General features: G+C 36.6%; 3 protein-coding genes across 3 annotated transcripts in view; 2 read left to right on the top strand and 1 right to left on the bottom strand.

The window, feature by feature from the left end:
• The first annotated feature begins 35208 nt into the window (after positions 1-35208).
• On the top strand, positions 35209-35772 carry LOC140160094 (uncharacterized). Its single transcript, XM_072183368.1, has one exon. It carries the CDS (start codon positions 35209-35211, stop codon positions 35770-35772), a length of 564 nt encoding a protein of 187 aa, XP_072039469.1.
• Positions 35773-41708: 5936 nt separating this feature from the next.
• On the top strand, positions 41709-42272 carry LOC140160093 (uncharacterized). Its single transcript, XM_072183367.1, has one exon. It carries the CDS (start codon positions 41709-41711, stop codon positions 42270-42272), a length of 564 nt encoding a protein of 187 aa, XP_072039468.1.
• A 29788-nt stretch (positions 42273-72060) lies between these two features.
• The window catches only part of LOC140160092 (uncharacterized), a 131473-nt gene continuing 131444 nt past the window's right edge, over positions 72061-72089 (bottom strand). Inside the window, exon 2 of the mRNA XM_072183366.1 lies at positions 72061-72089. This exon is cut by the window's right edge and continues 99 nt beyond it. Within this exon, the coding sequence (XP_072039467.1) occupies positions 72061-72089 (29 nt within the window).

The following is a 72089-nucleotide window of genomic DNA, read 5'->3' as shown; positions in this document are numbered from 1 at the left end:
TTTTTGGCAACACATTCTAGACGTGCTCTGTGAAACACATCTGGAAAATGGTCGTGCGAGTAGTTTAAGAGCTGTACTTTGCAAACCAAAATATACAATCAATCGATAAACTAGGTATATCAAGAGATTTGGTTTCTTGCTGATAAACTTAGTTTCTCGAAAATAATTCAACCGCAAAACCGGGTTTCTCGATTAATTGTACATTTGGCTTGTAAAGCACGCAATAAGAATTCCCAACTTCTTAAATCTTGTTGGGAGTGGCTTGCCTTTCCTTTTTTATTTAATTCTGTTTCTTTCTTTTCTCTTCATATAGCCCAGTATGCTTATATAAGCTTTTAAGTTTGGCTTGAGTTTAAACAAACAAATAAAAGAAAAGACGTGAGACATGGGAACGGGGCTTCACCATGCAATGCATGAACGCTACAACGGATGATTTGAGTTTTGCTTTTTGATGTTAGGTGAAAGTTAATGCTTGAAGTTGTAGGTAAATGTTGCGTTTGCGCAACTGTCAACGTGATTCTCTGTGATCCAAAGGTTTCAAAATAACTAGCTACGGGACATTCTTAGCAAGTTAGTTTCATCGTGATCTGACATATTGAATGCAATAAGCTGCTTCGTGACATTTTCAACGCATAGAAACGTCTGTTACTTTTGAGATTTGACACACAACAAGCATGTTATTGTTCAGTAAAAGTGAAAGTTCAAGAAATTGGAAACTATTTACACGGATTTATAACTCACAAAAAAAAAAATTATATTGAAATAATGTTTGTTCCATGTCACTTGAAGTTCGGTCAGGACGATTCTGTTATTACACGTATGCGTAGTAGCTAAATTAAGAAACAATAGAAAACATTTCACAATTTACTAAAACTACAGCGTTAATTAAAGTTGGCCCGCATAACTTCTAAAATGTTGGTTTAAAGCATATTAAAGTATACATATTTAGAATGGCTTAAACATGATGAATCCATCTGTGGGGTCAAATTATCTGGGAAAAGAATTTTAACCAACTTTGGTTGAGAATGCTCAATTTTGCAAAGTTGGTGAAGTTGATCAAAATTCCCAAATTTGTGTTTAAATATTTATATCTAGTTTTGGAAAATAAATTCTCTTATCCATCTGGTACCTCTGTACTAAAATATTAATCCCGTAGTGGGGTTCCACTGAATATGTTAAAACATAACACTTAGGCATATTCAAACCCATCAAAAGGTCAACAATTTTGACTGTTATTACATTATTGCTAAAATAATAGTATAGAAAATTGTATAGAAAAGTTCAGACAATTTCTGCTTTGACTAGAATTTGTTTTTGTTTTTTTGTCTAAATATGAAAACGCCATCTACGTTATATATAACTTGTTAAATTTGTTGCGTGTCATCATAATCATTGTAGATTCTGCTGGCAATTTCAGAACCTAGATACACGCAGTAAATACAAGTGAGATGAAACCAAGATCAACAGGTTTGCAATTCAATTTTTATGGGTAATCCAAGTCACTCTGTGAAAGGAGCAAACATCACGCCTTCGGAATCTATAAACACATCAATCAACGACATACGACAATCTACTGTCGAGATATCTAAGAAAATGCAATGTTGTTGGATAATGTAACAAATTTTACATGTTTGTTTGCTTGTTTGTTTCGTTGCAGAAGAGGACTTTACTAAAAGCAAAATCAATATTTAATACCAGTTTATATATATTCAAAACCAATTTAGCCAAAGTATATCTAATTTTTATTTTTTTAAAAAGGATTCTTGAAAACAATACCAAATTAACTAGTTTGACGGTTTCACTTTTCATGGACGAAACCATATTCAGAATATTGATTGATAGTCCTTTGTTTCGGTTGAACGTGTCCCGACCACAGAGGGTAGGATTATCACTCAGGAGAGGTTCATAAAAATTAATTTGATTCGTCCAACCGGAAAAACGATTATCGATCAATATTCTGAAAAGCGACACTCTAAAAAGAGTAATTTGAAGAATCTCTTCAGTGTATAAAACCTGAAGTTTTCTAATAGGTTATGCAATATATAGTAAAAAACTGTTTGGAAATTTTTTATCATGAACAACTCATAAGAGAATTATTTGAATATATGCATAAATAGTTTTTTTTTCGGGTATGAAAAATGGGTGCCATCTTGGATTTCTGGGCAAAAATTATGTTATAACCACAGAGGAGGAAGAAACAGAGCGCGTACAACCAGTCAAAGTCCCCGTGTATTGTATAGTGTAAGTTTTCGCATATTCATGAGGGCCGATTGTTCGATCGTGCCGTGTCTAACTATCACGCCAGCGCTGCGTGCCTTCGCGTATACGCGATAGAGCGTCGCGTGCTTTCGCGATTACGCGATAGACCGTGTAAATACGCGGTAATTGCGTAGCAATCGCGCCTGTCGCATTTCATGGAACAATCGGCCCTCATTATCGGGTGATGCTGAGACTTTGACTGGTTGTACGGGCTCTGTTTCTTTCTCCTCTGTGGTTATAACGTCAAATTAATGTCAGATTCGGATTTCTTGGGGTCGACTTACCCGAAAAAGTGTCTCTGTACACGATTTTAGGTACTCTGGTTCAAAACTTATTTTTTCAAGATGGCACGAATTTCCAACGGCTCCTATGCTCATGATGATTAAACTTTTTATATCAAATTTGGTATCAACGTTTGAAGGAAAGTGTATAGAAAACTATTATATAAATTATTTTGCCATAAACTCATCAGACTCTGATTAAATGGGGATGGAACTACTGGAGACTTTCTTTTTTGGCTGTGTTTAATAGATTATACTAGAGCACTACTCCTGATTCCAGAAAAATACAGTACTTATATTTGCCCAAATAATTGAACTAAGGGCTGAAAACGTACATTTTAAAGATGTTTCATATAAAATCAAGATATACAGGGTGTCCCAAAAAAAGTCCCCTCATTGCGCCCTCTTTTCTCCTTTTTCAGAAAAGTTGATCAAGTATATGTTGGTATGTAAAGAAGCCTTTATCCGTTAGCTTTAAGGGATCTAAAATGAGCGTTTATTGCGTTTCGACAGTATTTTTTGTGGGACATGAGAGCACCTCAGACCTATCGAATTGCATTCTGAATACGAAGCATGTCTTTCTGATATCAAATAATTTTCATTTTTTAAAATCACAATATAATACAAATTTTATGAAAAATTATAATAATTTGATATTTTCTCGAAGTAAATTATATAAATATAATGATATATTCTTAAAGTGTATGTAGCAGGGAGGAAAAGCCGATGGTCAATTGAAAATTTTGACCTTTCATATTGAAGATATGGATTTTTTTTCCCAAAGGACCTAATTTTTTTGGTGTTTTGGGAAAAAAATCCATATCTTCAATACGAAAGGTCAACATTTTCAATTGATCGTCGGCTTTTCATCCCACCTACATACACTTTAAGTATAAATCATCAGATTTATAAAGTTTACTTCAAGTACTGTTAAATATCAAAAATATCAATTTTAATGATTTGCCATAAAATGTGTATTAAATTGCGAATTTCAAAAATCAAAATTATTTGATATCAGAATGACATTCTTCGTATTCAGAATGCAATTCGATATGTCTGATGTGCTCTAATGTCCCAAAATAAATACTGTCCAAACGTTCATACCCCAGCCCTTAATAAACCAAAACAATTATTTCAATCGGCTCATAAAGAATATATCCGTTTTTCCCTCTGTCCACGGAGGAAGTTTGTCTACTTCAAAGATTGAAAAGTGCATATACCATGCATGAATATAAAACATTCCTCGATGATAACTTTATAAAATAACAACTTTATTTTAGGGAATGGGCTTTACCGGCGGGCGTTGTGCGCCGGATATTTGCAAAAGGCAGGGCAAAAGGTAACCCTGAAAACAACAATGCATCCCCGGACTATTTACGCAAACTTCTTGTGCCATATCAACCAAAAATCAATCTTCGCTCAAGCTCGCAAAACCTTCTTGTCGTTCCTAAGTGCAATACTAAGACTTACGGTGATCGGGCTTTTTCGGTTGCAGCCCCCAGACTCTGGAACAGTCTGCCATTACACATTCGGGACTCTAATTCCATTGACCGGTTCAAATCCGCGCTGAAAACACATTTGTTCACCACAGACTGATTGTCGCTTCCTTGTCATCGGCATCTACTGTTTCCTTATGTATATTATGTTGTTGAAACTGATTTTGTAATAGTTACTTGCCTTTATGTTGCTCCTTACGTGTGTATTTTATTACTATAGTTGTTTTAAAGTTGAAGCTATTGTTGGGCATGCTATGTATATTTTGCCTTGCATGCTTAATTTATTATACTTTGCACTTTAATTATGTTTGTGGTTTTTAAAGTTGTTGTTATCATGTATATTTTCCCTTGCATGCTTTTTGTTGTATTTTTAAGATGTTAAAGATGTTTGTAAAGCGCATTGAGAGCATTTTTGTTGTAATGCGCTATAAAGTACTTTGTATTATTATTATTATTATTAAACATAATATTCTGTTAAATATACCAATTAAATTACGCTTTAATATCACACCAGTGAATGTGTTCCGAGGCCTTATCTTTCAATGTCATTAACCTTTTTTCATTTAATCTTTGATGTAGCCAAGCCTCATCTGTGGACAGAGTGAAAAACGGGTACATTTCTTTAAAAAAGCATATCTTCAAAAGTTATAAGCCGATTTAAATAATTGTTTCTGGTTTATTAAAGCTAACGGGTAAAGGCGTCTTTGCATACCAACATATATTTGATGAAATAGGAGAAAAAGAGGGCGCAATAAGGGGCCTCTTTTGGGGGGACACCCTGTAGTATAAGATTTGGAGCAATGCTTGCACTTGTGTCAAGTTTTTTGAATGTTGTGGCTGCAATTTTAAGAAAACGTGAAAATGTGCATGTTTTGCTTACATTTCTCAAAAATTCCCAAATTATAAAGGTTTAACTTTATTACCAATTAGTTCTAACTAAAAGGACTATGATTTCATTTGCCAAAAACAAGATAACATATTTTTAATCCCAAATAACTAGTGCTGGATTTCTCTGGAATAATACGATGGTTCAAAATTCTGTAGATAACGTGATTGATTTGAAAACATGGTAAACCCAGAATAAAGGGTACTGCAGTAATGTTTTTACTTGAAGACTGAAATCAATGAAAGCACGGACGTTCGTATGTTTAAACATTCATATGAAAAGATTACAGTCTTGCCCTCGTATACAGCCTAGAGTGTTTTACATAACACAGAGAGGTGATTTAAATGTAACAAAAAGTAATGGACAGTTTCTTCCGGCCATTTATTTTTAACAAGTTGGTACTCAAAATGGACTTTATTCAGTGCTGGACGTGATGGCCGTTCACCTTTACACTGTTTGTATAACTTCTATCGGTTAGGGTTTGAGACATTCAATCAAGTGACATGTTTGTTTGTGTCTAAAGCTGAAAAGTACAATTTTAATAGGTTTTCTTCATTCACCCGTGTAGGCCTAAAGGTTAGCATAAAATACAGCATGCAAGCAGGGGCGTAGCAAGCGGGGGGACAGGGTGGACGAAGTCCATGGGCCCCGAGGGTTCAGGGGCCCCGAGCACAAAAGCGAAAATTGAATAAGGGCTGATGCAGGGCCAGATTTACCATTGGGCCAGATGGGCACGGGTTGGGGCCCCAAAAATGCATCTTTCTTTTAACCCCAATAACAGCATGTTTTTTGGCCAAAATATGACAAAATAGGACAAAATTTTCCGCGCTTCGCGCGCATTCAACTACCAAAATTCATGTTGATCTGGTGTTAAAGTAGTCTGAAATTTAATTCTTTCACGTGCTTTGCGTGCATAAATCCTAGTAACATCGGAACAAAATATGTTAATCCATTTCTATATTATACGTAAACCAAAACTTGGCCACTGACTTGAGTGCACATGCCTTCCTCGGTACGTGAGTTCGGGGCCTCCAAATTTTGGCCTGGCCCATGGCCCCCATAACGTAAATCCCACCCTGGTTAAAAGGGCCCGTACTGCCCCTTGTCCATGAGCCCCTGTTGCTCTTGCTACGCCCCTGCATGCAAGGTCATTTTATGGATGTATAACTAGCGGATTGACCTCGTATTTACAGGTAACACAACTATGATCAACCTGACGAAGGGTTTGAATAGATCAATATAGTTCACGGTTGTTTGATGTATGTAGAATTGGCTTCATTATTAAGTAAATGCAAACTATAGGTGGCGCTATTTATCATCAATCATATTTCTAAAATTGTAAGGGTATGTAATCAATATTGCCATTAAAACAGGTGGAATAGGTGAAACAAGCAACAAAGAAATTTTATAAACATACTTCATCAAAAAAATAAAAGGAATTATTTGTATTAAAAGCCTGAAAGAGTAATTTCCAGTATCTAAATAGCGCCATCAATCTGGTCATAAATACATTTTATATCCGAAAAAGTCGTGAATAATTTAGTAAACAAGGGGAAATTAAAGTTGAAAATTACTTAAAAGCGTCTGTATACATTAGTATGATAATGCTTTAAGCTGTTTAAGCCTAAAATTGGGTTGTACACGATGTTTTGTTTGAAAAACTAATAAATGATAACATCAAACAACCGTGAGTTTCAGCCAATTTTAACAATTGAAAAAGAATGATATAGAACAACATATTGTGCTTCTACAGTCTTAAAGTGGTACAAATCCATTGATGGTATTTTAAGTTAAGAGTAGTTGAACAAAATTTGACCATGTTTTAAAAGTTGCAGTAAACGCTTTTTTAAGGAATCGGATAGCAACGTTTGAACAGTATTTTTGTGGGACATGAGGGTCGATCCTTCATGTAATTATTTCGTGTAATCTAATCCTAACTCTAACCCTAATCCTAATTCTCGTAGTAAACTGTGCTTCATAGAAGTAAGACATGCTTATTTTGCTCTGAGCTTATCTTGTTTGCTACTGAGTTCTATTTGAACTTGCCTTCAGTTTTGACTTGAATTTGTTTTTAAACTACAGCATGTAGTTTTCGTTGTTTGCTTTTATATTTTGTTGTCTGTCCCTGAAGAAAAGCAGTTTATCTGCTCGAAACGTCGGTTGCTTTTTGTCTGTTTGGTTTTGTTTGTCTGCTCCATGTTATTTTGTACTGTTTTGCTGACACTTCTGTGGGCTCTGAAATTGGCAATTTTTGGCCATCGAACTTTGCCTGTTTTGGTACCTACATTGGTTGTTTGGTTTACCGAGTGTGCACAGTGATTTACATCATTGATCCTTGTTGTTTTTGCAGGTTTAGCACTTTTGTGAGCCTTGGAACTGGTAATTTTTGGCTATCGAACTTTGCCTACTTCCTATCCCTACATTAACTGGTTTCGCCCCACCCCTGCATATTGTCTAGTCTGTATTTTACATGTTTCCCCACATCAAGTTGGCGTACCTTGCTCGTTTTCTTTCCTAATCATAACCCTAATCCTAAGCCTAATCCTAATCATAACCCTAATCCTAACCCTAACCCTAATCCTAACCCTAATCCTAACCCTAAACTAACCCTAACTATAACCCTAACCCTAATTTCGTGTAAAATTACATGAAGGAATAACCGACATTAGAGCAAATTAGTCATTTCAAATTACATTTTGAATACGAGGAATGTCCTTCTGATATCAAATAATTTTGATTTTTTTTTTAATTCGCAATATAATACAAATCTTATGGCAAATTATTATTATTTTTTATATATATATTTAACAATCTTCGAAGTTAGCTTTATAAATCTAATGACATGTGTATATAGCTGGGAGGAAAATTTTGCCCTTTCATATTGAAGATACTGTATACACATTTTCCCCGAAAAGACCTAAAATTGTTTTTGTATTCAGAATGCAATTCAATGTGTCTGACGTGCTCTCATATCACACACAAAATTATGTGCAAATGTTGCTATCCGATCCATTAAAGCCGGAAAATCATTCATCCGTAGTTCACCTGTTTGAATAAATCAATAACTTTGCTGTGGATTTTCAAAATTTAAATACCCATTTGTAGAACGACCTGGTGTGCACCTTTAGTGTTTAAATCATATTATATTTGATGCTGTCACATGCTATGAGCAGTTGAAGACATTTATACCATACAATTTTCAAAAGATGCAAACTGTTACCGGGCAAAGTTGTAATGTGCTACAATACATGTTAAATGTATTGATCTGAAAGAAATCCAAAGTTTAAGTTAAATATTCATTATAATTTGGTAAACCTGTTATCACACTGGAAACAGTTCATGTTCACAAACATAAGGTGACAAGTGAACACAAAAAGAAATTCCTGATCAATTGTATGACTACATATTAAACCCATCGGAGGATTGCCAATCCAATCTAGACTTTGCAAATTGCAAGTAACCGTTGCTGACGTTGAGACTAGTGACTACGTTATTCTATTACATCGTCCCAGAGGGTGTTCTCAGTGGTATGGTCCCATGCGGCGGTCATTCCTGTCCCAGCAACACACAGAGTCATCAAAGGAAGTTCTTTCCCGCAAATCATTGTGATTATTTGTCATGATCTGGTACAGTTTACAAGTATAGCTATTAAAGTATGTTATTATCATTGACGTTCTCCCGGACGTCCGCAATATGCGTGAAAACTTTAAAATGTTGGAGGTATAGTTCCATCGCTTTCTGATAAATTCGGCTCTATGTAATATTATTAAAAGCCATTAAAAAATACTTGAATTGGCAGCCTTTCTTCAATCTAGCCAATCCGTGATAAATCTTATTGATATTAACTGTGTATTCAAACGTTTTATTTATCTCGGTTAATGAGCTAAAAATTAACTACCCTTATCATCACCATCTTTCGGCTGCGGAGCATGCTACTACAAGATTTTTCCATGTACAGCAATTTTGACAAGTGAGGCTATCTGTTCTTCTTCAATCAATCCTTCATCGTACCCTATCTCACGTTGGATGTAGATTAAACAGGTTATATACCCTGATACTGTACGATGTCCATGGCATTTGTCGCAATGAATGATGGTTAGGTGTCAAAAGTACCCAAAGGAGACGTACATAACACGGTTGATTACCCGCCAAAATTAAACGTCGATCACTTGCTAAAGCCAGTTGTATATAGGGATAATACTTTTTCACACATACCTGTCGTACGGTGAGGAAATTGAACAGTTAATCGTTAATACATCGGAAGGTGTTAACATTCCCTCCACACTTTCACGCAGAGCAAAAAGAGTGGATATTTTCAAGTTGTCTGCAGGAGCGGGCAAACTGTAAGAAGCAATTTAGTAGGCGCTCCGACCATTTTTATTATATTGAACAATAAAATCTTTTCAGAATATGCTGAAGTCGTGCTGGGAAGTGGCGCGTAATGATTGACCAAGCAAAATCAAATATTACTGTGCATCTTTCTTTTTAGCCCAATAAACACCATGTTTTGGCCAAAAGGTTGAAAACTGCAAACAGTAAATCGTGAATTGAATTTTGTCTAAAATGGTCCAGTAAATCTACCCATATATGCTCGTCCCCCTTCCTCTAAATTGTAATGCTTTTGCCGCCACTGCTGAGATCCAAGTCCTTATGATTAAAGGCAAACAAAATCGACACCCATCGACAATTCTTATGATTTATAGCTCCATCCTAAATTAGCAGTATTTTTCGTATTGTATAGTAAGACTATGTCTCAGTTCTCCTACTATTTCTGATGCATTAATGACATGCTGGAAATCTTTTGAAAGTTTGAACAAATCAACTTTTTTTGTTTTTGTTGCTCTCTTTAATTCATTTCCACAATGAGGTTAGAAACACTGCGTTCATGATAAATAATTAAAAGTCGGAATTACACCAAAGCCCCTGCAAAGGAATTCAAAATCGGTGCTTTCCCTTTCTTAATTACAAATATAAAACACTTGCTCTATCAGTTAATCCATAATATAAATCAATATGCCTCTAATCTGACAAATCCAGCATTTTTCATGTAATTATTTATTTGATAACATAGTGTGTAATAAATTTGAAATTAAAGTGACGGGTGAAAAGGAAATTAAATTGAGATTGAAAAAAAATTGTTACATTTATGCAAAGATTAACATACCAAATTGTAGCACAAAAGGAAAAAAATTGCGCAGCTGTGTCGGAAAATGAACATTTTCTATTGAGTGTAATAGTTATATACAAAACATGCTGCATTTAAAATTAAATTGATTTCTCTTACTTTGTTTCCAACGGAAAATCCACGGCAATGTAATTAAAGAATTACTTTGGTTGTTATCACCAGATATAAATTAGAATCATTAAGGGATTTAGTGTCTCCGAATGTCATTAATGCTTTAATGATTTATAATACGATATTTAAAAAAAAAAGACATCGGGGATTTTTGAAGTTCAATGACGGAAAGCGTAACACTTTAAAACAACGTTTTTGCGGACGTGTTCTAAATAATTAATTGAAAACCATTTATCATGCCTATCAAGAGTTGAAGTACATAATTTCAAAATATTTTCTTAACGCTTTCTTAACAACTGATTGTAACTGACGTAGGAAGAACAAACAAGAGGGAAACAAGAAATGGGCAGAGCAAAGCCACGGGCAGCGCGGTGTCCTGCCGAAACGGTGTAAAGATATAAACCGTGATGATAGTCAAGCAACCGGACGTGTTTTAAAACTTTGTTCATATACAACCAGAAAGACACTATCTTCGAGAGACACCAAGTAGATGTACAAACTCAATACTAATACCAAGTTTGCCCCGTGTTGGAGACTGGTATTTGTTAAATGAAACTGTAACCTGGTACACTACGATTGGGTCAATATGGAAATAACACATAGTGTATGAGATCTCCAGCGAACACATTAAAGGATATCTCCGGCAATCACAACATTATGCTTTATATGTCGTATAATAATTTTTAACAGCCGGCTCTCAACACGCGATATTCAAAATTCCCGCCTCCGAAATTGTCTAGTGCAATGACGTCATGGTTATTTGTTGTGCTTTATTGTTGTCAGCCTTCATTGTATTACTAGAACGTCATTGCACTAGACAATGTCGGCGCCCGGGAATTTTAAATAACGCGTGTTGAGAGACGGGTGTATTAATCCGTTTTTATGGTCAATATGAGTCCACGTGCTTCATAATTAATTTTCTAACATATAAGACATAATGTTGTGATTGCCGGAGTGTTCCTTTAACAACAGGTGCAAGTTTTCTGGTGCTACCGTATTATCACTGACTGCAATTAAAAATGAACGTTTAATAAATATTTACACAATTTTAATTTTTAATTAATGTCGACGAATGATCACACGAACATGTGAAATTTGCCGGATGTTCTGCTGAATGTGAAAGGAACATCTTTTTCAACTTAGTCCATTTAATTATTCTACCAGAGTAAAATAAAAAAATCATGGCTTTTAGTGTAAAAAAATGAACTGCGCCGACCCCCACCCTGCAAATTGTTGATGGTCAGTCCTATCCCCGTGTAAGGTGGTGTGTAACATTTTATCACTGAAATGAGGATGGATCTAGGATTAGCTAAAGTCATTTGGGTGAAACCACAAGCGGTCTAATATGATGGATGAAAACCTCCCCTCCCCCTTCGTAGGACTACGGTTAATCAAATATAATTTCCAACATTAAATCCTTGTGTGTATTGAAAACTAAACATCAGGGATGGTGGCGGAGGAGTGGTTTGTGAAATATTTTCGACGGGGATCTTCATCTTGAGCTGTAAATCCACCAGCCTAATTACGTCGTATTTGGGCATAATATCAATATTTTACATTTGGGGTACCCGATTTTTGCGAAGCTTTAAATGTTTAATGCAAGCTTCAAGTATTTCAAAAGCAAGGAGATTTTTAGCCCAAAATCGAATCCATGTGTATACCTATATATGCGACAGATGCCTGATATGATTATTGAAATATAAACAATGGGAGCAAAGTGTTGAGATGTCGAGAAACCAGATATCGCAATAGGATAATATTACACACAAAAAACTTCACACTGTTAACAACTTGTATCTTGATCGATTATGTAAATTTCCCGTGTCAAACTTAAATTAATCAGATAAGATGAGACAATATTAAAAGAATCGTGTATCTTTCGCACCGCAAGATTACATAATAATCACGGATTTCATTCGCCAGAGTATACTGATTTCAGATTACAGATTTTGATATCATATTTTTATTCATTCATAGGCTTGTTATCTTTAAAAGTCTCTCTAATCCTTAGTTAAATAGAGTATTAGTTAGGTTATGTTATTTTATAAGAGAGCATAATAATTATATTTCTTTTATATCATGAAAAGTCCTCGGGGCAAAAATTGTAAATTCGTAATTTGCGTGGGATTACGTGCATATATTATGGACACACGTGTCAAAAAAAAGGAAGATTTGCATTTTTCATGGTCATTGGCATTGGCTGTCGTATGTAAATATTCACTCTTTTTGTTGTACGTTTGACAACCCCGGCCGGTATCTAAGATGCAAATTACATTGGAGCTGGAGTGTCCATAAGTTCTTCAACTACTTTTTTGATTAGATCCGATATTTTGTGATGCCTATGAATGTACAAGCTTATAATTGCTTGCTTGCTTGCTTGCTTGCTTGCTTGCTTGATTGAAAAAATAAATAAATTTTGGATTTATAAAAAATAAATTTTGGATTGATTGATTGATTGGTTGATTGGTTGATTGATTGATTGATTGATTGATTGATTGATTGATTGATTGATTGATTGATTGATTGGAGGTATTGTGAAATATAAAAGCACAAGTTAGTAACCGATTTCATAACCGTCATTTTTTTACTCCTCACTTTACAAGTTTGTATTCTATGAAATTGTAAAAGTATAGAGCAATCAAAACCTTAATTTTGAACTTCAAAAATTCGAACAGGCTAACGATTAGTGACCAAATACAGCAGCGCGAAATCACTCCTTGTAGGCGTTACAAGACATACGCACAGAGTTATTAGGCAATTCTGAGATTTTCATTTCAACTTACCATTGCTCAGAGGGTGGACTGACAGAATGTATTGCTTTAACTAGCTCTATGTTGCAAGAATGTTCTTGTTACAAAGCGGGAAATGCCTTCACCAAATTACATTTCTGAGATTCTATCATCTTGAAAATTTAATGTTCAATGCATCACCCCTGGTGTATTTTCCATTTCCCTTTTATTTTATTTTTCAGATATTGAATTAAATTTGATAATACACGGCTGTTATTTTTTTAAATGTTGAAACATCCTCTAAGGTGTCTAGTTTTAAGTTAACAGTAACGGCAGCCGCGTAATATTATCCTCGAGGTTTTTTATTTCTGAAGAATTTTAACCTTCCATCGATCAGTATATGTTAAATATAAGACTGTCAGCGCCACCCAGTCAACTGCATTGTTAGTTGTATGATTTAAGGACTGAAGCCTTTAATAAACTCATTCATCTCCGTCCAAGCAATGGCATTACAGGCAATGCCTCATTTCAAATATATAGTTTTAGTTTTGGTTTTGGTTTTGGTCACGTGGTTTCCTATTGTCCTGCCTAACCACTTGAATCACAAGATATCGAACTCATTGTTTCTACCTTTTGTTTAAAACTAAACATTTGTGGCAGGTAGTTTCGGTTTTGGTTTCAGTTTCTTATAAGTGGTGTGACAAATAAAATTACAGGATTTTCGAGTTACGTGATCTAAGTATACAAAAGAAATGTTTAAATTTCGCAGTGCAATATTCACGAGCAGAGAAGTCGAACAAAGCAGTCTACATTTGAAAGCATTGATTTAGTTTGAAAGCATTGACAAGAGACTACGAAATCAGCCTAAGCTGATTTCACTGTGAAAATATATAGACCATCGAAATATTTGCATTCGACATTACAAAAGGGCAACTATTGTAATTGTATAGGTGCTATAAACAAAATCGATTCATGTCCTTAATCCCATGTACCAGAATCGATGGAAGGCCATTATATGACCTCTAATAACCTAATAACCTAATGACTTTTACTGAAGCAATTTTACTGCAAAAGTAGAAGATAGAGGGAGAGAGAGATGTGTGATGTGTGTGTGTGTGTGTGTTGGGGGGGGTGGAGGGCAAGGGGGATATGGGCCGGGAGAGAGAGAAACATATGAGAGAGAGCATTGGAAGTGAAAGAGAAGGGGGAGGAGAGCTCGAGATGAAGATATCGAATGTAGGGGAGGAGGGGGAAAGGGGTAATTTAGGGAAGATGTGGTTATATAGGGAGGGGAGCCCCCTCTTAAAGAGGTATGGGTTGTGCTTCCTGGGATAATAAACTAATTCATAATCAAATCATCTCCATGCATCGTTTATGTTTCATACAAACAAACAAATCCCCCACCCCACCCCATCCTTCAATATACGCGCATGTATATGATTTCTAGGCCTACATGTAGAACTCGTGAGTGTAATATGCCACCTACCGTCGACAGAGAGCATCAACTGTCGTCCGCGGATAGATTTCCGATATCAATCATGATAATAATTATGTTAGCACAATAGGCTATTGTATACTTCTGGTTATATACCCTATACTGTGTCCTCCCAGCATAATAGTGTTATGATTACAGACCAGATCAGCTCTACTTTTTAATCCCTTGATTTTTGGTTTCTGAACAAAAGAGAAACCAAAACTATATATTTGAAATGAGGGAATGAACTGTTTTGTGTCATGATAATCATAAAATCCTTTTGAGCGGAATGCCATTACTACATCTACAAGCAGAACGCTGTCATCACCGGGGTCATCACGAACTAAAATAACCAGTGTAGACTAATAAACAAATCACAACGTTCTTTTATACAATTTAACATGGCCCACAAAGCCTGACGGACTGTTTGATGTCGTAAACGGATACATGTTTGAAGTTATTTAGATAAAAAAATAGAGAAATGGTTTCAAAGAAAATGTAATTGCAGTGGCTTAAGGATATTGGTTACGTATAATTTACATAGTAACCAGGTGGTTTTGCAGCTCAAGATGCCATATTCCTGTCAAAAAGATTTCAAAAACCCCTTCCTCCGCCCCATCCCGAGATTTTCAATATTATGTCAATGTTAAAGATCCATCCTCATTTCAGTGATAAATATGTTACACACCACCTTACCCGGGGCAGGGCTGACCATCAACAATTAACAGGGTGTGATTCGCGAGGTCCATGTATTACAGTAAAACCCATGATTTTTATTTTACTCTTCTCGAATAATTGAATGGACTAATTTGAAAGAGATTCTCCTTTCACATTCAGCAGAACATCCAGTAAATATCGCATGTTCGTGTGATTATTCAGCGACATCAATTAAACTCAACTTTGTATTTATTTATTTGTATTTTAATTGCAGTCACTGATAATAGCACCAGAAAATATGCACCTGTTGTTAATGTGTTCGGTTTAGATGTCATACAATATGTGTTATTTCCATATTCCAAATTCGCTGTTCATCGTAGTATGCCAGGTTATAGTCACATTTAATAAATATCAGTCTCTAATTCGTGACAAATTTGGTGCTAGTACACGGTTGTTTGATAGCATGTAAAACTGGTTCATTTTAAAGAAAAGTTTAACAATTGGCGCTATTTATCTAAAATCTTGTTTGCATCTTTACACGGGATAGACATTTGTAAAATTGTATTAGAACATCAGCAAAAAGACCAGCAAATGACAAGGGAATTTTCAAAAAACTTTTTATCAAGAAATGTAAGGTATAACTCATATTATTTGGCTAATTTAAATTAAAAATATATGTAAATAGCGCCCTCAATTTTCACAGGAATGTGCATTTTATCAATTTAAATTACCACAAAAAAGCAGAAAAAGTTGAATAATTTGATATCAACCCGAAAAATTGTGTTTTTGAACTCTTGCTAACCCCTGTATCTCCATATCTGTGTGCCCATGTTTGATTACTGCCTTTTTTATGTTTACCTCTTAAAAGGGCACTTCGTGATCCACAGCCTCATCCCCCCACTTTTCTCAAAAAAGTTGAGATTTTTATATCACTGGAATACTCTGGCTACATAATGTTTATGTACAAAATATTTCTTGCAGATTAATTCATTTAGCAAAGATATCGCGAAATTTGAATTTCGTTCTGGTGCACCAGAACGAAATTACAACGTATTGTCTATGGAGCAGTGTAATACACATAATCATGCATAACTCGCAAACGCAAAATCGGAATCACCTGAAATTTTGGGAATATGCTTTTTTCGTAGAGATGTACTGAAAAATGTCATAAAAAGAGGATGCTAGGATCACGAAATACTCCTTTAAGTCTTAATGTTGATGAGTCCATTTCACTATCCTTTACAACTTGTTCAGTGCTTTATGTTCTCTTAAATTTCCTCACAATTTTCCAGGTCGTCATCTTCTCACTGGCACTTCTGATTTTGTTAGTATTGATACATTGAATTCCTTTATGACTTTTTTCCATACAATCCTAATTGCCTTAATCACTTTAAAGATTTCGCAGATATGTGCCCTATAACAACTTGCCTTCACCCAATTTCTTGTTTTCCTATTAAATTGCATTGAAAACCTCTTGATGATAAATTGTAAATTTCCTCAAATATGCATTGTTACTTATATCCATCACCAACACTTTCCTCTTATTTCTTGAACAATCATGTGAATTCCTCAATATTTTGCACAAGTGTCTTCATCTCTTCAATTCAGCAGCTTCACTACGTCACCTATTACTTTTTATCTTTTGCTGAGCTCGTTACCCTCTTCTACCTTCTCCTCCTCTTTTTCTTTTCTTTTCCCTCTTCCTCTCCTCTTTTTCTTCTTTCTCCCTTCCTCTTTTTCATATCTTTCTTTCTTCTTCTCAAGGCATTATTTCCTCAATTTTGACTGTCATTTCCTAGGAGCGGTGCTCCCCGCTCCCGTACTATTTGCATCCCTATTGGTGTCTCTCGAAGATAGTGTCTTTCTGGAGTTAAGTTTAAATCACAAAAGAGTGTCATCATAGGTGTTCATGTTTCACCACGGGTTGTATTGTTACATAATTTCGGCAGGATTTAAACGCTGCCCTGAAAGTTTGCTCTCTCCATTTATTGTTTTCCTCTTGTTTTTTCCTCCCCACGTGCCCAACGCATATTGCAACTAATGCGATGACATAGTGTTTCGTTATAGTTGCTTATACAAAACTGTCAAGTTATAGCTTGTTTACATGCATTATGTAATATTATGTAATTCAACTCTTCACATGATATAAGTGGTATTTAATTTTGTAACACTTCCCGTCAGTGAGCATTAAAGCATTAAGATCCCTTAAAGATTCTTATGGCAGCTTTTTAATTACCAATATAAATCTGCCATGGATATCTTGTTGGAAAGAAAGTAAGAGAAATCATTTTATTTTAAATGCAGCATGTTTGTATAATATCTATTACACTCAATAGAAAATGTTAATTTTCCGACACAGCTTTGCATTTTCTTTTTTTGCACATTTTGGTATGTTAATCTTTGCATAAATGTGGTATTGTTTTTTCAATTTACATTTAATTTCCTTTTCACCTGTCACTTTAATTTCACAATTATTACACGCTATGTATATTTGATATTTTCAGCAACCTGAAAAGGAAAGTGCTGGATTTGTCAGATTAGAGGCATATTGATCCATTATGGATTAACTGATAGAGCAAGTGTTTTATATTTGTAATTTAGAAAGGGAAAGTACCGATTTTGAAATATTTTGAAGGAGCTTTGATGTAATTCCGACTTTTAATTATTTCTTATAAATGCAAATGAATGAAAGAGAGCAACGAGAAAGTTTATTAATTTTGTTTAAACATTCAAAAGATTGCCAACGTGTCAATAATGCATCAGGAATGTAGAAGAACTGAGACAGAGTTATCTTACTATACACAGAACATACAATACGAACAATACTGCTAATTTCGGATGGAGATATAAGTTATAAAAATCGTCCTGTCTCTGGAATAGTTCTAAATCCGTTTCAATGTCGATTGATCCAATTTTGACAACACAATTTTGTTTTTGCCTTTAATCATAAGGACTCGGATCTCAGCAGTGGCGGCAAAAGCATTACACTTTAAGGGAAGGGGACGAGCAGATTTGGACTTGATTTGCTGGACCATGTTAGAAAAATTAAAAATTTCAATTAACTATTTGCAGTTTTAGCCTATATATATTTGGCCCAAAACGTGGTGCTTATTGGACTAAAGAGGAAGATGCACAGTAATGTTTTATTCTGCTTGGTCAATCTTTTCGCGCCACTTTAAGGCTTCAGCATATTCGCAACAGAGCTCCTTCTTATAAATGGTAAATTGGTTTTTACAGTTTGCCCGCCCCTGCAGACAACTTGATAATACCAACTATTTTTGTTTAGCGTGATAGTGTGGAGGGAATGTTAACACCTTCCGCTGCCTTAACGATTTACCATTCGATTTCCTCACCAAGTACGATAGGTATGTGTGAAAATATATTATCCCTGTAGACTACTGGTTTCGAGCAAGTGATCGACACTTAATTTTGGCGGGTAATCAACCATGTTATGTACGCATCTCCTGGGTGCTTTTGCCGTCTAACCATCATTCATTGCGAAAAATGCCGTGAACATTGAACAGTATTAGGGAGGACATTTAACCTGTTTAATCTACATCCAACGTTTGATAGGGTACGATGAAGCCATGGTTGAAGAAGAACAGATAGCCGTACTTGTCAAAAAATTGCTGTACATGGAAAATAATTTGGTTGCAGATGGTGATGATGAGGATAGTTTGTTTACCTTATTAACTGAGATAATTAAAACATTTAATGCACAGTTAATATCAATACGGTTTATCACGGATTGACTCAATTGAAGAAAAGGTGCCAATTAAAGTAGGCTAATTTTTTTAAAATGGTTTTTAATGAAATCATTTAGAGCTGAACTTGACAGAAAGGGATGAAGTAATAGAGAACATCAATGATAATAACATACTTAGCTATACTTGTAAATTGTCCCAGATCATGGCCGATAATCGCAATGATTTGTGGGAAAGAATTTCATTTGGTAACTCTATGTGTTGGTGGGATAGGAATGACCGCCGCATGTGACCATACCATTGAGAACACCCTCTGGGACGATGTAATAGAATAACGTAGTCACTAGTCTCAACGTCAGCAACGGTTACTTGCAAAGTCTAGATTGGATTGACAATCCCCCGATCGGTTTAATATATACTCATACAATTGATCAGGAACTGATTTTTTGTGTTCACTTGTCATGTGTGTGAACATGAGCTTTCTCTAGTGTGATTTACCAAAATATAATGAATATTTAACAACTTTCAAAGCCGCATTTAGTTTCAAGATTATAAACATCAATGTCTTTATATAACCTTTGTTACAACAACATAAAATCATTCCCTAATTTTACTTTTATAGTTATATAAGTAATCTGCCATACTAATGACACGCTCTGTACCGCGCGATGGGAAATTACATTATCCACATGCATGAGAACAATGTGGTAAGAGAGATGACTGCATGATTGATTAATTAATTATCAATTGAGTTACGGAGTTCATTTAATGTCACGGGGTACCTTAGACCTATACTGTGAACTGGGAAGTAGCAGAGTTTGTATTCCACCTACAACCTCAATGTTTTACATTCACAGATTGAGAACCTTCAGCGAATTTTCTTTACATTATATTTCGTATTTTACGGGTATTCTGACATGCCGACTGTTCAACACCTGGGAAACAAGGAAGAACATTGCTAGTGTCCTGTGGGGCACGTTGATTTTTCACCCTTTTCCTGACCTTTACTGAATAAAAACAACCCAGCCCGACCATTTGCGAACAATTTTGAACGATTCCGCCGGGTTCGGACCTATTTTGTTTTTCGCACACCGGACCGGTCAATTCAATTTTCTGCTAGGCTCATTCCGATCCTTCCGAGCCTTTCCATATTAGATCCGATCATGCTTTATAATGTACACTTGATTTACAGTATGCCATGAATGTTCTGTGTGTGTGTGTGTGTGTGTGTGTGTGTGGGAGGGGGGGTGGGGGTGGGGTGGTGGGGGTGTATGTGTGTGGGGAGTGTTTCATTACTTGACAGTCATATACAGTATAGTATTCTCAATCAGTTCTGCAATCGTTGCCCGGGCATCGCATCTGGTACTGCGGTTGGATATACATATAGATGGATATTGCTTTATGGTTTGCCTTTACCGTAAAATTCACAATTTTTTTGCTTATCCTGCCCCAAGCTGGAAGAAAGAACTGCGATCCGCTGCAACTCGACGAGAACTCACCCAGCAAGGGCCAACCCGTTGATATATTTTCCGATCCGTCCCGAACCGTAAATTTTGAATTTTGTAATCCGATCCGCTGTCGGTCCGGATTGTCCGAATCGTCCGGAATATTGGGATTATCGGGTTGCCTTGTAGGGCACCAAGCACTAGTGCATTGATTGATAACTCCAGGTTAAATATAAATAATAAAATAAATAAATAAATAAATAAATAAATAAATAAATAAATAAATAAATAAATAAATAAATAAATAAATAAATAAATAAATAAATAAATATACACTTCACTTGTCTTATTTATCTGCTGATTATACGTCCATAAAATGACCTTGCATGCTGTTTTTTATGTTAACCTTTAGGCCTACACGGGTGAATGAAGAAAACCAATTACAATTGTACTTTTCAGCTTTAGACACTTCACTAGTGTTTTTACAAACAAACATGTCACTTGATTGAATGTCTCAAACCCTAACCGATAGAAGTTATACAAACAGTGTAAAGGTGAACGGCCATCACGTCCAGCACTGAATAATGTCCATTTTGAGTACCAACTTGTTAAAAATAAATGGCCGGAAGAAACTGTCCATTACTTTTTGTTACATTTAAATCACTTTTCTGTGTTACGTAAAACACCCTTGGCTGTATACGGGGCAGGACTGTAATCTTTTATATGGATGCTTGAACAGACGAACGTCCGTGCTTTCATTGATTTCTGTCTACAAGTAAAAACATTACTTTATTACTTTTTATCCAAGTTTTCTTGCAAATCAATCACGTTATGTACAGAATTTTGTACCATCGTATATCATTCTAGAAAAATACAGCACTAATTGTTTTGCAAATTTGCACGTTTCTTACAATTGCAGTCGCAACATTCAGAAACTTGACACAAGTGTAAGCAAAACCATTACTCTAAATCTTACTATTCTATGTTAATTTCTAATAGATCGTTATATGGAAGCACCTAAAAATGCACGTTTTTAGCCCTTGGTTCAAATATTTGGGGAAAATATTAGTGCTGTATGTTTATGGACTCAGGAGTACTGCTTTATTACAATCTATTATTTTTTTTATCAATATAGAATTGTTAATGTCAAAGAGTCTAAAATTTCCAATCAAATAGTATAGAATTTCCAATCAATATATTTTATTTAATTATTCACCATCGTCAGAACTTTTCAATAGAATTAATTTTTAGCAATATAAATATTAATATGTACTGGAAGAGAACAACGTTTAGATGAGAAGGAGCCGCACTGCATGAAATTCAGTTTCGAGCAGCCGCTAATTAAAGAAGGCACTTCCTATGTATTAATGATGAAATTAAAATCCTGAACGCATCTGAGAAAAAAGTCTATCAATTCAATTAGATGCCATTTCAAGATAAAAGATCTTACATCACTTTCACACTTTTATGGTAATATTAGGAAACATGCTCTTGCTACATTAGTGCAACCACTGCTTTGTAGGATCCCTACATGTTTTTTTTTTTTCTATTGTGTAAAGTGTTGTGTTAAAATATACCTCAAATTTTTAAAATGGTCAGCTGATTTACTTTCTCGGGAATTTGGGGAAATTTGTTTCTGCAATTGGTGTCTTCAAAAGTGCACCTATTCAACAGTTCAATTACATACGTACATCGTATACTATGTATACTATGTATGCATATATGCAAATAATTATATACATGTATACTATGTATGCATATATGCAAATAATTATAAACATTTTCGCAACAGTTTTGTTTTTAATATATATTACATTACCTGTACACAGCTTTAGATTAATACACTGAAGAGATTCTTGAAAAAAACCCACCTCAACTTACTCGTTTGAGAGTGTCGTTTTTCATGGACGAAAATCATTTTCAGAGTATTGATCGATGATTGTTTTTTTCCAGTTGGGCGAATCGAATTAACTCGTATGAACATCTCCTGAATCCTTGTCCCACACCAGAAAACCGAAGAGGAACAGTGAGTACCCGGCGGGGCAAGGTTTGTCCACCCGAAAGCATCAAGAGAAGTGTATGATTTTTAAAAACACTGAAGAGGCACACTAGGTCGTTTCACAAATGAGTATTTGAATTTTGAAAATCAACAGCAAAGATATTGATTAATTCAAACGGGTGAACAACAGATAAATGATTTTCCGGCTTTAAAAGAGCGTTTACTTTTAAAACATGGTCACATTTCCTGAATCCTACCCTCTGTGGTCGGAAGTCGTCCTACCGGAACAAAGAATCAACCTGAATCATCAATCAATATTCTGAAGATGCTTTCGTCCATGAAAAGTGAAACCGACAAACTAGTTAATTTTGGTATTGTTTTCAAGAATCTTAGATGTACTTTTAGTACAGTCCTCTTCTGCAACGGAATAAGCAAACAAACATGCATTTTCTTATATATCTCGGCAGTAGATTGTCGTATGTCATTGATTGATGTGTTTATAGATTCCCAAGGCGTGATGTTTGCTCCTTTCACAGAATGACTTGGGATTACCCATAAAATAGAATTGCAAACCTGTTGATCTTGTTTCATCTCACTTGTCGTATTTACTGCGTGTATCAAGGTTCTGAAATTGCAAACAGAATCTACAATGACACTCAACCAAGTTTATATTATCAACGTAGAGGGCGTTTTTATATTTAGCTATCTTTAGTCACAAGAAAAACAAAACAAATTCTGGTCAAACCAAAAATTGTCTTGAACTTCAATTTTCTTTACTATTATTCCAGCACTAATGTAATCACAGTCAAAAATCTTGGAAGTTTTAGGCCTCATAACTGCTAAATTGTTGGTCTAATCATAAGAGTATGCACAGTATGTGCATATTTAGAATTGTAATATTTTACCACTCCATCTGTGAGGTCAAATGTGGGTAAAAATGCTTAGTTTTGGAGAAAATACAAAAACAATGATTTTTTACCAATTTTTTTAACCACATAACAAAAAAAAGCTTTAATAATTTTTTTTAATTGTCAAAAACTACCTGTAGATACAAATATTTAAGGCAAGATATTATATTTCTTTGAATTTTGATCAACTTCACTAACTTTGCAAAATTGAGCATTCTCAACCAAAGTTGTTCAAAATGTTGTCCCTAGATGTTATCTTAAGTTTTTTAAAATTAGTAATAAGTTACGTTGTCCGAAAAAAATGGGTAAAAAAATTGAAAACGCAACTTTAACATCTATCCAGTACATACAGCTTAGAGCATTAACTATCACCTAACAACACCAAAAAGCAAAACTTAAATTCTCTGTTGTAGCGTTCATGCATGGTGAAGCCCCGTGTGCATGTCTCATGTCTTTTATTTGTTTGTTTAATCAGTCGGTGTGGGCGGACACACGCTTGGGTCCTGAGGGTCCAGCTTCAAGTAAAAGCTCAAGCCAAGCTTAAAAGCTTATATAAGCATGCTGGGTTTATATGAAGAGAAAAGAAAGAAACAGAATTGAAAAAAATCCACTCCCAACAAGAATTAAGAAATTGGGAATTCTTATTGCGTGCTTTGCAAGGAAAATGTTCAATTAATCGAGAAGCCCGGTTTTGCGGTTGAATTATTTTCGAGAAGTTTATCAGCAAGAAACTAGATTTCTCGATATACCTAGTTTATCGATTAATTGCTTATTTTGGTTTGCGAAGTACCGCTCTCACACTATTCGCATGACCATTTTCCAGATGTGTTTCACAGAGCACGTGTAGAATGTGTTGCCAAAATTATTTAGTGCCAAGGCGCAGCGTATTGGCTCACCAGGTCGGGGGAAATATTTGTAAATAGCCTTTTTAAGTTTTTAAGCTTACGAAAAAACCCCGCACAATACCAGATATTTGGGTGGATTTATCCGAATTTAGAATGCAAATCACCCAATTTGGCAGAAAATTACTTGACTTAAGAACTTCTGCTACTTAATGGGAAGTTGTAATTATAACTTTGAGCTTCATGCTCAAAAGCTTTATAAATCAGCTAAATTAAAAGGGAAGTACGTCAAGTTACTGCCGCGGCAGAAAAAGCCCATTCTTGACAAGTAGCGGCATTATTTTAGTAGCGAAAAGTGATCACCACAGTGATGTAGACAGCGGAAGGTACGCATTTATGAAATCGGATCTCGCGGCCCGTGTGGAAACGCTCATTAGCAGTTAAATAATCTGATAAAAGTAAAAATGCAACTAAACGCGACGAGAAAATATACTTACACTGCGGTATTATATATCATTCATACTTCTTCAGAAATTGATTGTAATTGCATCTATTGTGAAAGCCCAAAGGAAATATATTTCATGGTAATTGTATGTGTAAACCAAACCAGAATTCAATCAGAATTGAAAATAATAATTCATGGTGTTATTAAGGAAAAAAACCCGGAAGCGGCAATAAGTGATGACTTTTGCGCCGGTTTTACCACTATTCAATTAAGTGGAGCTGATGGCATTATAAGTCATAGAAGGCTAAACTACCCAAAGTGTCTATTCTATTCTTCATAATGTATAAACGTATCCCTTATAATGAATACAGATTTGCTGAAGATGATCTTAGTCTTACAAACGGTAATGTGTTGTTAACTCATATCCATGGGTGTACCGACTACCGACCCCCTGTGACCGAGTCCCAACCAACTATGAACTGTTACAGTCAAAGAATAACTATTGGTTTCTTCTATCCAGTGATACCAATATATAATCATAAAATGACTGTTATGTGATACATCTAAAGGTATGTTACTTTTATGAGAACAATGTCGCATTATGTTGTTATCATATGATTGAACTATCGCTAAGAACAGATCTGCTTTTGACACAAACATTGATCAGTTGTTCGCGTTACATATATGCACGTACATTACACTATTCATCGTAACAAAACCTGTCATACCGTATAAATAATCTTGATCAATTTGATCTGAAAAGAAAAGAAAAATGCAAATGAAAGAGAGCAACAAGAAAGTTTATTAATTTTGTTTAAACATTCAAAAGATTGCCACCGACAACGTGTCAATAATGCATCAGGAATGTAGAAGAACTGAGACAGAGTTATCTTACTATACACAGAACATACAATACGAACAATACTGCTAATTTCGGATGGAGATTTAAGTCATAAGAATTGTCCTGTCTCTGGAATACTTCTAAATCCGTTTCAATGTCGATTAATCCAATTTCGACAACACAATTTTTGTTTTTGCCTTTAATCACAAGGACTCGGATCTCAGCAGTGGCGGCAAAAGCATTACAATTTAGGGGAAGGTGACGAGCAGATTTGGACTTGATTTGCTGGACCATGTTAGAAATATTACGATTTCCAATTTACTATTTGCAGTTTTAGCCTATATATATTTGGCCCAACACATGGTGTTTATTGGATTAAAGAGAAAGATGCACAGTAATGTTTTATTCTGCTTGGTCAATCTTTTCGCGCCACTTTAAGGCTTCAGCATATTCTCAACAGAGCTCCTTCTTATAAATGGTAAATTGGTTTTTACAGTTTGCCCGCCCCTGCAGACAACTTGATAATACCAACTATTTTTTGTTTAGCGTGATAGTGTGGAGGAATGTTAACACCTTCCGCTGCCTTAACGATTTACCTTTCGATTTCCTCACCAAGTACGATAGGTATGTGTGAAAATATATTATCCCTATAGACTACTGGTTTGAGCAAGTGATCGACATTTAATTTTGGCGGGTAATCAACCATGTTATGTACACATCTCCCGGGTGGTTTTGCCGCCTAACCATCATTCATAGCGAAAAATGCCATGAACATTGAACAGTATACTATTAGGGAGGGTATTTAACCTCTTAAATCTACATCCAACGTGTGATAGGGTACGATGAAGGCATGGTTGAAGAAGAACAGATAGCCGTACTTGTCAAAAAATTGCTGTACATGGAAAATAATTTGGTTGCAGATGGTGATGATCAGGATAGTTTGTTTACCTAAACTGAGATAATTAAAACATTTAATGCACAGTTAACATCAATACGGTTTATCACGGATTGACTCAATTGAAGAAAAGGTGCCAATTAAAGAAGACATATTTTTACAATGGTTTTAATGAAATCATTTAGAGCTGAATTTGACAGAAAGAGATGAAGTAATATATCCAACATTTTAGATTCAACTAAAGTTTTCACACATATTGAGGACGTCAGGGAGAACATCAATGATAGGCCGTAATATTTTTTTTTTACATACTTAGGTATACTTGTAAATTGTCCCAGATCATGGCCGATAATCGCACTGATTTGTGGGAAATAATTTCATTTGGTAACTCGGTGTGTTAATGGGACATGAATGACCGCCGCATGTAACGTAGTCACTAGTCTCAACGTCAGCAACGGTTACTTGCAAAGTCTAGATTGGATTGACATTCCCTCAATCGGTTTGATATATACTCATACAATTGATCAGGAACTGATTTTTTGTGTTCACTTGTCAACTTATGTTTGTGAAAATGAACTTTCTCCAGTGTGATAATAGATTTAGAGAGATGACTGCATGATTGATTAATTAATTATCAATTGAGTTACGGAGTTCATTTCATGTCACGGGGTACCTTAGACCTATACTGTGAACTAGACAGTAGCAGAGTTTGTATTCCACCTACAACCTCAATGTTTTATATTCACAGATTGAGAACCTTCAGCGAATTTTCTTTACATCGTATTTTGAATTTTACAGGTATTCCGACACGCCGATTGTTCAACACCTGGGAATCAAGGGAGAACATTTCTAGTGACCTGTGGGGCACGTTGATTTTTCACCCTTTTCTTGACCTTCACTGAATAATAGCAACCCAGCACGACCATTTGCGAACAATTTTGAACGACCCCCGGTTCGGACCTATTTTGTGTGGTGTGTGTGTGTGTGTGTGTGTGGGGGGTGTTACATTACTTGACAGTCATATACATGTAATAGTATTCTCAATCAGTTCTGACATCGCGGCCCGGTCATCGCGGCTGGTATTGCGGTTGTATATACATGTAGATGGATATTGCTTTATGATTTGCCTTTGCCGTGAAATTCACAATTTTGTTTGCTTATCCTGCCCCGAGCTGGAAGAAATAACTGCGATCCGCTGCAACTCGACGAGAACTCACCCAGCAAGGTATTTTCCGATCCGTCCCGAACCGTAAATTTTGATTTTTTTAATCCGATCCGCTGTCGGTCCGGATCGGTCCGAATCGTCCGGAATATTGGGATTATCGGGTTGCCTTGTAGGGCACCAAGCACTAGTGCATTGGTTGATAACTCCAGGTTAAATAAAAAATAAATAAATAAATAAATAAATAAATAAATAAATAAATAAATAAATAAATAAATAAATAAATAAATAAATAAATAAATAAATAAATAAATAAATAATAAATATACACTTCACTTGTCTTATTTATCTGCTGATTATACGTCCATAAAAATGACCTTGCCTGCTGTTTTTATGTTAACCTTTAGGCCTACACGGGTGAATGAAGAAAACCAATTACAATTGTACTTTTCAGCTTTAGACACTTCACTAGTGTTTTTACAAACAAACATGTCACTTAATTGAATGTCTCCAATCCTACACCGATGTTATACAAACAGTGTAAAGGTGAACGGCCATCACGTCCAACACTGAATAATGTCCATTTTGAGTACCAACTTGTTAAAAATAAATGGCCGGAAGAAACTGTCCATTACTTTTTGTTACATTTAAATCACTTTTCTGTGTTACGTAAAACACCCTTGGCTGTATACGGGGGCAGGACTGTAATCTTTTTATATGGATGCTTGAACAGACGAACGTCCGTGCTTTCATTGATTTCTGTCTACAAGTAAAAACATTACTTTATTACTTTTTATCCAAGTTTTCTTGCAAATCAATCACGTTATGTACAGAATTTTGTACCATCGTATATTATTCTAGAAAAATACAGCACTAATTGTTTTGCAAATTTGCACGTTTCTTACAATTGCAGTCGCAACATTCAAAGACTTGACACAGGTGTAAGCAAAACCATTACTCTAAATCTTAGTATTCTATGTTAATTTCTAATAGATCGTTATATAATTATATATGGAAGCACCTAAAAATGCACGTTTTCAGCCCTTGGTTCAAATATTTGGGGAAAATATTAGTGCTGTATGTTTATGGACTCAGGAGTATTTTATTACAATCTATTATTTTTTTTTATCAATATAGAATTGGTAATGTCAAAGAGTCTAAAATTTCCAATCAAATAGTATACAATTTCCAATCAATACATTTTATTTAATTATTCACCATCGTCAGAACTACTTTTCAATAGAATTAATTTTTAGCAATATCAATATTAATATATACTAGAAGAGAACAACGTTTAGATGAGAAGGAGCCGCACTGTATGAAATTCAGTTTCGAGCAGCCGCTAATTAAAGAAGGTACTTCATATGTACGTATTAATGATGAAATTAAAATCCTGAACCCATCTGAGAAAAAAAATCTATCAATTCACGTAGATGCCATTTCAAGATAACTATAAAAGATCTTACATCACTTTCACACTTTTATGGTAATATTAGGAAACATGCTCTTGCTACATTAGTGCAACCAATGCTTTGTAGGATCCCTACATGGTTTTGTTTTTTCTATTGTGTAAAGCGTTGTGTTAAATATACCTCAAATTATTGAAATGGTCAGCTGATTTACTTTTCTCGGGAATTTGGGGAAATTGGTTTCTGCAATTGGTGTCTTCAAAAGTGCACCATATTCAACAGTTCAATTACGTACGTACATCGTATAATATGTATGCATATATGCAAATAATTCTTATATAAACATTTTCGCAACAGTTTTGTTTTTTATATATATTACATTACCTTTACACAACTCTAGATTGATACACTGAAGAGATTCTTGAAAAGAAAACCCAACTTACTCGTTTGAGAGTGTCGTTTTTCATGGACGAAAACCATTTTCAGAGTATTGATCGATGATCGTTGTTTTTTCAGTTGGGCGAATCGAATTAACTCGTATAAACCTCTCCTGAATCCTTGTCCCACACTAGAAAACTGAAGAGTGCATACCAGTAAATACAAGTCTCCTACACCTTGGGAGGAAAAAAATCAGTGTTTCAAACGAGGAAACGTGCAAGAAGACTGAATTTAATACATTAGAAAAGGCTTAAAACCCAACTATTAGGCCCTGATTCATATTTAATCCTCATTTAGGCCTGGGAAATAGATTGTCTGTGAAAAATGAGCAGAATCTGATTATTTATGACAATTTGGCTAAACTTTCAAAATGTGTTACATTTTAGATACACCAAGCTATTCGCTAGGTGGCGTAAGCTGTGTGGGCTATAGGGTGATCTAGTCGGCATTTTCTGCGAAAAAATGCTGGACTCCGTATAATTATAATTTCTACAATGGATGTCTTCATCTGCCCTTCGACTTGCAGAAAAGGTAAGCTTTGAAGAACTGAGTCGCTCTGGAGTCACGAAAATGACGTTTTCCCAGACTCTGTTTGTACACAAAGTCTATGGGGGCTATTTAATGGTACACAGTGTCATCGCCCCGATATCTTCATGGTAGAAATCGCCATGGTAGATTGAATCCACCGCCACGCATGGCCATTATACATATCGACCTGTTTAATAGTTCAGTCGCATAATAGGCTGAAGGACATCTGACTAAGGCTACTGACAATAGCCCCGATTAGCTCGGTGACTAACCTCGCTGTGTGTCATTCAAGCATGGTATGCCATAGGTCATATCCTTTTAGACAACCTTCACGATTGGCCTATACACTGCGCTATATAATTCGGCACATATAAATCAGAATTATTGCGGAATTATTGTCAGTTTTAGACTCAAGACGCAAGCTACTGTCTCAAAGCGCACGCTAGCGACTATCATATCTGTTCAAAATATATATTCATGTGCAAGGAACCACATCTGGTTTCTTTATACGAAATCATTTACGGGAGATATTCATCATTTTCTACACCGGTATCCAAAGATTTTCTTATCATATCAAACTCGTGCATAGCAAATTCACGTGTATCGATCCCGGGTATTTATTTTAGTATCCCTGCTGTACCAAGTAATTATTAGCCAGGCGATGTCGGTGTGTGGTGTGCACCCCGAAGAGGAACAGTGAGTTCCCGGCGGGGCAAGGTTTGTCCACCCGAAAGCATCAACAGAATTGTATGATTTTTAAAAACACTGAAGAGGCACACTTGGTCATTTCACAACTGAGTATTTTGAATTTTGAAAATCAACTGCAAAAGATATTGATTAATTCAAACGGGTGAACAACAGATAAATGATTTTCCGACTTTAAAAGAGCGTTTACTTTTAAAACATCGTCAAATTTCCTGAATCCTACCCTCTGTGGTCGGAAGTCATCCTACCGGAACAAAGAATCAACCTGAATCATCAATCAATATTCTGAAGATGCTTTCGTCCATGAAAAATGAAACCGACAAACTAGTTAATTTTGGTATTATTTTCAAGAATCTTAGATATACTTTTAGTACAGTCCTCTTCTGCAACGAAATAATCAAACAAACATGCATTGCATTTTTTTGTATATATCTCGGCAGTAGATTGTCGTATGTCATTGATTGATGTGTTTATAGATTCCCAAGGCGTGATGTTTGCTCCTTTCACAGAATGACTTGGGATTACCCATAAAAATAGAATTGCAAACCTGTTGATCTTGTTTCATCTCACTTGTCGTATTTACTGCGTGTATCAAGGTTCTGAAATTGCAAACAGAATCTACAATGACACTCAACCAAGTTTATATTATCAACGTAGATGGCGTTTTTATATTTAGCTATCTTTAGTCACAAGAAAAAGAAACAAGTTCCGGTTAAACCAAAATTCTTTTAAACTTCAATTTGCTTTACTATTATTCCAGCACTAATGTAATCACAGTCAAAAATCTTGGAAGTTTTAGTTGATTTTCACCCTATTCCTGATCTTTACTGATTAATAGCAACCCAGCCCGACCGTTTTTGAACAATTTTGAACGATCCCGCCCGGTTCGGACCTATTTTGTTTTTCGCACACCGGACCGGTCGATTCAATTTTCTGCTAGGCCTCACAACAGCTAAATTGTTGGTCTAAACTTAAGAGTCTACACAGTATGTACATATTTAGAATTGTAATATTTTACAATTCCATCTGTGAGGTAAAATGTGGAAAAAAATGCTTAGTTTTGGAGAAAATACAAAAAAAAAAGTTTTTACCCAATTTTTGGGGCCACATAACCAAAAAAAATCTTCAATATATTTTTTTTAATTTTCAAAAACTAAATATAGATACAAATATTTAAGACAAAATATTATATTTCTTTGAATTTTGATCAACTTCACTAACTTTGCAAAATTGAGCATTCTCAACCAAAGTTGGTCAAATTTTTTTCCCTAGATGTTATCTTAAATTTTTAAAAATTAGTACAAGTTACGTTGTCCGAAAAAATGGGTAAAACAATTGAAAACGCAACTTTAACATCTACCCAGTACATACAGCTTAGAGCATTAACTATCACCTAACAACATCAAAAAACAAAACTTAAATTCTCTATTGTAGCGTTCATGCATGGTGAAGCCCCGTTTGCATGTCTCATGTCTTTTATTTGTTTGTTTAATCAGTCGGTGTGGGCGGACACACGCTTGGGTCCTGGGGGTCCAGCTTCAAGAAAAAGCTCAAGCCGGGAGCTCAAGCCAAGCTTTGAATTGGAAAAAAAAATCCACTACCAACAAGAATTACGAAATTGGGTATTCTTATTGCGTGCTTTGCAAGCAAAATATGCAATTAATCGAGAAGCCCGGTTTTACGGTTGAATTATTTTCGAGAAGCCAAGTTTATCAGCAAGAAACAAGATTTCTCGATATACCTAGTTTATCGATTAATTGCTTATTTTGGTTTGCGAAGTACCGCTCTCACACTATTTGATGATAAATACGTAGCGCCTGTACAGGTCGCTCTCGTATGGTGCTCCGTCTAAATGTTGTGTTAATACCAGATCTAATGTGCTGATTGCTTCAGTTGCTAACTCAGATGCGTGGATTTGCCCAAGGATCAAAATGGTCAAGTCATTTGTGCATTTTCGGGAGCAATTAGCCGTAATTTTGTGGATTTTAGTGTTCACTTTCCTGTCAAGACTTGGAAGAAGATTTCCGAATTCGGATACCACAGTACAGGTAATTGATCAACTAGACCTAGATAACGTTACTTCTACGGATTATCCATCTCGTAAAGTTACTGACCATGGTAAACCGATCGACTTGATAAGATACTCTAATGGGACCTTGCGTAATCTGTCTAAACAATCCCATCAAGACTGCCCATTAACCAAGGATACGTGTGAACGACTGGCTGATTTAAATCTACTTCAAAATCCATGTTTAGATCACCAATGTGAAAGTAGTACTTTGCCAATAAAGCAAAAACAGAAACGCATAAGAAAACGAGGTACAAGAGGCGGTTTTAGAAGAACACTGAGAAATATTTCAGTTTTGGTATCAGATCGACTGCCTGTTAAGAAATCCCAGAGAGTCGCTAATCTATCTGCTCTACGTCCAATTGGACCTTATAATCCAAACCTGCTTAATGTCCACACATGGAACGCAAGATCGATATGTAACAAAACATCAATTGCATATGACTATGTTCTGGAGAATGATGTAGATATTTTTGTGATAACGGAGACATGGCTTAGAACTGACGATCATGTAATAATTGGTGAACTTGTTCCTGGTGGTTATTCCTTCATCAACGTTCCCAGGGATGACCGCGGGGGAGGCGTAGGCATCCTATACAAGTCTTCGCTTGATCTCCATTTGACACCAACTGGACTTGCACCTAAGACCTTTGAGCATGCGTGTGTTATGGGAAAGACTAAAGATATCCGTTTAATTGCCGTTTACAGACCATATCCATCTACATCCAATGGTCTCAAAACGAGTGAGTTTCTAGATGAGTTTGAAGTCTTTCTCGGTGACATTTCCTTATTACCGGGAAAGGTCTTGCTTACCGGAGACTTTAACATCCACATGGACGAGCCGGAAAAATCTGAGGTTAAGCGATTCACGTGCTCGATTTTGGATGCAGGTCTAGAGCAATCCGTTAACGTCCCGACTCATAAGGATGGTCATACCATCGACCTGCTGATAGCCCGTCCAGAAGACAACTTAATTGTGGAATGGAAAGTAACCGATACTCTACTCTGATCATTTCTTCGTAGGATGTACTCTCCAAAGGAAGAAACCTGACCCTGTAAAGATAATGAAGTCTTCACGTGACTACCACAATATGGACACGAATACCTTTATAGGTGACCTAAATAAACATCTTCTAGAAGCGAAGCCTACTGATGTCAGCGCTAATGACTTAGTTGCACATTATGAAACATCTCTCAGTAGCATCGTTGACAAACATTGTCCGCTTACAACAAGACGTTATACTATTCGGCCTCGTATGCCTTGGTACAATGACACTATACATGAGGCTCGGCGCGATCGTAGGCGTTTAGAAAATAAAAAAAAAAAAAGCAGGTTGAATACTGATAAAGATCGTTATATGGTGCAAAAGGACATTGTTGAGGACTTGATTGTAAAAGCAAAAAGTAGTTATTTTCATGACAAGCTTTTTACTGCCAACAGCAAACAGCAATTTGCAACTCTTAATTCATTGCTTAATAACAATACCAAGTTACTTCCTGTCTCCGATTCTGAATGTCAATTGGCTGAAAGATTTGCTGATTTTTCGTTGACAAAATCCAAACGATTAGACAGAATCTGGACATGGAAAGTGACTTGGTGTTTCTAATAATGTCTCCATCGACGGTAATAATATGTGTATATCTGATGGTGCAGATGTGACTTGTAATCTTCACAATCTGTCTGATGATATGAAAGGAGTTGAATCTATTGAGAGTCATGATGTTACGAAGCTTCATGAATTGAAGCCGGCTACCCTTGAGGAGATTGATCGCACCCTCAAAAAGTGCTCTAATAAATCGTGTCTGCTCGATCCGATACCGACGTGGCTTCTCAAAGACCATTCGACTCTTTTCATTCCAATTTTAGCTGAAATTGTCAATGTGTCATTTAATACAGGTATTTTTCCCGATTCTTTGAAAGATGCTATCATAACACCCGTTATTAAGAAGCAGAGTATGGATCCTAATATTCTTAAGAACTACAGGCCCATCTCAAATATCAAGGTTGTTGCTAAAGTTGCTGAAATGGTAGCTTCTAGTAGGTTAACTGAGCATCTCAATCAAAATAACCTAAATAAGTCGTTCCAATCTGCTTATAAACCATTGCATTCTACCGAGACAGCACTGCTTAGGGTAAAGAATGACATTGCTTCAGCAATTGACAACAAGAATGCAGTCTTTCTCGTCATGCTCGACTTATCGGCTGCATTTGATACAATCGATCACACCATATTTGTCAACAGACTTTGTCATACTTTTCATATTCAGGGTTGCGCTCTACAATGGTTTGCTAGTTATCTTAAAAACAGGAAAAACCGTGTTTGTATTTCAGGACAGTTCTCCAACGAGCATGTATTGAATTTTGGCCTGCCGCAAGGATCCATCTTAGGACCCAGGGGATATACAATGTATGCTCATCCTGTTGGGGACATTTTGCGCAGGAACAATGTCAGTTTTCATATTTATGCTGACGATACCCAGGTGTATGTTTCATTCGACCCGCGAATTCCTGATGAGTGTGAGCGAGCTCTCAACAGACTCAAGACATGTGTACATCAAATAAAATCTTGGATGTCACAAAACAAGTTGCAGCTAAACCAGGAAAAACTGAGTTTTATATTGCTGCGTCTTCGAGATTTATAAGTAATCTTTCGGGTATCAAGTTAAATCTTGATGGTGTCATCATTGAGCCTACATTGACGCTGAAGAATCTCGGAGTCATTTTCGATCCAGTTTTAAACATGTCTAGTCAGATTTCATCAGTTGTGAAGTGCGTCAGTTTTCACCTACGCAATCTTCCCAGGATTCGTCGTTTTTTAGATCTGGACACATGCAAGCTGGCTGTTCAAGCTCTTGTATTTTCTCGCATAGACTATGGTAACGCCTTACTGTTTGGAGCCACTGAATATGACCTAACTCGTCTGCAACGCCTACAAAATAGAGCCGCGAGACTTATAATGATGGTTGGCCGTGATACATCTAGTGCCCCTCTGTTACGCCATCTTCATTGGCTACCGATCCGTAAGCGTATCGAATTCAAGCTATTGGTCATCACATACAAGTGCGTCAACTCACAAGCTCCGGAATACCTGCAAGAACTGATCACATTTCGCAAACCAAAGTACGCCACTCGTTCATCACTTGACAGAACACTTCTCATTGTTCCAAAAACCAGGACTCTCACCGGTGACAAAGCGTTTCAAACCGCAGGTCCTCGTCTATGGAATTCACTTCCAATCAACATCAGGCAGGCCAAAACACTGGACATTTTCAAAACCAATTTAAAAACTCATCTGTTTGTTTAATTCTTTGCTTATCTGGTATTTGTATCTTTATTATGTAGAATGCATTGATTATTGTTTTATTATTATTATATGTGTTCTTTTTTGGAAAGCGCTGTGGTCCTTGGAGGGCGCTATATAAATGCTTGGTTGTATTGTATTGTATTGTATGACCATTTTCCAGATGTGTTTCACAGAGCACGTGTAGAATGTGTTGCCAAAATTATTTAGTGCCAAGGCGCAGCGTATTGGCTCACCAGGTCGGGGGAAATATTTGTAAATAGCCTTTTTAAGTTTTTAAGCTTCCGAAAAAACCCGCACAATACCAGATATTTGGGTGGATTTATCCGAATTTAGAATGCAAATCACCCAATTTGGCAGAAAATTACTTGACTTAAGAACTTCTGGTATTTAATGGGAAGTTGTAATTATAATTTTGAGCTTCAGGCTCAAAACCTTTATAAATCAGCTAAATTAAAAGGGAAGTACGTCAAGTTACTGCCGCGGCATGACACCAGAAAAAGCCCATTCTTGACAAGTAGCGAGTAGCGAGTAGCGAAAAGTGATCACCAAGTAGCCCAACTATGCGCTTATAGTGATGCGGACAGCGGAAGGTACGCATTTATAAAATCGGATCTCGCGGCCCGTGTGGAAACGCTCATTAGCAGCTTAAATAATCTGATAAAAGTAAAAATGCAACTAAACGGGACGAGGAAATATATTTACACTGCGGTATTATATATCATTCATACTTCTTCAGAAATTGATTGTAATTGCCTCTATTGTGAAAGCCCAAAGGAAATATGTTTTATGGCATTCCCAAGGTAGGATGGTGTAAACCAAACCAGAATTCAATCAGAATTGAAAATAATAATTCATGGTGTTATTAAGGAAAAAACCCGGAAGCGGCAATAAGTGATGACTTTTGCGCCGGTTTTTACCACTATTCAATTAAGTGGAGCTGATGGCATTATAAGTCATAGAAGGCTAAACTACCCAACGTGTCTATTCTATATTTATATCCTTCATAGTGTACAAACGTATCCCTATATTATGAATACAGATTTGCTGAAGATTATCTTAGTCTTACAAACGGTAATGTGTTGTTAACTCATATCCATGGTTTCTTCTATCCAGTGATACCAATATATGTGACGTGTCATGTCAAAAGGAGACACTTTTGGGCAGGATCGTAAATGGAGATATAGCCAAAAATCTATCCGGGTGATTTTTTCACAATTTGGGTTTGTTGCGAATTTGCGATGTTATTAATGTTAAAAATATTGTCTGATAGTTTCAGACCGGAATATAACTGGCGTCTTGTATTGTTTGATACGTTTTTCAAGGTAATTCATACTCTCAACATTATCAATAATATTTTTAAAGGCCGATATCTCAATTTCCATTTTTATAATACCATAACTTACGAACTCAATATCTTCGCTTAGGAATGTCCGATTTCATTGGGGAAAACGGCGTTGTGGAGTAAAATATATTTAAGATATGTAAAAACCTCAAAATTGATAACCTGCCCAAAAGTGTCTCGTTTTGACATGACACGTTACATATTATCATAAAATGACTGTTATGTGATACATCTAAAGGTATGTTACTTTTATGAGAACAATGTCGTACCGATGACATACCAATTTGTCGCATTATGATGTTATCATATGATTGAACTATCGTCAAGAACAGATCTGCTTTTGACACAAACATTGATCAGTTGTTCGCGTTACATACATGCACGTACATTACACTATTCATCGTAACAAAACCTGTCATACCGTATTAATAATCTTGATCAATTTGATCTGAAAAGAAAACAAAATGAATTAGTTTCAAAATTTGATATGCACAGAAAAAACACAACACCATTTAATGAAAACATCCCAGCTGTTAGATAATGATAAGGTACTTAGGTGTCGTGATTTGATAGAGCAGGAAACACTTATATGTGTTGAAGGTCGATAACCTGAGACAACAAGACCTGTATCTATTTCACGTATTTAGAAAAGGTGTGAAGAGTATTGCTTACTGCGAATGGTTACACGTCGCTAGTCATAAGGGTCGCTAGTCATAAGGTTCATAAGTCATAAGGGTCGCTAGTCATAACGTGTAGTTTCCTATACCATGAGTTCGCTAGTCATAAATAAAACAAAGGGTTCGCTAGTCATAAGAAAAAGGGTTCATTAGTCATAAGGTCCGCTAGTCATAATAGGAAAAAAGGTTCGCTAGTCATAATAGAAAAAGAGGACCGCTAGTTATAATAGAAAAAAAGGCTCGCTAGTCATAATAGAAAAAAAGGACCGCTAGTCATAATAGAAAAAAAGGCTCGCTAGTCATAATAGAAAAAGAGGACCGCTAGTCATAATGCAAAAAGTGGTTCGCTAGTCATAATAAAAAGAAGGACCGCTAGTCATAATGAAAAAAATCACGGCCGCTAGTCATAATATAACAAAAGGACCACCAGTCATAATAGAACAATTGAAAACGCAACTTTAACATCTACCCAGTACATACAGCTTAGAGCATTAACTATCACCTAACAACATCAAAAAACAAAACTTAAATTCTCTATTGTAGCGTTCATGCATGGTGAAGCCCCGTTTGCATGTCTCATGTCTTTTATTTGTTTGTTTAATCAGTCGGTGTGGGCGGACACACGCTTGGGTCCTGGGGGTCCAGCTTCAAGAAAAAGCTCAAGCCGGGAGCTCAAGCCAAGCTTTGAATTGGAAAAAAAAATCCACTCCCAACAAGAATTACGAAATTGGGTATTCTTATTGCGTGCTTTGCAAGCAAAATATGCAATTAATCGAGAAGCCCGGTTTTACGGTTGAATTATTTTCGAGAAGCCAAGTTTATCAGCAAGAAACAAGATTTCTCGATATACCTAGTTTATCGATTAATTGCTTATTTTGGTTTGCGAAGTACCGCTCTCACACTATTTGATGATAAATACGTAGCGCCTGTACAGGTCGCTCTCGTATGGTGCTCCGTCTAAATGTTGTGTTAATACCAGATCTAATGTGCTGATTGCTTCAGTTGCTAACTCAGATGCGTGGATTTGCCCAAGGATCAAAATGGTCAAGTCATTTGTGCATTTTCGGGAGCAATTAGCCGTAATTTTGTGGATTTTAGTGTTCACTTTCCTGTCAAGACTTGGAAGAAGATTTCCGAATTCGGATACCACAGTACAGGTAATTGATCAACTAGACCTAGATAACGTTACTTCTACGGATTATCCATCTCGTAAAGTTACTGACCATGGTAAACCGATCGACTTGATAAGATACTCTAATGGGACCTTGCGTAATCTGTCTAAACAATCCCATCAAGACTGCCCATTAACCAAGGATACGTGTGAACGACTGGCTGATTTAAATCTACTTCAAAATCCATGTTTAGATCACCAATGTGAAAGTAGTACTTTGCCAATAAAGCAAAAACAGAAACGCATAAGAAAACGAGGTACAAGAGGCGGTTTTAGAAGAACACTGAGAAATATTTCAGTTTTGGTATCAGATCGACTGCCTGTTAAGAAATCCCAGAGAGTCGCTAATCTATCTGCTCTACGTCCAATTGGACCTTATAATCCAAACCTGCTTAATGTCCACACATGGAACGCAAGATCGATATGTAACAAAACATCAATTGCATATGACTATGTTCTGGAGAATGATGTAGATATTTTTGTGATAACGGAGACATGGCTTAGAACTGACGATCATGTAATAATTGGTGAACTTGTTCCTGGTGGTTATTCCTTCATCAACGTTCCCAGGGATGACCGCGGGGAGGCGTAGGCATCCTATACAAGTCTTCGCTTGATCTCCATTTGACACCAACTGGACTTGCACCTAAGACCTTTGAGCATGCGTGTGTTATGGGAAAGACTAAAGATATCCGTTTAATTGCCGTTTACAGACCATATCCATCTACATCCAATGGTCTCAAAACGAGTGAGTTTCTAGATGAGTTTGAAGTCTTTCTCGGTGACATTTCCTTATTACCGGAAAGGTCTTGCTTACCGGAGACTTTAACATCCACATGGACGAGCCGGAAAAATCTGAGGTTAAGCGATTCACGTGCTCGATTTTGGATGCAGGTCTAGAGCAATCCGTTAACGTCCCGACTCATAAGGATGGTCATACCATCGACCTGCTGATAGCCCGTCCAGAAGACAACTTAATTGTGGAATGGAAAGTAACCGATACTCTACTCTGATCATTTCTTCGTAGGATGTACTCTCCAAAGGAAGAAACCTGACCCTGTAAAGATAATGAAGTCTTCACGTGACTACCACAATATGGACACGAATACCTTTATAGGTGACCTAAATAAACATCTTCTAGAAGCGAAGCCTACTGATGTCAGCGCTAATGACTTAGTTGCACATTATGAAACATCTCTCAGTAGCATCGTTGACAAACATTGTCCGCTTACAACAAGACGTTATACTATTCGGCCTCGTATGCCTTGGTACAATGACACTATACATGAGGCTCGGCGCGATCGTAGGCGTTTAGAAAATAAATGGCGAAAAAGCAGGTTGAATACTGATAAAGATCGTTATATGGTGCAAAAGGACATTGTTGAGGACTTGATTGTAAAAGCAAAAAGTAGTTATTTTCATGACAAGCTTTTTACTGCCAACAGCAAACAGCAATTTGCAACTCTTAATTCATTGCTTAATAACAATACCAAGTTACTTCCTGTCTCCGATTCTGAATGTCAATTGGCTGAAAGATTTGCTGATTTTTCGTTGACAAAATCCAAACGATTAGACAGAATCTGGACATGGAAAGTGACTTGGGTGTTTCTAATAATGTCTCCATCGACGGTAATAATATGTGTATATCTGATGGTGCAGATGTGACTTGTAATCTTCACAATCTGTCTGATGATATGAAAGGAGTTGAATCTATTGAGAGTCATGATGTTACGAAGCTTCATGAATTGAAGCCGGCTACCCTTGAGGAGATTGATCGCACCCTCAAAAAGTGCTCTAATAAATCGTGTCTGCTCGATCCGATACCGACGTGGCTTCTCAAAGACCATTCGACTCTTTTCATTCCAATTTTAGCTGAAATTGTCAATGTGTCATTTAATACAGGTATTTTTCCCGATTCTTTGAAAGATGCTATCATAACACCCGTTATTAAGAAGCAGAGTATGGATCCTAATATTCTTAAGAACTACAGGCCCATCTCAAATATCAAGGTTGTTGCTAAAGTTGCTGAAATGGTAGCTTCTAGTAGGTTAACTGAGCATCTCAATCAAAATAACCTAAATGAGTCGTTCCAATCTGCTTATAAACCATTGCATTCTACCGAGACAGCACTGCTTAGGGTAAAGAATGACATTGCTTCAGCAATTGACAACAAGAATGCAGTCTTTCTCGTCATGCTCGACTTATCGGCTGCATTTGATACAATCGATCACACCATATTTGTCAACAGACTTTGTCATACTTTTCATATTCAGGGTTGCGCTCTACAATGGTTTGCTGGTTATCTTAAAAACAGGAAAAACCGTGTTTGTATTTCAGGACAGTTCTCCAACGAGCATGTATTGAATTTTGGCCTGCCGCAAGGATCCATCTTAGGACCCAGGGGATATACAATGTATGCTCATCCTGTTGGGGACATTTTGCGCAGGAACAATGTCAGTTTTCATATTTATGCTGACGATACCCAGGTGTATGTTTCATTCGACCCGCGAATTCCTGATGAGTGTGAGCGAGCTCTCAACAGACTCAAGACATGTGTACATCAAATAAAATCTTGGATGTCACAAAACAAGTTGCAGCTAAACCAGGAAAAACTGAGTTTTATATTGCTGCGTCTTCGAGATTTATAAGTAATCTTTCGGGTATCAAGTTAAATCTTGATGGTGTCATCATTGAGCCTACATTGACGCTGAAGAATCTCGGAGTCATTTTCGATCCAGTTTTAAACATGTCTAGTCAGATTTCATCAGTTGTGAAGTGCGTCAGTTTTCACCTACGCAATCTTCCCAGGATTCGTCGTTTTTTAGATCTGGACACATGCAAGCTGGCTGTTCAAGCTCTTGTATTTTCTCGCATAGACTATGGTAACGCCTTACTGTTTGGAGCCACTGAATATGACCTAACTCGTCTGCAACGCCTACAAAATAGAGCCGCGAGACTTATAATGATGGTTGGCCGTGATACATCTAGTGCCCCTCTGTTACGCCATCTTCATTGGCTACCGATCCGTAAGCGTATCGAATTCAAGCTATTGGTCATCACATACAAGTGCGTCAACTCACAAGCTCCGGAATACCTGCAAGAACTGATCACATTTCGCAAACCAAAGTACGCCACTCGTTCATCACTTGACAGAACACTTCTCATTGTTCCAAAAACCAGGACTCTCACCGGTGACAAAGCGTTTCAAACCGCAGGTCCTCGTCTATGGAATTCACTTCCAATCAACATCAGGCAGGCCAAAACACTGGACATTTTCAAAACCAATTTAAAAACTCATCTGTTTGTTTAATTCTTTGCTTATCTGGTATTTGTATCTTTATTATGTAGAATGCATTGATTATTGTTTTATTATTATTATATGTGTTCTTTTGGAAAGCGCTGTGGTCCTTGGAGGGCGCTATATAAATGCTTGGTTGTATTGTATTGTATTGTATGACCATTTTCCAGATGTGCTTCACAGAGCACGTGTAGAATTTGTTGTCTAAATTATCTAGTGCCAAGGCGCAGCGTATTGGCTCACCAGGTCGGGGAAATATTTGTAAATAGCCTTTTTAAGTTTTTAAGCTTCCGAAAAAAACCACACAATACCAGATATTTGGGTGGATTTATCCGAATTTAGAATGCAAATCACCCAATTTGGCAGAAAATTACTTGACTTAAGAACTTCTGGTATTTAATGGGAAGTTGTAATTATAATTTTGAGCTTCAGGCTCAAAACCTTTATAAATCAGCTAAATTAAAAGGGAAGTACGTCAAGTTACTGCCGCGGCATGACACCAGAAAAAGCCCATTCTTGACAAGTAGCGAGTAGCGAGTAGCGAAAAGTGATCACCAAGTAGCCCAACTATGCGCTTATAGTGATGCGGACAGCGGAAGGTACGCATTTATAAAATCGGATCTCGCGGCCCGTGTGGAAACGCTCATTAGCAGCTTAAATAATCTGATAAAAGTAAAAATGCAACTAAACGGGACGAGGAAATATATTTACACTGCGGTATTATATATCATTCATACTTCTTCAGAAATTGATTGTAATTGCCTCTATTGTGAAAGCCCAAAGGAAATATGTTTTATGGCATTCCCAAGGTAGGATGGTGTAAACCAAACCAGAATTCAATCAGAATTGAAAATAATAATTCATGGTGTTATTAAGGAAAAAACCCGGAAGCGGCAATAAGTGATGACTTTTGCGCCGGTTTTTACCACTATTCAATTAAGTGGAGCTGATGGCATTATAAGTCATAGAAGGCTAAACTACCCAACGTGTCTATTCTATATTTATATCCTTCATAGTGTACAAACGTATCCCTATATTATGAATACAGATTTGCTGAAGATTATCTTAGTCTTACAAACGGTAATGTGTTGTTAACTCATATCCATGGTTTCTTCTATCCAGTGATACCAATATATGTGACGTGTCATGTCAAAAGGAGACACTTTTGGGCAGGATCGTAAATGGAGATATAGCCAAAAATCTATCCGGGTGATTTTTTCACAATTTGGGTTTGTTGCGAATTTGCGATGTTATTAATGTTAAAAATATTGTCTGATAGTTTCAGACCGGAATATAACTGGCGTCTTGTATTGTTTGATACGTTTTTCAAGGTAATTCATACTCTCAACATTATCAATAATATTTTTAAAGGCCGATATCTCAATTTCCATTTTTATAATACCATAACTTACGAACTCAATATCTTCGCTTAGGAATGTCCGATTTCATTGGGGAAAACGGCGTTGTGGAGTAAAATATATTTAAGATATGTAAAAACCTCAAAATTGATAACCTGCCCAAAAGTGTCTCGTTTTGACATGACACGTTACATATTATCATAAAATGACTGTTATGTGATACATCTAAAGGTATGTTACTTTTATGAGAACAATGTCGTACCGATGACATACCAATTTGTCGCATTATGATGTTATCATATGATTGAACTATCGTCAAGAACAGATCTGCTTTTGACACAAACATTGATCAGTTGTTCGCGTTACATACATGCACGTACATTACACTATTCATCGTAACAAAACCTGTCATACCGTATTAATAATCTTGATCAATTTGATCTGAAAAGAAAACAAAATGAATTAGTTTCAAAATTTGATATGCACAGAAAAAACACAACACCATTTAATGAAAACATCCCAGCTGTTAGATAATGATAAGGTACTTAGGTGTCGTGATTTGATAGAGCAGGAAACACTTATATGTGTTGAAGGTCGATAACCTGAGACAACAAGACCTGTATCTATTTCACGTATTTAGAAAAGGTGTGAAGAGTATTGCTTACTGCGAATGGTTACACGTCGCTAGTCATAAGGGTCGCTAGTCATAAGGTTCATAAGTCATAAGGGTCGCTAGTCATAACGTGTAGTTTCCTATACCATGAGTTCGCTAGTCATAAATAAAACAAAGGGTTCGCTAGTCATAAGAAAAAGGGTTCATTAGTCATAAGGTCCGCTAGTCATAATAGGAAAAAGGGCTCGCTAGTCATAATAGAAAAAGAGGACCGCTAGTTATAATAGAAAAAAGGCTCGCTAGTCATAATAGAAAAAAAGGACCGCTAGTCATAATGGAAAAAAAAAGGCTCGCTAGTCATAATAGAAAAAGAGGACCGCTAGTCATAATGCAAAAAGTGGTTCGCTAGTCATAATAAAAAGAAGGACCGCTAGTCATAATGAAAAAAATCACGGCCGCTAGTCATAATATAACAAAAGGACCACCAGTCATAATAGAGAAACACGTTCGCTAGTCATAATATAAATTTAGGACCGCTAGTCATAATAAAAAAAAAGGATCGCTAGTCATAATAAACAAGAAATGTCTTTAAAAAAGACAATGCCTCCAAGATACCAGTGGACACCTTTTGTTATTAGTTAAAGAGATACTTATAATGCTAGCTTTAAGGCCGCCCGCTATTGGATATAGATTTTTGTCTGATTAAAATATGTGAGTCCATTTTCTCCTAATACAAGACTGAAAATTTTATTTTAATCAAAATGGAGCGAAACCAAGTCGTTGGCAACAACTTTTTTTTTTTTTGTGCAATGTTGTCAGGTAGGCCTTATTTTCTAATTATATATGCAAGAATTATGCAAAGTAAAATTTTCAGATAGGCTACAAAATAAGATATAAAACCCATGGATGCATTTGGCAAATTTGAACACCACTGCAACAGTCCGACACACCGCTAGTCCGAATCTGAAAACACTTTAACAGTCCGACCCACCCCTAGTCCGAATCCGAAATACACTGCGCTAGTCCGAGTCTGGAAAACACTTCGTCAGTCCGAAACTGCAGAAAACCAAAGCGGTAGTCCGAATCTGAAAATCACAGCGCTGGTCCGAATCTGAAAAACACGGCGCTAGTCCGAATATCGGACTAGCGCAGTGTTCTAAATTCAGATTCGGAATAGCGCCATGTTTTGCAAATTCGGGCTGGCGCAGTGGTTTCAGTTTCGAACTGGCAGAAATGTTTTTAGATTTGGACTAGCGCTGTGTCGGAGGAGTGTTTTCCAGATACTGCCAACTGCCAAGGGCTAGTAAAGGACTAGCCCCGGGCCTAGCCCTAGACTAGTCATGCTAGCATCATGCACTCAGTCATGCACTACACATAACTGTGCGACATACAATGTAGATTTGACACGGGTTCTGTTTTGTATTTTAATTGAGGTCAAACTCATGAACTTACCATTTAAATGTTGATATCAAGATGAACAGAAATAAATAATCCATTCTACTTTCTAGTCATAAACCGGCACGGATCTCACTGTTTAGTGTCATGTATGGTCACTGATGGTATATGGTCATGAGTTTGCAATATTGAAATTGTTATTGAAATCAGTTTGCTAGCCCCGGGCCTAGCCCTAGACTAGTCATATGCTAGCATCATGCACTCAGTCATGCACAACACATAATTGTGCGACATACAATGTAGATTTGACACGGGTTCTGTTTTGTATTTTAATTGAGGTCAAACTCATGAACTTACCATTTAAATGTTGATATCAAGATGAACAGAAATAAATAATCCATTCTACTTTCTAGTCATAAACCGGCACGGATCTCACTGTTTAGTGTAATGTATGGTCACTGATGGTCATGAGTTTGCAATATTGAAATTGTTATTGAAATCAGTTTCTTCCAAGTTCAAGATAAAAGTAACATGATTGTATTGAAATGTTAGTTATAAACATTCTTCCTGCTGTCCAGCGGGTATGATGTAGACACGATGATTGCGGCCTAGTCGAGCCTAGCATGCTAGCCTGCATGTCAGTCGGTCTGCTGACTCGCCGCAAAAATACCTCCAATTTTGCACAAAACAATCCATGATGTCAAATTATCACATCCAAAGTGTCGCCATGAACGTCAGCTTCAACTTCTCCAGCCAGAGTTTTTCCATTGATATTCAGGTTTCATGTAATCATGAAATTAAACCTTGTTTAATGTGTATTCCCATTGCCACACACAGCATAACGGTTGTCCGACTTTTTCTACGATATTGCTGATGTGATGAGGCTACAATCCATAATTAAATACCGAATTAAAAAAATACTAGTTTGCGTCTGACGTCAGGACAAAGGCGCGCCGTGATTGGTTGCTGACCTGCGCAGTATGGCATTTTTGGTCTGGTTGACAGGACGGCATACGCAAGCTAGTCTTTTTAATTCGGTCTTCAATTATACAATATATGAGTTTAAAAAAATTCTAATGCATAATTCATGAGCTTGATAGACACGCACCATTGTCGCCACGTGCTAGGTGTTTCTAGAATCCCTATAGAATAAGATTAATTTTAATGCTAATTTATTGCACATGCTGCGGAAGCGTGATTACCTTTTTGTCCATTCGGAAATGGCGATAGGCGAATTTATGTGTGGCGCACAGAGGTGGGGGATATATATTGGGCTCTCGATATTGGGCGGAAATTAGAGTACTTGTCAGAATATAAATTTGTACAATCGGCCTACATGCCGCGCAATGTGCGGCATTTTAGGTGTAAATTTCAAAGCAAACTACCTCCTGCGGAGGCAGAAAAAAAAAGGACCGCCAACCATAATAATACAATAGAAGGTTCACTAGTCATGAAAGAGAAAAGGGTCTGCTAAGCCAGAGAATTAGAACTAGAGCTGTTTGAAAATCTCTGCATGCTCTTTGACCTCAACTATTATACAAATATTGTTATTCTCAATTAGGTAGCTTTTTTATTTTGTAAAAACAATTTGATAACATTAAATGTCGGGTTATACAAAGGTCATGAATTTTTTTTTTAATATTTGTATGAAAACACACTACAACAATATTTTTTAAATGATTATTATATGTTATTGTAAAATATTTTTTGCAAACATTTTTTTGCAAAATATTTTGTCAACACTTGAATAAAATTATGTTAGAATATTTGCAGTAATCAAAAAATATTTTTGAATGTTATGAAAACGTTTTATACCCTTTATATAACCCGACAGTTAAACGTTTTCCGGTCACTTTTTTCGGGGTCATCCGAGGTCACCCAGGGGTAATCTGAGGTCAAATTAAAAAAAACTTTAGTATGGGCATGAAACTTGGTGGGTACAGTCAATATTTAAAGTCAAATTTTTGGAAGGTCATTTCAGGGTCAATCGAGGTCATACAGGGGTCATCTGAGACCAAATTACTTGGTACAGTCAACATTTAAAGCCAAATTTTTAAAGGTAATTTTGGGGTCATGCAGGGTTATCCAGGGGTCATCTGAGGTCAACTTACTAAAAACTGTTGTATGGACTTGAAACTTGGTACAGTCAACATTTAGAGACAAATTTTTAGCAAGTCATTTTGGGTCATCCGGGGTTATCCATGTGTCATATATATGTCGTATGGACATGAAACTTGGTCAGTCAACATTTAGAGTTAGATTTTTAGAAGGTCATTTAGAGGTCATCTTAGGCTATCCAGGGTCACCTGAGGTCAAATTACTAAAAACTGTTGTATGCGCATGAAACTTGGTGGGCACAGTCAACATTTAATGCCAAATTTTGCCAAGGTCATTTTGGGGTCATGCAGGGTTATCCAGGGGTCGTCTGAGATCAAATTACTAAAACTGCCGTATGGCACGAAATTTGGTGGGTACAGTCAATATTATTTTAGAGTCATGTTTGAATGGTCATTTCGTGGTCATCCGAGGTCACCCAGGGGTCATATGCGGTCAAATATCTAAAATTTGTCGTATGGACACGAAACATGGTGGGTACAGTCAATATTTAAAGTCAATTTTTTGGAAGGTCATTCGGGTGGTCATTCGGAGTTTTCCGAGGTCACCCAGGGGTCATCTGAGGTCAAATTACTAAAAGTGTCGTATGTGGATGAAACTTGGTGGGGACAATCAACATTTAGAGTCAAATTTTGGGAATTTCATTCTGCGGTCATCCGGGGTCACCCAGGGGTCATCTGAGGTCAAATTACTAAAAAATGTCATAGGGGAATAAAACTTTGAGGGTACAGGCAACATTTAGAGTCAAATTTTTGAAATGTCATTTCTGGTCATTTTGGGTCACCCAGGGGTCATCTGAGGTAAAATTACCAAAAACTGCTGTATGATCACAAAACTTGGTAGGTATAGTTAACATGTAGAGTCAAACTTTTAGAAGGTCATTTTGGAGTCATCCGGGGTCACCCTGGGTTCACCTGATGTCAAATTACTACAAACTTTCGTATGGGCATTTAGAGCCAAATTTTTGGAAATTCATTTTGGGTTCATCCGGGGTCAGCCAGGGGTCATCTGAGGTCAAATCTAAAAACATTCGTATGGGAATGAAACCTGTAAGTACAGTCAGCATTTAAAGTCAAATTTTGGATGGTCATTTCAGGGGTCATCCGGGGTCACCCAGGGTTTATCTGATGTAAATTACATACCTGCCAACATTGAAAACCTAGAAAACAGAGTACATGGCGCCCGTAGTATCGCCTCTGACGGCGGGGGGTCCAGGGGCCCGCTTAAGGGCCCCTGGTGGGGTCCAGGGGCAAAGCCCCGGTGGGGGTCGAGAGGGCGAAGCCCCTCGAAGCTAGATGGTTTCTACACTGTAACATCCCTTATAAGCCGCTTCACAGAAGACGCATTTTATAGAAAAACAACAATAAAGAACAAGGTGAAAATGAAGCCCTAGGCTTTTATACACTTTGAGGAGGGATTTATACTCCATATCTAGCAACAATTTCAACACATATTTGATGACTACAACCTTTGAAAAAATGTGAAAAACATTCTGGGACCTGTTTTTATAAGTTTGAAAAATATGCTTCCTTCACACAGAAAATGTGCTTTTAAAAATGCAGTTTCCTATACTTTTGTACATAACGATCATTCGTTGAAGCGATTTTTTGGCTTTATAACAAGGCCTACGTGACTGATAGGACACTGATATGATGCACAATACAAAGTTAAAAATTCAGAAAAAAAATCTATTAAAAAAAATGTCAAAGTTTTGGTTGACTTTCGAGAACCACTAGACGTATTTTGAAGTGCTAGGATCATTCACAGTTAATTTGAAAAAAAAAATTGAAAAAAATCACCGTTTGTTATCCTTAATATGGAAACCACTAACTAATGTTTACCTCTTCATCTATCACATTATTATACATGTATTGGTTTTCCATGCATTTATAATATGTGCTAGATGAAGAGGTAAACATTAGTTAGTGGTTTGCATATTAAGGATAACAAGCTGTAATTTTTTTCCAATTTTTTTTCAAATTAACTGTGAATGATCCTAATACTTCAGAATAGGTCCAGTGGTTCTCCAAAGTCGCTGAAAACTTTGGAAAAGAAATTTAAAAATTAAAAAAAAAAAATGAAATTACTCAAAATTGTCGTATGGGCATGAAACTTGGTGGGTACAGTCAACATTTAGAGTGAAATTTTTGGAAGGTCATTTCAGGGTCATCTAAAAATCCGCCTTGTTTTTTAATGAAATCGGCCAAAAACATTTTCTGCACAGGGTCGTTCCTATACAGGTGAATGGACATGAAAAGAGTGTATTGCACGAGTATAACGTGCGATGTAAATTTCGTGTTAGTTGAGGCTAGAAATGTAATGAATCAAAGAATGACCACGGACTCCATAGTGGTCCAGAATTCAAACCCCTCAAATGACACAATTAATTGCTGTCTTCTGAAGATAGCAATACCAATTGCACTGACCTAAGTGGACACTAAATGATCACTGACCACAAAGTGACCACGTAAATAGCGCCCTCTGTTGTCTGTAACTGGAGCAATTTCTAAAGGATATTCAAATTAGGGACCGTTCACAAACATTTGTTAGAGGAGCAGGGCTGTCAACTTTTTGGAATTGCTTGGCGTGAGACACTAGTGGCAGACCTAGAGCAGTAAAAACGCCGCCGCTTGCGCGGCGCAAGAAAATATCTGAGGAGGATGTGCCCCTGAGACGTAAGAAACTTTTGCAAAATGAAGACCTAATTGAAGCGATTTGGTGGGCCATTTTTGCTGCACTATAATAGTGTGTAAAATTTTAGTTTGTAAAAGTGGTAAATTTTTGTTGGACCATGAAGTCTTTTGTGGACAAGTTTTCCCTATTTGTAAGCCTATATATTGTGTTAAACATTCATTGTCAAATGTCGAAAGTAAAAACAAAAATGGGCGCTTGTTTTTTCTACGCAGGGGGTGTCTGAGAGGGACGTCCCCACCTGAGAAGTTGGAAAATTTTGCAAAATGAAGACCTAATTGAAGCGATTTGGTACGTGGACCATTCTGGCACTATTTATTTTTAGTGTGTAAAATTTTAGTTTGAAAGAGCCGAAAATTTATGAAATGACGATCCATGAAGCCTTTCGTGGACAAGTTTTCCCTATTATCGTAGGCCTATATATTGTCTTAAACATACATCCTCCAATTGCAAATGCTGAAAGTAGAAACGAAATGGGCACTTGCTTATTCACTTACGCAGGGGGTCTGAGGGATGGTGCCCCCCCCCCCCGGATTCGTCCACCCTCAGAAGTTGGAAAATTTTGCAAAATGAAGACCTAACTGAAGCGATTTGGTGGACCATTTTGGCACTATAGTGTGTAAAATTTTAGTTTGAAAAAGCCGAAAATTTATGAAATGACGACACATGAAGCCTTTCGTGAACAAGTTTTCCCTTTTATTGTAGGGCCTATATAATTGTGTTACACATTATATACATTGGCAAATGTCGAAAGTAGAAACAAAAATTGCTACTTGTTTGGCCCCCTTTACAGACCTCAAAAATTTCAGCCCCCCCTTTTTCCCAGAAAAATTGTCATTTTTTTCAGGCCCCCCCTTAGTAGGGTCAAAAAATTTCGGGGCCCACCTTTTTGCATCAGCGCCCCCCTCCAACAAGTGTTTGTGAACGGTCCCTTAATTCATGTTATATTAAGATATGTGCCTTAAAATAAAGTATATCATTAAAACGTTAATACTAGTATTTTTATTAGTTGAAAACCGAAGTGAGGTATGGGGCTGGCTGGGGGTGCTACGGTATGTTCAAAAAAGGACCACTAAGGCGACGAAAAAAGAAAACCTGTTCTACGGGCGGACGGACCTTTGAAGTAGGGTCGGTCGGTCGGGCTATTTTTTTTTTCTTCCTTTTTTTTTGGGGGGGGGGAATGACCCACAAAATCACCAAAATCTGTTAATATTTGCAAAATTTGGGAAAATAAAAAAAGTGTTCCTGAAATTGTCAGAATTTGGGTCGGTATTCATTTGTACAGGAAATTTTTTTTCCCAATTTGTACAAAATCTGGGTCGGTCGGGCCCGTAGAACAGGGTTTTCTTTTTTCGTCGCCTATGTCGCGAAATGTGGATATCCAAATAGTTTGCTCCGGCCCGCACGGCTGCAAAGAAGCACTAACCGCGAAATATGGATATCCAAGAGTCTTAAACTATAAATTAGCCCCTGAAAGAGGGCAGGGCTTGAAGAATGGGGGAAATTATGGGGTAAAAAGTAAAAAAAAAAAGCATTAAGGTTATGGTTTAGGGTTAGGGTCTACATGGTCTAGGGTAACCTTAATGTAACATTGACTAAAATGAACCATATTTACATTTAAAACCCCTTTTACTGATTATAACTTATGTGAGGAGAGGAGAGGAGGGAAGGGAAGGGGAGGGTATGGGATGGTAGGGGACGAGAGGAGAGGAGAGGAGCAGTTTTTAGCGTCATAGGGGCACGGGGGGCACATGCCCCAATCGATCTGAATTTTTTTTTAAATCCCATAGGAAAATTGTCGAAAAACGGCCTGTGCCCCCAAATCAGACCCTGTGCCCCCAATCATGGTCGGTGCCCCCAAGCATGGTACGGGAGAGGAGAGGAGGGACGGGAGGGAGGAGAGGAGAGGAGAGGAGAGGAGCGGGCACGGGGGGCACGTTTCCCAATCGATCTGAAATTTTAAAAAATCCCATAGGAAAAACGGCTTGTGCCCCCCAAACAGACCCGGTGCCCCAATCATGGTCGGTGCAACCCCCACCCCCCAATGTGATGACCCACGCTACGCCACTGGAGAGGAGAGGAGAGGAGAGGAGTCTACCTAGCCTACCTCTCTCCCTTTCTCGATCCCCCTTTCCTATCCTACACCCATATAACCCATGGCGACGTCCCGTCTCAATCTCGCTCTCTAGTTCGTACTTTTTATTAAGGCTCCTTTTTTTATATTATGACTAACGGTCCTTTTTTAAAATTATGATTAGCGGTCCTTTTTTTTATTATGACTAGCGGTCCTTTTTTTATTATGACTAGCGGTCCTAAATCTATATTATGACTAGCGAACGTGTTTCTCTATTATTTTTTGATTATGACTAGCGGTCCTCTTTTTCTATTATGACTAGCGACCCTTTTTTTCTATTATAACTAGCGGTCCTCTTTTTGTATTATGACTAGCAAACCTTTTTTCTATTATGACTAGCGGTCCTTTTTTATATTATGATTATTGACCCTTATGACTAGCGGTCCTTTTTTTATATTATGATTAGTGAACCCTATGACTGACGACCCTTATGACTAGCGACCCTTATGACTGACGACCCTTATGACTAGCGACCCTTATGACTAGCGGGTGTTCACCCTATGAATTATGTTAACATCGTAATGACGATTATGTGATTACTTCATCAGTTATGTTACTTACGCTGTATAATCATAAAAGTGATATATGAACTATGATGAAGAACACATTGTCCCATTTTATATTGTTATCAAATGATTAAAATGTATAAATTCTAGATTTAATTACATGTAATTATACCAACTCATTTCAAATACGCCCACTTGTTAATACTAAAATCCATTTCAATATGCCATAAGTAAACGCAATATGCAACCTTTTACCGTTTCCATGAGCTCTGTATTAATAATGGTTTTTTTTACTATTCCTTTACTACCTTCATATTATATGCGGGCATGTCAGATGTCATAATTAGAATCAGCAGGTAATAGCTGGCTGCATCTTTAAGCTCGGATTTAAGACCTCATTTGTTGAAAGGGGTTAATAAATAAAGGTGATCCTAAATCCCAAGATAGAGGCAAAATTCAAAAGTTGCACATTGATCCATTGGATGTCTTATTGACTTATACAACAAGAGAACTAGCGCCGTGCTTTCCATATATTAGAACAAAAATAGCAACTTTTGATTTTGTTCCTTCATTGGGTTGTCGATCACCGTTCTTTAATAATCAGCCGATTTCAAGAAATGAGGTCTTAAATCTGAGCTGAACCAAAGGGATGACACTCTTATTCACGTGTTCATTTACAACGCAAACCTCTATCGAAACACGTTGGTTTGAGAGTAATGACATGTCCGTACCCAATAGATCGCAAAACCCAAATTGCTACCCAATCTGAGTTTTACTAAGCTATTCCTTAGTTTGGGGAGCAAAACCCAAGAATGGGTTGACGAAAGCCAGGTATAGCGACCGATTCTTGGGTTTGGCTCAAAATGGTACACTAATATGCTTCAATAAACGGAATGGGAACTGTTTTTCAACAAGCAACACGTGAAAAGTGAAGGTAACGACATTGTGAGTGTCGTCATTCCTAAATCAGCGTATTTCATTGATTCTAAATGATTGTATGTGCTATTATGCTTAAGTGTACAACAATATTGTCAAATCATAATTTCCTTTTCATCAAAGATTCAGATTGTGTTACCTTAAACATGCAAACAGTGTGTTGGTGTTGTGCAATCGTTTATTATGCCTCGAGTCCTTCCGACTCGTAACACTGTACCTTAATTCTTTTGCTGAATATAGGTTTCGGGGCTATACACTTCGTAAAGTTAAACAATAATGATTGTTAACTTCGTTATTATGTTTATATGCTATATATCATCATACCGTATGACACTTAAATTCAGTGGGAGGGAATAATTCTGGCAGATGTAGACTAATGATAACACGCTGTTTCTCATTATCTCAAATATCTCAATCCATTACCTGGTGTTATGATTGGTCATTATCGTTTTATGTGATCGCATTATTTCAGATCATTCAAGGAAATGGGTTTGTTGTCACAGTTGCTATTGAACGTTTCCATTTAATCAAAAGAATTAAAATGTCAAAATTCCAAGCACATTTTTTGAAATGATATAAAAAGACAAATTTAAAGATAATAATTTCTAGTAGCAATTATTAAGGCCTTTGACAATATTGAATGCATAAACATTTGTATTGACTGCTCTGTGACAAGTATGCGTGAAGCACCTGATCTATTATAACACACAGAAGAAATCTAGCATGCAACATTTGTTCGCTCTTTCAAACCTTAGGATCATGTTATGGATTTATATCATCCACTTCAATCTGCATTTATTATTATCTAAAAAAATGTAAATGTGACTGGACACTACGAATGAGCCGTAAACTCGGCAAATTGTATTCTGAGTTACAGTGTAACATTTGCGTGAAGGTCGTATTCATAGGTATCTCAATTCGGTGCGACAAGTATCTCATCAAACACTGTTTAAACCAATCAATACTCCTATTGTTGAAGAGGATATAAGCTTCTACCTATTTCTATAGAATCCTTAAATAGTTCTTGTCTTTGTTTGCTTTGGCTAAATCCTGTTCAAGTGGTGGATAACAAAGCATTGTATTTTGTCTAGGTATGTATAACAATGAGAGGACATTCATGAACCTCGTTGACTTGGGGATGATTTGAAGAGACCGCCAATTATGAGTTTGATATTTATTACCAGAAATGTGGAAAAAGAGACACATGTAAAACCGCAAAAATATTTTTGTTAAAGGAGCAGAGTTCAACAAACCATAACCCCGCTTCTGGATATCGTTAAATGATATACCATTTTAAAGCTTATGATATATTTGTTCTAAACACGAAATAAAACAAAATTGACCGGGCCGACTTTACGACTGATTCGTGGTGTCCAGTCACAAATGACATTTGTCATCGTGGCTTTGTAAGAAATAAAAAAGCGTTTAAAACAGTTCAAGTTAGTTTGTCTCAGTTAGAGGCAACTCAGATATTACATTTCAACTTACCGTCGCTTAGAGGTTGGTGTGACAGTATGCATTGCTTTAACTAGCTCTATGTTGCAGAAATGTTCCTCATTTATACACAGCGGGAAAATGCCGTCACCAAATTACATTTATGAGATTCTATCATCTTGAAAGTTTCATGTTCAATGTATTATCCCTAGTGTATTTTTGTTCAGATATTGAATTTAAGCTAAATTGATTAAGGTGATGGGTACGTTTCGCTACGTTTGGCAGGGTTTTAGAATTTATTTTATAGTAGAAGTTATTTTATAGTAGAAGTGTGAAACTTAAAACATTACCAGAAAAGATAAACATATCAAAAAAAGAAAGTTCCTACTACTTTGAGTGGTCATAATAACATTGATATGAACTCTTGGAAAATTGTGTTAGCATTGGGGACAAGTAAGATATGTATATTATAGGGGCATGGACTACAACTACTGCACTGGAAATTTTATTTCAGCACAGACAACAGTTGTGGAGTTACAGTCAAAAATGAGGGGAAACCAATATTTGATCAATAAATCAACAACTACTTGCTTTGAGTTGCTGAACTTTCAGTACAGTATTGTATTCAATGACATGACAGGTGATGTGCGCATCCTACTTATAGTGCAGAGCAATATATTCAAAAATGTTTTCACATTTTGCTATGGTAATTAATTACTATTACAACACACTTCTGCGGCGAATTAAATTTGGAGAGTATCCTGTATTATGCATTAATTGCACCCATTAATGCGCATACTCACATACAGTTAATGAAGCTGCAACCATGGCAACTGATCGAATCGCGCAATATTCTATTTAATCACTAATAAATATTATCTATTGCGATATCTTTCCCTAAATTTTATATTATACCGCAGCTAAAAAAGTTATTGGCACGTTTATATAAATGTTATTGCTTTGTGTTAATTATTCTCAAAGTTATGTTATTTTTTGTTACTTACTGGTTTTGTCAAGCAAAAAGTTGTTATTTGTTTGAAGAACAAAGCTGATGAATCCAAACTTAACAGTACTAGCTTGATTTAAAATATATATGAAAAGACAAACTCTGACAAACTCTGATTTTCTTTTAATACAGCAAATTAATAACAAGCATTATTAATTTATTTTCGCAGTTTGATATATCACTTCCTTTGCACAAGTATCATTGAGGGTGGTCTGGTTTAACGATTCTGCTCAACACTGGCTTAACAAGCTTTAACATTATTTGATATTTGAAATCACATTCAAATTACATTTAATAATAGAACATGATAACATTGATTTACAACATATTCTTCTCAAATTGGATAACATGCGGCTGTTTTTGTTTTATGTCGAAACATCCTCTAAGGTGTATTGACGCATTATAGTTAACAGTAACGACCGTCGCGTCATTTTTACTTGAGGTTTTTTCATTTCTAAAGAATGTTAGCCTCCCATCAGTATCATATGTAAAAACCGGCGGGCAGTAAATTGCATTTCGTGTTGTAGGACTTGGGCCTTTTAATAAACGAATTCATCTTTGCTGAAGCAATGGCATTAAAGGCAATGAACTGTTTTGTTTCACTATAAAAATAAAATCTTCTTGACCGGAATGTTATTGCTACATCTACAAGCAGACCGTTGTCATCACAAACGGAAATAACCAGCGCCGATTGATAAGCAAATCACAACTGTGTTTTATACAATTTAATATGGTCCACAAAGCCTGAAGGACTGTTTGTGCAATCAAATTACGCAAAGCCGATAAACGTATTGAAATATAAATTGATAGGTTACATTTAAATCAAGAAAACAATGTCGTAGTTTCAGTAAATATTGAATTCAAGTGGTTTGAAGAATTGGTTACATTGATATCATTCACAAAGTGATGTGATAGCAAATGAGGTTGACGTCCTTTGTTTATATGATTGGAGATGTCCCTAACGGTTACCGTGAATGTAATATTAACCAGCATGACCATATTTTCATGATCATAAGGTCTATTTTTTTTTTAATCATACGTGATTTAAATTGTAAGCAAACATCATATTCAGCCAGGTTTAATAACATAAAGTTATTGAACCTAAAGACTTTTGTCAATTGTAACGCCAAACGAGGGAGCTTGGTTACCTGGGGGGGGGTCTTCAAAAACATTTGTACGGGAATATGCCACGCAGACTTTCGGACGCTGACTTTCTCAATACCTTCTGTTTCTTGTTTTTGCAACCAATCAATATACCAATTTATGCACAAAAAACACCCAATTTGCCATAACTGTACGCTTTTAAGGCCACAAGTTTGCTCAAATACGCCCAATTGGGAATATTGGTCAACACTGAAATACCACTCATCGATATACAAAAATCGCTGAAAAGATACCCACAAACCGTGGCACATCCCCGTATACAGTAAGCCAAAAAAATTAAGGTACCAGTTATGTTCACCCCATGTATATCCTAAACAAAGACAGATATGTCATAATTTGACCCAGCAGCCAATAGCTGCATCATTAAGCTCGAATTTAAGACCTCATTTGTTGAAATTGTTCTAGAAATAAAAAAAACGACGATCCAAATACCCAAGGAAGGTGCCAATATAAAAGTTGCAGTTTGCTCCATTGCAAGCCCTAATGATGTGTACACAACGCGTTCGCGAACAAGAGAACTAGCGCCGCGCTTCTATTGATTAGCACGTTAAAACTAGCGTCGTGCTTTCATTGTTTAGAACACAAAAGTGCAACTTTTGATTTCGTTTCTTCATTAGGTTTTAGATCATGGATTCTTTTATTCTCAACCAATTTCAACGAATAAGGTCTTAAATCAGAGCTAAAGAGTACAAGTATTGCCTGCTTTTAATTTTGATATACTTGTCTTTATTTAGGATATACAAGGGTGAACACAACTGGTACCTTAATTTTTTGGCTTACTGTAGTATACCATCAACCAGGAAGAACCTCCCCGTGTAAGTTACTGTCCGGTAACATCTTTCCTGTCGGTCAACATCCTTGACTGGGACAAAAGATACTTTAAAATGGGTGTGAAGTTCACTGAAACATATTCATACACTCTCAGATAGCGCGAACCCTTCGGGGCTCGTGCATTAGACGCATCAACATCAGCGCAAGTGCATTATTTTTGTCTAATTTCTCTCCCAACAAGTAATACGCGTTCATTAACCTATAAATAATCATCTGAATAACAACTGGACGGGACCAGATTTATATACGTATTTGAAGACCTGAGCGCAAGAAGACCATAAGTCCACTTGGCCCCTCAACATGTATACAATAAAGTTGCGTATAGTTTCGTATAGTTTGGTAATGTTTTATACATGTTCAGGGGCCAAAACAAATCTTTCACAACCTTTCATGATGTTTTCAACCTGGAACATGTAATAAACATTATAAAACCCTAAGAAACTATACGTAACTTTAGTGTATACAGTGGACTTCGGGTATATATATAAATGCCCTTTTATAAATGCGCACGTGACATCTACAAGTCGCCATACCGTGTTCAACGATGTAAGGTACCCGGATGTACACAAATTCCACACGCAAAAGTATAGGCGAAAATGACAGGTTACAAGGAAAATTGTTTTAGCAAAATAGTGGCATTGATTGCAAAGGGCAAAATAATTTGAGCGAAACATTCACTCTTTTCAGATTTTCCATTACGGACAAAAAAAAATTAATGACGGAAAAGCTAGATATAGCTGATTTAAAAACTTATATTTCAGTATTTCCGTGCTAAATGGGCGTGGCAATTGGCCATATTGATGACGAAATGTGATTCTTACTGGCATTAAGGTCAGAACTGAGTAGCTGCCGATGATGTTACTGATTATTTTTTGCACATGATGATAGGGAACTTAGGGGGCTGTCATTTTCTTTGGGAGGAATGGGTCATGGATTTATTTATTTGGGAGTCAAGATAAGTATTTCCACTCCCACCACCCCCCCCCCCCGTAGTGCCGCCACTGAACATAACCCTGACCCTAAGTTTAACTCTAATTTTAACGTAAATTGACGAAACTATAACTTTAGCCCTTTTCGGAATAATGACCCTCTCGAACTTAATAGGCTAGATGTCCCCGCCCGGCCTCCTCAACCCCAACTTACTCATTCGCTCGCTCACATTCAATTAAGTATCAAAATGGACAAAAAAAACTAATTCAAAATGTGTTTGTAAGCACCTTTTTGTGTCCCCCATGCTAAATCGGTAATCTGAACACCCTTTGACGTACAATACGTAGATGACTGTAAATGATCTAATCATCCCGGCTGGAAGATGTTGAGGAAGACTCGTATACTATACATCACGCTCATACGTTATATGACAATTTGACGTACAAGCACGTATGTTATGCATGGTATATTCTTCTAGTATGGTCGTCATACACATTATTGTCATGGTATTATACATTGTAATTGTATACGTCAATTTTGTTCAGTTTGGTTCAAACGGCTTATAAAGTTTTACTTTACACGGAAGGGGAAACTTAGCAAAAAAACAATTAATTTATGAGTGTAAAAGGGGGGAGGGTGGGTTTTGCCTAGCCGAAAGGGGGAACAAATAATATTTATAAAATTTAAGTAAGGCTAAGAAAAAAAGAAACTCTGTTCTACGGGCGGACGGACCTTTCAATTAGGGTCGGTCGGTCGTTTTGTTGTTGTTGAAATAACCCAAAAAATCACCAAAATCTGTAAATAATTTGCAATTTAAGAAAATAACAAAACATTTATTTATACCGAAAAAAATTATTTCTCAATTTGTTCAAAATCTGGGTCGGTCGGGCCCGTAGAACAGGGTTTTCTTTAATAATATAAATAAATAAATAAATAAATAAATAAATAAATAAATAAATAAATAAATAAATAAATAAATAAATAAAAAAAAATAAAAAATAAAAAAAAAAAAAAAAAAAAAAATAAATAAATAAATAAATAAAAAAAAAAAATAAAAAAAAATATATATAAATAAATAAATAAATATATAAATAAATAAATAAATAAATAAATAAATAAATAAATAAATAAATAAATAAATAAATAAATAAATAAATAAATAAAAATTAGTTATGTTTGTACATGGGGGGTGGTGCTGTGCAATAATCATGATCATTCGATATCCATGATTTATCCTTGCAAATTTATAGCATCGAATCTCCAGCCAATGTTCCTTGTCAATGCTAGCCACGAAACAAGGTCACAACTGTAGCCACTCCCTCAATGGTCGTCATTTCAGTGATTGACAGTGATGTAATGCAAATATGGCGCTGGCCATCTGGTCACGTGCGCATTTATAAAAGCGCATTTATATATATAACCGAAGTCTACTGGTATACATGTTGAGGGGCCAAGTGGACTTACGGTCTTCTTGCGCTCAGGTCTTCAAATACGTAATGTAAATCTGGTCCCGTCCAGTTGTTATTCAGAAACTTACTCATTTGTACTTTTATGTTTTGTGTAATTTTATCACGACTCTGTAACTATTACAACAAAAAGAACGACAGTTTAACCAAGGTTTAACTCTAGAACAAATTCATCAGCAAATCGTGCCTAACCAACTTGTTATATAATATGCGAGACCGTACACTTCATAAAACACATACAAGATAAAAATGTATTTGTCACGTTTTTCATTTGTATGAAAAATTGTGTCTAGACGTTATTGCAATGAACTGATAGGTAAAACTGAATTAAATACATACAAATAACATTGATATAAAGCACAATAACATTTCAAGGTTCATATTTTATGAAAGTAATACTTCTCAAAATTAAAACAAACAAACAAACCTACTAACGTAATTATTGCCACATAGCCATGCGAGTGACAATTATTATCAGAGGAGAGTGTGGCCTAATGGTTAGAATACTTGCCTTTAGCGCATGAGGTCCCAGGTTCAATTCCAGGCGGTGGAGATATGCTGGGATATTGACTTGGGGAAATGTCTGAAATTAATTGGCAACCTCTGTAGATTAAACTCAGACTACCGTTCTCCCCACGGTTCATTTAGAATGGGGTAAATGAATCATGAAGGTATTCAATCCTTCTGAGAGGACGTTAAACCGTCGGTCCCGTGTACATACAGCCGTACCTGTATCTCGCAGCCAGTTTTGAAAAGACTAGGGTATCAACCCTTGACTATTCCCAACCCGTCCCGATGTTCAAATGGACCCCAATGGAAATAATCTCCAATAGAGGCTTTCTTGGGATATTACAATATCCAAACAAATCAAAGTACTTTCGACACCCCCAATTCCGGGAAATGTAGGACAATTTATGGATATTTTGTTTAATCACGTCCGCAACGTCTGGTCCAGGACCATAATACGATGTGGTCCAGGAGCACAATGCTGCATTGAAACTCTATTAGTTCCAAGTCTTTACTATGGAAGTCAGCGGCCTCAGTCCTGCAAGCTTGTGACCTGTATGCTTTTAGCAATATGGTCCTGGACCACAGATTGCTGACGTGGTCCTGGACCACAATTTGTGGTCGAAATTCGGTATTTGCGTTTAATCTCTACGGTATTATTTATAATTTTTTCCCCATAATATAAACTGATAACAGCCTTGTACACTCGTTTTATAATCATGTTCAATGTTGAAAAACAACCAATTCGTCGGCTGTATTCCATAGTGGCGTATAGTGATTTTTGGTCATTTTTTTGAAAATTGGCACATATGTCTTTAATGATGTTCTCTTTCATTTTTTCTAAGTCTCATCAGTCATAATTAGCTAATTAATTAGTAATTAATTAATTAAATGTGGCGTATAGTTACAAAGTGACATTTTTCGTATTCCATAGTGGCGTATCGACCATACGCCACTTTTTATACACATTTTATAATTATGAAATATCGGCAAAATGAAAAACATCGTATGTCATAGTGGCGTACGCGTATCGGACCTATACGCCACTATGGAATACGATGTTTTTCATTTTTGCCGATATTTCATAATTATAAAATGTGTATAAAAAGTGGCGTATGGTCGATACGCCACTATGGAATACGAAAAAGGTTAGGGTATTGCGTTTTGTTCGTTTTCCATAGTGACGTATAGTTTTATTGTCAGTTTGCCAGCAAAAGTATGTATTTATTTCTTTTGAAAAATATATAACAATAAAATCTATTTAGTTTACTACAGAAATTTCACATCATTTACAAACTATAATGAATGTCTGATTTACACAACTCGATTTTAAATTGGCATTTCTTCAAACCCGATTTTCTCGAAAAGTTGTTTATTCGCGGCGCCCCACTATACGCCACTATGGAATACGGACGACGAATTACGCGCAATAATTGTAGTATCGTGATCTACCAATCATCATATGTTCCACGGAATTTCCTCTTATACTAAATTGCAATACATAAATGTTTGTTATCAACCTACAACGTGTTCTTTTGTTTTGTCTTGCCTAAAAGAGGGCAAGTGTTAAACGGAATCAAATGTATAACATATTTCACATTCCATTACAAATAGAAGTATTTTCCACACTTTTTAACCTTGATCAGTTTACAGTTTTTCCTAAATCAGACTTCAATTTGTCTACTAGCATATAACTAGTGCAATTGTCAGTGAAATATACCAATATTGATGGTGAGTAAGGCCCCATCTGCAATAGCTGCCAGGTGTCATATTTTGTGATATGTACAAATTGCGAATGCATAAATCAAGTTGATGGTTCATTGGTCAATGGTCATCCCTACTAATAGGATCTAGTTATGATATATCATCCACTTCAATCTGCATTTATCATAATCTAAAAAAATGTAAATGACATTTGTCATCGTTGCTTTGCAAGAAATAAAACACAAGGATATATTTTGGGTTGGGCAGGATAGGACGTATAAAAAAGCAGTAAAAACTGTTCACGTTAATTTGTCTCAGGTAGAGGCAAGTCAGATACTACATTTCAACTTACCATCGCTTAGAGGTTGGTCTGACAGAATGAATTGCTTTAATTAGCTCTATGTTGCAAAAATGTTCCTCATTTATACACAGCGGGAAAATGCCGTCACCAAATTACCTTTCTGAGATTCTATCATCTTGAAAGTTTAATGTTCAATGTATCATCCCTAGTGTATTTTTTGTTCAGATATTGAATTTAAGCTAAATTGATTAAGGTGATGGGCAATTATTCGCTACGTTTGGCAGGATTTTAGCATTTTTTCTACAGTAGAAGTGTGAAACGTAAAACATTAACAGTAAAAGGTAAACACATCAAAAAGAGAAAGTTCCTACTACTTTGAGTGGTCATAATAACATTGACATGGACGCTTGAAAAACAGTGTTAGCATCAACTTAATATCAAAAATCTTAGAACTGAATGGAATTTGATGTAACATACTCGGCCACAGATGTCAAAGAACATGGATAAAGACCTGGATCGTAATTCTATAGAATGATTAGTATCTTTGAAAAGAGCGGTATTGTATTCAATCAATGATTGCAGACATACACAAATGATGAGTGCAACCTGCTTGTAGTGCAGGGCGATATATTCAAAAAATGTATTCATCTGTTGCTATGGTAATTAATCCTGTTACATCATCACGTCTACGGCGTACGTACCCATGCAGTGAACCACAGATGTCAAAAACAAGGATAAAGACCTGGATCGTAATTCTATAGAATGATTAGTATCTTTGAAAAGAGCGATATTGTATTCAATCAATGAGTGCATAAATGCACAAGTGATGAGTGCAACCTGCTTGTAGTGCAGGGGGATATATTCAACAAATTTATTAATCTGTTGCTATGGTAATTAATCCTGTTACATCCCCTGTATAGAATAGTGATGTAACAGGATTAATTACCATAGCAATAGGTAAAAACTCTTTTGAATGTATTGCCCTGTACTATACGTACTCTATAACTTATCAAAAACTATGGCAAATCCCCCAAAATAGGCATGAAGATTTGGATCTTAGTTTTATGGAAATTTCACATTATGCAGAATCCATGTACGTTTCACTCGCACCTGTTCTCTTGGTGTCTTTGAAAAGAGCGGTATTGTATTCAATGACATGACAGGTGATGTGCGCAGCCTACTTATAGTGCAGAGCAATAATTAAACATTTTGCTAGGCAAATCCAATAAAAAGTAACTCACTACTTTAGCTTTCGCCATCTGGGCTGAAGGCTTGATCACAAGTGTCTTGGTCCACTGCTTTTCCCGCGAAACGGCTTGTTGACATTTCCCGGAAGTGATGTTGTTTTTGCATGTTTTGTTTTGAGCAGTGGATCGTATACGTGATCGAGAGAGACGATACCTTCGTCGATCACGTATACAATCCACTGCTCAAAACAAAAACAACATCACTTCCGGGAAATGTCAACAAGCCGTTTCGCGCGAAAAGCAGTGCATCTATTTACTGTATAGACAGTTAGGACTCTGAACAACCGATTGTTATTGTTCTGCAAGGCTCACTCAGTCATTTAATAAGGCAATACAAACGATCGAATTTGGTATTCAACTGAACAAAATTTTGAGTTACACCTTTTCAGTGTAAAATTTTTTTTCTCGGCCAAATGAAAAGCAATAATTTTCATTTTTTCAGTAAATGTCAGGAAAAACTGTAATGCTTGATACTGTATTTTTTTTTTTCAAATCTTAGTGTTAAACTTAGTCGTGAAATTCAGTCATTTAGTGTAAGATTTTCGATTTTGATAGGCTTCAACTCTGCCCGTGAGCCTTTTTTTTGGATCAACCTTTTAGCTTTTCAAAGTAATATAGTTCGCTAAAGAATTTTTCCCAACTTTCTAATGCCAATCAAAACAAAAATCAAGCTGTTTCAGACAACGTGTGTTACTGTCTTTCTGTACGGGTGCGAGTCATGGGTAATTACCAAGGACATGGAAAACAAGATCAATGCATTTGCAACATCTTGCTACAGAGTCATGTTAAACATCAAGCGTGTGGATCGGATTCCAAACGAAACCATCTACAACCTGACCAACACCACTCCACTGGTTGCCAGAGTCAAGATTCATCAACTCAAATTTCTCGGCCATATACTGCGTCTTGAAGATGGCGAGCCTGTGAAAGAATATGCGCTCTATATTCCACCACATGGGAAGAGGAAACCGGGACGGCTGCGCACACTGTACTTACAGTATGTCCAGCACCTCCTGGGAGATACTGAAGGGATGCTGCAGCCAAACAAAATTGTTTCGCTTGCCCAAGATCGCATTAGTTGGAGAAAGCTTGTAGTCGCCTGCTCCGCAGCCGACTGATGATGATGATCTAACGCACCTCACCGTGAGCGATATATCATAGTTTTGTCAGAATTTCCGTTTTGATTCCATACTTTTTAACTACTAGCTGAAATATTTTCAAATCCACGCGTGAAATCTTCGGCTAATACTAGCATTGTGGATCGATATCTCTGGGTGCCCGGCCTGGATAGAGTGTTGCCAGAATTTCAATATAGCAAAGAATTTAAGAAATTACCTGGTGTTTCAATATTGTCATGAAGGTGACTGGGTATAGTGCCTTTTGTTAATTGTTTGTGTTTGTTTGAAATTGCTTAAACCCACCGAAAGTCATAATGAAGCAGCCAAAACAATACAAGGTTAAACATGGAAGTTTATAACAACCTATTATAATGACCTAAAGGAAAAATCATTTATGGCAACAATGAGCCTTGCATTGTAAGTCATGGTTAAAATGTCACCCACCCCACCCCCCATAGGCCTACATAATATTACATACCGGTACCTTATAATATTTATATAGCACGGCTATAGCTATACATTTATAAAGTAGGTCCTAGGCCTATATAGCGCTAAATTATGACAAATAGGCCTACACAAACCCGAACGCAAGTCTGAAGGGTGTAATGAAAATGCCAACCCGCGATGGGGGGGGGGGTCATTCAAAACTCACCTGGAGATAGGAGGGACAGAAAATTAAAATCCCCTCTAATAACACGCGAATTTTTCTAGGTTTGGACAGTGGATTTTCCCATGGACCTCATCCTAGGTAAATAAATAAACAAACAAACAAACAAACAGACAAAATGGTTTTCATAATCATGGAATCCATAGCCCCTATAAATTGAAATTGCAGGCTATCACGGGAGCAAATTTCCAAAATCCACCTCATTTACCAGAATTGGGGATTTGGGCTACCAAATCGCTGGTCAGGCAATCCTGGTTTTCAATGGAAAAGGGACCTGGGTTGACAACAATTGAAATATCGATTATTTGTACTGGTTGCTCTCGAGGTAAAGTACTAAGTTTGACATTTTCGGAGCATTGAGGGGAAAAGGGTAAAATAAAAACGGAAATTCTGACAAAACTATAATATATAGACCCACACGATGTGCTTTACAGAGGTGGGAAATATCTTCTTTAGCAAACTATATTAGTTTGAGACGCAAAAAATGAATTCTGCAAAAAGCTCACGGGCGAACTAAAGGCCTATAAAAATCAAAAATATCACACTAAAAGACACAATTTGATGCTTAATTTAACACCAGGATTTAAAAAAAAAATGTTCATCCAAGCACTATGTTTTTATTTGACATTACTGAAGAAAAAAAATTTTTGCTTTATATTTGACCGAGAAAATAAATTTCATAGCAAAAAGGTGTATCTCGGAATTGTGCTGATTTTAACATGTATCGATCGACTTTTAGCGCGACTAAGCAGAACAAAAGAACGGTTGTCCTGCGTTTAGACTGTAGAGCAATATATTCAAAAATGTTTTCACCTTTTGCTATGGTAATTAATCCTATTACAATACACTTCTGCCGCGAATTGGTACCCATTAATGCGCATCCTCACACACAGTTAATGAAGCTCTGCAACTGATCGAATCGCGCAATATTCTATTCAATCACTAATAAATATTATCTCGACTATTGCGATATCTTTTTCCTTAAGTTAACAACGTTTTTGACACGTGTATTTTAATTTTATTGCTTTTTCTTAATTATTCTCAAAGTTATGTTAATTTTTGTCAAACAAAAAGTTGTTATATGTTTGAAGAACTAAGCTGATGAATCCACAAGTGTTATTCAAACTTAACCGTACTAGCTTGATTTAAAATATATATTAAAAGACAAACTCTGACAAACTCTGATTTTCTTTTAAATTTTTCAAATTAATAACGAGCATTATCAATTTCGCAGTTTGATATATCACTTCCTTTGCACAAGTATCATTGAGTGTGGTCTGGTTTAACAGTTCTGCTCAACACTGGCTTAAGGGGTACTACACCCCTCGATAGATTTGTGTCAATTTTGCATTTTTCAAAAACTAATAACACAGTGGTAACAAAAGTTATGTATATATAGGGGCAGGTATCAATTACTACACTGGAATTTCAGTGACCTAAGACAAGCGGTTCGTTATTTATGATAAGAAATTAGGTACCGCTAGGATGTACCTCATATCCGATCATATATACTGAACCGCTTGTCTTGAGTCACTGACATTTCAGTGTAGTAATTGGGATCCTTGCCCCAATAATCTACTTAATTTTTGTTACCAGTGTGTTATTATTTTTTTGAGAAAATGAAAAAATAGTCACAATTTACCACAGGGTGTAATACCCCCTCAACAAGCTTCAAATTTATTTGATATTTGAAATCACATTCAAATTACATTTAATAATAGAACATGATAACATTGATTTACAACATATTCTTCTTAAATTGGATAACATGCGGCTGTTTTTTTATGTCGAGACATCCTCTAAGGCGTATTGACGCATTAAAGTTAACAGTAACGACCGTCTCGTCATTTTTACTTGAGGTTTTTTCATTTCTAAAGAATGTTAGCCTCCCATCAGTATCATATGTAAAAACCGGCGGGCAGTAAATTGCATTTCGTGTTGTAGGACTTGGGCCTTTTAATAAACTCATTCTTCTTTGCTGAAGCAATGGCATTAAAGGCAATGAACTGTTTTGTTTTCCTATAAAAATAAAATCTTCTTGACCGGAATGTTATTACTACATCTACAAGCAGACCGTTGTCATCACAAACGGAAATAACCAGCGCCAATTGATAAGCAAATCACAACTGTGTTTTATACAATTTAATATGGTCCACAAAACCTGAAGGACTGTTTGTACAATCAAATTACGCGAAGCCGATAAACTTATTGAAATATAAATTTATAGCTTACATTTAAATCAAGAAAACAATGTCGTAGTTTCAGTAAATATTGAATTCAAGTGGTTTGAAGAAATTGGTTACATTGATATCATTTACAAAGTGATGTGATAGCAAATGATGTTGAAGTCCCTTGTTTATATGATTGGAGCTGTCCCTAATGGTTACCATGAACGTTATATTAACCAGCATGACCATATTTTCATGACCATACGGTCTATGTTTTTTTTATCATACGTGATTTGAATTGTAAGCAAACATCATATTCAGCCAGGTTTAAGAACATAAAGTTATTGAACCTAAAGACTTTTGTCAATTGTAACGCCAAACGAGGGAGCTTGGTTACCGGGGGGTGTCTTCACAAACATTTGTATGGGAATATGCCACGCAGATTTTCGGACGCTGACTTTCTCAATACCTTCTGTTTGCTGTTTTTGCAACTAATCAATATACCAATTTATTCACAAAAACACCCAATTTGCCATAACTGTGCGCTTTTAAGGCCACAAGTTTGCTCAAATACGCCCAATTGGGAATATTGGTCAACACTGAAATACCACTCATCGATATACAAAGATCGCTGAAAAGACACCCCCAGACCGTGGCACATCCCCGTATACCTTCAACCAGGAAGAACCTCCCCGTGTAATACTGTCCGGTAACATCTTTCCTGTCGGTTAACATCCTTGACTGGGACAAAAGATACTTTAAAATGGGTGTGGAGTTCCCTGAAACATAATAATAAAGGTAAGTTTCTGAATAACAACTGGGCGGGACCAGATTTACATTACGTATTTGAAGACCTGAGTGCAAGAAGACCGTAAGTCCACTTGGCCCCTCAACATGTATACAATAAAGTTGCGTATAGTTTCGTATAGTTTGGTAATGTTTTATACATGATCAGGGGCCAAAACAAATCTTGCACAACCTTTCATGATGTTTTCACCATGGAACATGTATTAAACATTATAAAACCCTAAGAAACTATACGTAACTTTAGTGTATATATGTTGAGGGGCTAAGTGGACTTACGGTCTTCTTGTGCTCAGGTCTTCATTTGTACTTTTATGTTTTGTGTAATTTTATCACGACTCTGTAACTATTTAATACAACAAAAAGAACGACAGTTTAACCAAGGTTTAACTCTAGAACAAATTCATCAGCAATTCGTGACTAACCAACTTGTTATATAATATGCGAAACCGTACACTTCATAAAACACATACAAAATAAAAATGTATTTGTCACGTTTTTCATTTGTATGACAAAATTGTGTCTAGACGTAATTGCAATAAACTGATATATAGGTAAATCTGAATTAAATACATACAGATAACATTGATAAAACACAATAACATTTCAAGGTTTCTCTACAATATGTTCATATTTTATGAAAGTTATACTTCTCAAAATTAAAACAAACAAACACACCCCCACACACAAAAAAAAACCCGACTAACGTAATTATTGCCACATAGCCATGCGAGTGACAATTATCAATTATCAGAGTGACCTAATGGTTAGAATACTTGCCTTTAGCGCATGAGGTCCCAGGTTCAATTCCAGGCGGTGGAGATATGCTGGGATATTGACATGGGGGAAATGTCTGAAATTAATTGGCAACCTCTGTAGATTAAACTCAGACTTCCGCTCTGCCCATGGTTCATTTAGAATGGGGTAAATGAATCATGAAGGTATTCAATCCTTCAGAGGGGACGTTAAACCGTCGGTCTCGTGTACATAGAGCCGTACCTGTATCTCGCAGCCAGTTTCGAAAAAAAACTAGGGTATCAACCCTTGACTATTCCCAACCCGTCCCGATTTTCAAATGGACCCCAATGTAAATAATCTCCAATAGAGGCTTTCTTGGTATATTACAATATCCACACAAATCAAAGTACTTTCGACACCCCCAATTCCGGGAAATGTAGGACAATTTATTGATATTTTGTTTAATCACTCAAGAATCTGATTCCGTCCGCCCCGTCTGGTGCAGGACCATAATAGGATGTGGTCCAGGAGCTACATTGGAACTCTATTAGTTCCAAGTCTTTACTAAGGAAGTCAGCGGCCTCAGTCCTGCAAGCTTGTGACCGGTATGCTTTTAGCAATGTGGTCCTGGACCACAGGTTGCTGACTTGGTCCTGGACCCATTTGTGGTCAAAATTAGGTATTTGCGTTTAATCTCTACGGTATTATTTATAATTTTTCCCCATAATATAAACTGATAACAGCCCTGTACACTCGTTTTATAATCATGTTCAATGTTGAAAAACAACCAGTTACGCGCAATAATTGTAGTATCGTGATCTACCAATCATCTTATGTTCCGCGGAATTTTCTCTTATACTAAATTGCAATACATAAATGTTTGTTATCAACCTACATCATGTTCTCTCTCTGTGTCAAGTGGCGCTGTGTAGCGCTGCTGTGGTCTTCACAAGAGTACGCCATCTCACTCGATCTGATGCCAAGTGCGTTGCACCCTGCATTCCTTGGTTAGAAACCAGCTTCACGTCATTAGTCTAAGATTTTGGTGGACGTCCTCTTCCTCGTTTGCCTTCCATAGCCCCTTGCAAATTCTGTTTTTCTACACCTCCATGTTTCCTGACAATATGGCCAAAGTACTTCAGCTTTCTCTCCATTATGCCGCTTCTGATGGTTAGACTTGTACCAATCTTGTCGAGGATCCATGAATTTGCTCTCCTGTCTTTCCATGCCACTCGTAGAAGCCTCCTGTAACACCACATCTCAAAACATCTACTCTGTTCCTATCATTCTTGGTCATAGCCCAAGACTCGCATTCTTGAGGTCAATGGATAGGCCTATGCTTTTCCATATGCTTGACATACCCTGCACAGTTGTCCTTGCAATAGCCAATCTTCTTTTAATTTCAGTCGTGTTGTCACCACTGTTGTTAATCATTGAACCCAGATATTCAAATTGCTTCACCTCCTCAATCTGCTGTCCATCTATCACAAACTCATCACTTTTCCGCTCTCTGTCTACAAATATTATTTTTGTCTTCTTTGTGTTCAGGAGAAGGTATTTTTCTTCGCTGGCCTCTTTGATGCGCTTCAAAAGATCAATCAGCTCTACTCTGCTGCTACAAATAAGAGTGGTATCATCAGCGTACCTCAGGTTAGTAATTCTTGTACCGCGAAACTTCACTCCACCTTCAAACCCCTCCAAAGCTGTTCTCATTATGTCTTCAGAGTAGATGTTAAACAGGTTTGGTGATAGCACACAGCCCTGTCGTAAGCCTCTTCTAATCTTGAACCAATCTGTGTCCCCACTACTTGTTCTGACTGCCGATTCTTGATCTTCATATAAGCAGCTGATCAGATCCACAAGATGACTTGGGAAACCCATCTTTTCATTGTTTCCCACATCTGGGGGAGGGTATTAACACAGTCAAAAGCTTTACTGTCATCTATGAAGCACATGTAAAGAGGAAGTTAATGCTCTGTGCATTTCTCAGTCACAT

Source organism: Amphiura filiformis, chromosome 9 (assembly GCF_039555335.1).
Source record: "Amphiura filiformis chromosome 9, Afil_fr2py, whole genome shotgun sequence".
In the NCBI taxonomy this organism is placed as follows: domain Eukaryota; kingdom Metazoa; phylum Echinodermata; class Ophiuroidea; order Amphilepidida; family Amphiuridae; genus Amphiura; species Amphiura filiformis.
The sequence above is the reverse complement of the archived record's forward strand: the minus strand, read 5'-3'. Positions and strand labels throughout refer to the sequence as shown.

Excerpts from the sequence above, each read along its gene's own strand:
- LOC140160093 (XM_072183367.1), top strand. The coding sequence starts at position 41,709 with ATGTCTAGTCAGATTTCATCAGTTGTGAAGTGCGTCAGTTTTCACCTA.
- LOC140160094 (XM_072183368.1), top strand. The coding sequence starts at position 35,209 with ATGTCTAGTCAGATTTCATCAGTTGTGAAGTGCGTCAGTTTTCACCTA.